We start from the raw sequence: 72,089 nt of genomic DNA, 5'->3' as shown, positions 1-72,089 counted from the left end.
GTAGCAAAGTCTTTTCAGTAAGTCTCTTCCTCTCCTTTCTCAGCAAGGCAAGCAGCAGGCCAGCTCCTCCAGCGTCTTCTTCTCCTTCTAGTCGGGCAGAGGTTCTTTGTGGTAAACAGGATTCTGATTTCTTAGGAGCCAGGCTCCTACTTTTATACCATGATTCTTTTGTTCTTTAGCGCCAGGGGGCCTAGGCCTGGCTCAGTCCAGTTCTGGAGCACTTTGTTATGGTGACTCTGCTCTTTCCTTTCAGCAGCAGGGCAGAGACATCAGCCGCTCCACAGGGGGCGGCGCCGGCTTTGTGGTGGCAGAGCACAGGTCTATTCAAGAGTCAAGGTGTACTCCTCCCACCCATCCTGGTGTCACCTCTCTACCCACCACCTGGCAGCCAACCTGTCTCTGGGGATTCCCCAACCCTGCTCCTTACTGTTACTAGGCAAAACACACACACACAGCAGAGGCGGACTGAAATGGCCAGGTCAGTAAATACTAACTTTCTAAAAGTAGTATTTACAAACCCAGGATATTAAAATAAACTTGACTACAAGAAGTATTTTATTATTCTGAGTTCAGGCATACTAAACTTGACATTCTACCATGCTCTCTGAGTCCACTGGGGTCACAGCGTGTAGTGACTCCAGCAGCCCATTCTGGCCTATGGAGAGCAGGTAGCCTTCAATAGTGAAAAACGAAAATGGCTGTAATTCACTACTAAGACATGCCACACACATCAGGGCATGTCCTACCTTATGCCTACAATGCACCCTGCCCTTGGGCCTACCAGAGGGGTGGCTAATATGTAGGTAAGGGAAGGTTTAGGGACTGGCAAGTGGGGGCACTTGCGCAGTCAGCGCGACAGTACCAGACTGCACGCAGGGTCTGCGGTGGCAGACCCTAGACACATTTTACAAGGCCGCTTCTGTGGGTGGCGCAACCAGTGCTGCAAGCCCACCAGCAGCATTGGCATTCACAAGCCCTGGCACCCCTGGTGCACTCTACTGGGGACTGACAGTGAATCCATTAAACCAATCATGGACATCAATTACAGGTACACTTTACCTAGGGAGCACTTGCACTGCGGCATGGATTAGCCGTGGCGCAGTGCCCTGAGCGGACAACACCAGCAAAACAATCGAGGCACACCATCAAAAAGTGGAAGGGAAACTCACGCCAAGGTGCCAGGTCTAACACGTGTCCCCTCCAGCTGAAATGTGGGGAGAACTACCCTTGCCCAGGGGGTTCCTCGTCACTAAGGCGGAAATACCTGGACAGACCGTCAGCGTTGGCGTGATCTGTACCAGGACGGTGTTCCACCGTAAAGTCCATACCCTGTAGGGAGATGGACCACCTCAACAGCTTCGGGTTCTCACCCCTCATTTGCATCAACCATCTGAGGGGCCTGTGGTCCGTCTGAACCCGGAAGTGAGACCCAAACAAGTAGGGTCTTAGCTTCTTCAGCGCCCAGACCACAGCAAATGCTTCTCGCTCAATTGCACTCCACCTACTTTCCCGTGGAAGTAACCTCCTACTGATGAAGGCTACGGGTTGGTCCCAGCCCTCCTCAGTCATCTGTGAGAGAACAGCCCCTACACCATGCTCTGAAGCGTCTGTCTGCACTAGGAATTCCTTGGAGAAGTCAGGGGCCAAGAGCACGGGCGCCGTGCACATGGCAGTCTTCAGGGTGTCGAAAGCTTTCTGACAGGTGTCAGTCCAAATCACGTTCCTGGGCTGCTTCTTGGAAGTCAGCTCTGTCAAGGGGGCAACAATCGTTCCATAGCCCTTGACAAACCTCCTGTAGTACCCAGTGAGCCCCAGGAAGGCCCTCACTGCGGTCTGCGTCTTGGGGGGTTCCCAGGCCAGGATGGTCTCAATTTTGGGTTGCAAGGGTGCCACCTTGCCACTCCCCACTTGGTGTCCCAAGTACACCACGGAACCCTGCCCGATCTGGCACTTGCTTGCCTTGATCGTGAGGCCTGCTCGGCGCAGAGCCATCAACACTTCCCAGAGGCGGCGCAGGTGTTCGGGCCAGGTGGCACTGAACACTGCGATGTCATCCGGGTAGGCGGCACTGAACGCATCCAGCCCAACCAGTACCTGGTTGACCAACCTCTGAAAGGTGGCAGGGGCATTCTTCATTCCAAATGGCATGACTCGGAACTGGAAGTGCCCATCTGGAGTAGAGAATGCTGACCTCTCTTTGGCCCCATCGGTCAAGGCGATCTGCCAGTACCCAGACGTTAAATCAAACGTGCTGAGGAACCGGGCAGCCCCCAGCCGATCAATGAGCTCATCAGCTCTGGGGATGGGGTGCGCGTCAGTCTTCGTTACTGAATTGAGTCCTCTGTAGTCCACACAGAACCGGAGTTCAGGTGTGGCTCCCGGCGCAGCAGCTTTGGGGACCAAGACCACGGGGCTGGACCAAGGACTGCTGGAGGACTCAACCACCCCTAGCGCAAGCATCTTGGAGACCTCCTCCTTGATGCAAGCTCTGACCCTGTCAGTTACCCTGTAAGCCTTGTGCTTCACAGGAAAGCTGTCTCCTGTGTCCACATCATGGACGCACCAATCTGTGACACCAGGAACCAGGGAGAATCTATCTGGAAACTGCCCCAGCAAGTGGCGGCAATCTTCCTGTTGTTTGGGCGTCAGGGTGGGTGAGAGGTTAACTCCATCCACTGACCCATCTTTCTCAGAGGCCACTAAGAGGTCAGGAAGAGGCTCGGTCTCCTCTTCCATTCCATCATCAGTGGCCAGCAGCATGCCCACTTCGGTCCTCTCTAAGTGGGGCTTAAGGCGGTTAACATGTAGGACCCTCAAAGGGTCCCTGGGAGACCGCATGTCCACCAAGTAGGTGATAGGACTTTTGCGCTCCACAACCTCAAATGGACCTGTCCACTTATCCTGAAGTGCACAAGACTCCACTGGGGCCAAGACCCACACCTTTTGTCCAGGTTGAAGCTCTACCAGAGTGGCATTCCGGTCGTACCACCGCTTCATCTCCTCCTGGCTGGCTTCCAGATTTGCCTCAGCAAGTTGCCTGAAACGCCGAGTCTGGTTTCGGAAGGCCAGCATGTAACTGTATACATTCTGGGGAGGTTTCCTGGGAGATTGCTCCCAGCCTTCCTTTACCAAACTCAGAGGTCCTCTTACCGGGTGACCATACAGAAGCTCAAAGGGGCTGAATCCTAGAGACTTCTGTGGCACCTCTCGGTAAGCGAAGAGCAGGCATGGCAAGAGGACGTCCCACTTACGCCTCATTGGACCGTCCAGGCCCATGATCATGCCTTTGAGGGTTCGGTTGAATCTCTCAACCAACCCATTTCCTTGGGGGTGGTAAGGAGTGGTGAACTTGTAAGTTACCCCACACTCCTTCCACAGGGATTTCATATATGTGGATATGAAATTGGTCCCCCTGTCGCTCACCACCTCTAGAGGGAATCCCACTCGGGAGAAAATTCCCATCAGTGCCCGTCCCACCACGGGGGCCGTCACTGTCCTCAGAGGGATGGCTTCAGGGTACCGGGTGGCATGGTCCACCAAGACCAGGATGAACCTGTTGCCCAGGGCTGTCTTGGGGTCCAGAGGCCCCACAATATCAATACCCACTCGTTGGAATGGCGTACCGACCACAGGGAAAGGTTGCAGAGGAGCCTTGTGCTTCCCTCCGCTCTTACCACTTGCCTGGCAAGTCTGACAGGTTCGGCAGTAGGAATCTGAATTCTTGTGCATTTGGGGCCAGTAAAAGTGGGTGACAAGCCTGTCATAGGTCTTGTCCATCCCCAAATGTCCTGCTAACGGCACATCGTGAGCCAGCCCCAGTAGGAAGGTTCTGAACTTCTGGGGTACCACCAGCACACGGGCTGACCCAGGTTCAGCAGCCTTAGGCTCGGAATACAGGAGGTCACTCTCCCAGTACACGTAGTGTGTTTTGGCCTGAACACCATCGGCCTGGTCTGCAGCCTGCTGCCGCATACCCACGAGAGAAGGGCATTCTTTCTGCTCCCTGCAGAATTCCTCCCTGGAGGGACCTCCTTCTTGCTGCCAATGGGTCAGCTCAGGCAGGTCTCCCAGTTCGGCAATCTGTTCCCCGGTAGGCTCCAGAGCATCCCCCTCAGGGTCTACTTCCTCCTGGGCCGTGGGAACTTCGGGGGCCGGTTTCCCGCGCCTCCTGCGCCTTCTCCCTAAGGCCGGTTCCTGGACCTCTCCCTCAGGCTCCAGGACCCTCTCAACACCCCTACTGGCTGCCATGGACCGGGTGGTCACGCACGCCCAGTCGGGTAGACCCACCATCCTCAGATGCGTGGTCTTCTCCACCTTTTCCCAAGGGGAGCTCTCCAGGTCGTTCCCTAGCAGACAGTCTACAGGCATGTCAGTTCTCACAGCGACTTGTAGAGTACCAGAGACCTCCCCCCACTCAAAGGGAACTTGAGCCATTGGACAACGACTCTCTATGTTGTCAGCATTGACAACCCTACAGTAGGCATTGGGTACAATCTGCTCTTGAGACACCAGGTGTTGCCTCACCGAGGTCACGCTGGCTCCTGTATCTCTAAGAGCCTCAACCTTCTTTCCATTGATGGTCACTACTTGCCCATATTTCTTAGTGTTAGAGGGCAAGTAAGTTTCGGGGACCATCTCACTGTCTCCTAGCAAGACTAGGGTCATCTGCCCGGGACCCCCACCCTCCTGGACTGCTACCTCCTCCCCAAAGTTAACACTAGCTACTTGCCGGGGTGGAGCACCAGTGGGTGCGGTCTTACCAAACAGGCGACACTTAGGATCAGAGGCAATGTGACCCGGGTCACCACACCTATAACAATTGAAGGGCCCCTTTGGAACAGGTCTACCTGTCGGGGCCCCGTTCTGCTGCAGGGGTGGGGGAGGCTGAGAACCCTTCTGCTGGTTCCCTTGGGGATTACTTTGGGGGCCTTTTTGGAACCCTTTCTGTTTACCCCTGTCCCCCCCCACTCTTCTGCTGGGGACCCTGCCCAACTTTGGCGGAGTCTTCCACTTGACCCTTGTGGACCCTGGTGCTGAGCCAGCGGTCCGCCTCCTCAGCAAGCTTCCTCGGGTTGGACAGCTTGCTATCAATCAGGTGCTGGCGTAGCTCAGGAAAACATTGACTGGACAAGTGCTCCCATGCAATTAAATCAAGCAGCCCTTGATAATCATTCACTTTGCTACCCTTCACCCAACCATCCAGTGCTCTGCAGAAAAAGGTTACATACTCCACATACGTACTCTCAGGGATCTTCTTAGTCTCCCTGAACCGCTGTCTATATAGCTCCGGAGTTAACCCATACCTGTTCATTAAAGCTTCCTTCATATGGGGGTATGAGGCTTGGAGATCTAAGGGTAAATCTAACAGCGTGTCACGCCCTTCAGCAAGGAACCTTCCCCACAACCCCGCTCCCCAGTCTTTCTCAGGGACCCGGTGTGAAGACATGGCCACCTCGTAGGCTCTAAACCACTGCCCTATGTCATCCTTTCTAAAATACTCCTTTACTACATCTTTGGGGATGTACACCTTGGACTCTACCTGCACTGGTGGAGTGCTGCCACCAGAAGGAGCGGTGTCCAAACTTTTCGCCTTCAGCTCCAACTCCTTCAATCTTATATCATGATCCATTTGGCGTTGTTGTGCCTCCAGGGCCAACTTCTGCTTTTCCATTTCCATTTGTCCTGCCAACTTTGCCATCTCCATTGCATGCGCCCTGTCTGCTGCCCTGTCTGCCAGCTCCTCTGGCGACCGGACTCTGCTGGGCTCCTCAAGGTTGTCGGGTGGAACGATGTCCCCCGCATTCCGTGGGTCTCTTGACTCCTTCCAGGCTCTCAACGCCTTGGTGTACTGGGTCTTCCTCTTGAATCCAGCATGGGGGACTCTGAATTTTACACTGTAGCCTTTCAATTGCTCCATCGTGTAGCCTTCCAGTCTCTCCCAATCCACCTCATCTATTCCAGAAATCACAGAGAGTGCTCTTCCAGCGGAGAGTGAGCTAGGCATGGTTGCAGTAATGGCAGATGTCTCAACAAAGTTCCAAAAATGAAAACCTGTGGCTGCGTTATTTGGTCTGCTCTCACTATCTGGTGATTAATAATTCACTGTATGCAAATTACAATTGCAAATCCGAAATCCCAGCCGCTGCCAACAATGTTAGAGTCGGGGATCTCTGGTTGGCGCAAGGTTGCCCTTGTGTCAAGCAGGAACCCTCTCCTCCACGTCAGGGCGCAGGATAACCCCTCGCGAATGACCCTTGCTCACCCTCTAGGTGCGTGGCGTGAGCAGCCAAGGCGATTCCTCAGGCGTTGTTGGTTAAGCACTTACAATCATACACACAGTAAATACATCAATCCCCCCAGAAACGGACACCAGACTTGGATATACATAAAAATACGCTTCTTTATGTAAAAATAGGTATATATATCTCAGCAGACTTATCACAAGACCAATAACGTTTTCGCTATGCCACCAGGTTGTAAAGCAGGCAAATGTTCTTTGTTCGTAGTTTCAAATGGAGACCTTGTAGTCTCTTCGCAAATGTTACTTGTGGTTCCAGTACTCAGAGAGATCGGCTCCTGCGAACGGGGAAATAAGGCGTTGCGGGCCCCGAGCCCGATACTGGAACTTCTTTCGTGATGTGGAGAGTCGGCACAGGTCGGTGCGACTCTCAGCTTGGGAAGTGTTCTTGGGTCCTCAATCAGCAGGTGTGGGCAAGTAGGCAGGCGCGGCCAGCGACCCTTTAGCACGGCGGTGCAGGAGGGTCTCCACAGCGGGGGCGGCGCGGCCTGAGATGTCCGGGGATAGCGAAGCGGGGTCGCAGGGCACGATCAGTGCAGCTGGATGACCGGCGTAGATCACAGTCGTCGGACGGCTTCCGGCGGGAGGGGTGATAGCGCGGTCAGCGCGCTCCAGTAGCAGGCGGTGACAGGGATGCAGGCGGCCTGGCCCGGGGACAGAGAGCGGCTCTGGACGGAGCGGGGCTCTCACGGGTTTGAGGCAGGCAAGCTTCTGAGTGTCACGGCCCTAGGAGGGGCGATGAGGGGCGCAGTCTCTTTCCAGCGGGATGCACACACGGCTCGAATTGGAGGACGAGCAAAAGCACAGAGAACCCACTGGTCCTGGGGTTCAGTTCAGGGGGCAAGCTCAGATCAAGCCCTTGGAGAATGTTCAAGCACAAAGTAGCAAAGTCTTTTCAGTAAGTCTCTTCCTCTCCTTTCTCAGCAAGGCAAGCAGCAGGCCAGCTCCTCCAGCGTCTTCTTCTCCTTCTAGTCGGGCAGAGGTTCTTTGTGGTAAACAGGATTCTGATTTCTTAGGAGCCAGGCTCCTACTTTTATACCATGATTCTTTTGTTCTTTAGCGCCAGGGGGCCTAGGCCTGGCTCAGTCCAGTTCTGGAGCACTTTGTTATGGTGACTCTGCTCTTTCCTTTCAGCAGCAGGGCAGAGACATCAGCCGCTCCACAGGGGGTGGCGCCGGCTTTGTGGTGGCAGAGCACAGGTCTATTCAAGAGTCAAGGTGTACTCCTCCCACCCATCCTGGTGTCACCTCTCTACCCACCACCTGGCAGCCAACCTGTCTCTGGGGATTCCCCAACCCTGCTCCTTACTGTTACTAGGCAAAACACACACACACAGCAGAGGCGGACTGAAATGGCCAGGTCAGTAAATACTAACTTTCTAAAAGTAGTATTTACAAACCCAGGATATTAAAATAAACTTGACTACAAGAAGTATTTTATTATTCTGAGTTCAGGCATACTAAACTTGACATTCTACCATGCTCTCTGAGTCCACTGGGGTCACAGCGTGTAGTGACTCCAGCAGCCCATTCTGGCCTATGGAGAGCAGGTAGCCTTCAATAGTGAAAAACGAAAATGGCTGTAATTCACTACTAAGACATGCCACACACATCAGGGCATGTCCTACCTTATGCCTACAATGCACCCTGCCCTTGGGCCTACCAGAGGGGTGGCTAATATGTAGGTAAGGGAAGGTTTAGGGACTGGCAAGTGGGGGCACTTGCGCAGTCAGCGCGACAGTACCAGACTGCACGCAGGGTCTGCGGTGGCAGACCCTAGACACATTTTACAAGGCCGCTTCTGTGGGTGGCGCAACCAGCGCTGCAAGCCCACCAGCAGCATTGGCATTCACAAGCCCTGGCACCCCTGGTGCACTCTACTGGGGACTGACAGTGAATCCAATAAACCAATCATGGACATCAATTACAGGTACACTTTACCTAGGGAGCACTTGCACTGCGGCACGGATTAGCCATGGCGCAGTGCCCTGAGCGGACAACACCAGCAAAACAATCGAGGCACACCATCAAAAAGTGGAAGGGAAACTCACGCCAAGGTGCCAGGTCTAACATATGTCATCAGTGGAGCGGGACGTCTCTTCTCTTCAGGATTCTGCAGCCAAGGTCACTCATATGCATGCACAGCTCTCCTCCCTTCAGAAGCAAGTGGAGGACTTGGAAAACCGAAATAGGCGCAATAATCTTCGCCTTTAAGGCCTTGTGGAAGGCTGCGAGGGGAGTGATCCCATCACCTTCTTCAAATCCTTTCTTCCCAAGCTTCTGCATTTGCCGGAGGACATCCCACTCAATATCCAGCGTGCCCACAGGCTTGCTCGAGCACCCACCTCTCTCTCCACACCAGTGAAGCCTAGAGGTGTAATAATGTACTTCTTGGAATATACGGATTTACTGAAAGTCCTCGCTGCAGCTAGAGCTTCCCCACGCATTACCTGGTCTGGTTCTACTTTGTTCTTCGCACAGGACTATGCCAAAGCGACTGCAAGCCACCGTAAAGCCTTCCTAGATATGAGACCTGATCTCCGTTCAATTGGTGAAAGATATGGCCTTTTTCATCCCTGCCTATTTAGAGTCACCTATAATAATAAGACCACGACCTATGAGGAGCCTACGCGACTTCGGAGTTTCCTGAACTCATGCGGCCATGCTGTTATGGAGCTCTCTGGTCCTTCCTCTTCTTCTCCAACATGACTTATTCCTGAAGTCGTATATTGATGTCCCAGTCTCTTATATACGTTGTTTCTATTTGTTAACCAAATTGTTCTTGAGCATATTTGTTCTCTTGATAAATGCTAGTTTTCCATTGTAGTAGTTTTCATTGACGATATAATTCCCTATTCTGCTACACTCTTGGTATGTTTTATGCCCTTGTCATTTACTGATCTCTAATCTTGTTGTCTCCCTCTTTCCACAGATTATTGTTGTTGGAAGGCGGACCCCGAGGAGTCGGTGCGACCACCAAGGGGGGGCCCTCCCACTGCACGAAGTAGCCGAGTGCTGCCGAGAAGTCTCCTGAGAGATCCTTCTCCTATCACGTACTAGCACAGTAACACCACCACACAGGACTCAAGGAGGTTGTCTTGTGACAAGCAATTCTTTATCAGCAATAAAAGGGTTACGAGGGCAATATTTACACGAAGGGATCGAGGGATCCACCAAAAGTCTCAGTGTCTCTTTGGAAGGGTCGGGGTAGTGGGACAGTCTTTGGCAGGAATGCGGTACGAGGGTACCTGGGGCCCAGTTCTTATCCTCAAGCTGGAGGACCTCCGGATCTCGGAGGGGTCGAGCCGCGACGGCGTCAGCAGGGCTCTTGCGTATAGTTCGTGGAGAGCCGCGATCCAATCAGCAGGGCTCTCAAGATGGTTTCTGCTCAGCTCGAGCCGCGACGTCGTCAGCAGGGCTCCGAGGGAGGCTTCAGCGAGGTTGGGCCGCGACAGCGTCAGCAGGGCTCCGATGTTTCAGGTGGTTCAGAAAGGGTTCACAGGAAGGAGCCGCGACGCAGTCAGCAGGGCTCGTGATGGTTCCGACAAGAGTTCTTCTCCGTAGGGTCAGCCGCGATTCAATCAGCAGGGCTCTCGACTCCGGGATACAACTGCCGAGCTGTGGTGGGGTCGCCCCAGATATAGGTCTGGAGCCCTTTGATGTCCGGACCTATGCGCCCGAGGGGGCGGAGTGGCCGGGTGGAGGTGGCCAGACGCCCAGCAGGAGAGGCGCCAGGCCCATGGGAGTTGCAGGGCGATCACACCTCGAGAGGGGAGGACAGTTGGGGGTCCCATCGATACTGTCCTCCGCCGGGGGCGATGAATGGTTCCTGCGGCACCCCCTGGCTAGTTCGTGGTGCCTCGATGTCGGGGCTTCGCTGGGGTCGAGGCCGGGTTGAGCGGGGGTGCACGGTGTGACGTGGATGCCAACAAGATGGCGGAGCCACGAGGAGTATGCGACCACGTGCAGCTCCGGGTGAAGGGCCTTGGTGCAGTTCAGACGGGTGGCCCGTGAAGGCCGGGGCGGGGAACGGGCACAATCCAGGGGGTTAAGGACCACGCCACGCGGCCGGGTCCAACAGGCGTCCCCCCCAGCCGAAGGCATGGAGAGTCACCCATCTCCTTGGGGATTCTCCTCGTCAAGGCGGAAGAAGCGGGACAGGCCGTCGGCGTTGGCGTGGTCATTGCCGGGCCGGTGTTCGACGTCAAAGTCCATTCCTTGTAGCGAGATGGACCACCGCAGCAGCTTGGGGTTCTCGCCCCGCATTTGCATTAGCCATTGCAAGGGCCGGTGGTCGGTCTGGACCCGGAAGTGGGTGCCAAAGAGGTAGGGCCGGAGCTTCTTGAGGGCCCACACCACAGCGAAGGCCTCACGCTCAATAGTGCTCCAGCGTTGCTCTCGGGGCAGTAGTCGTCGGCTGAGGAAGGCCACTGGTCGGTCGAGCCCCTTTTTGTCGGCTTGGGATAGGACGGCCCCGATCCCATACTCGGAGGCGTCCGTCTGTACCACGAACTCCTTCTGGTAGTCCGGGGCCTGCAGCACCGGAGCCGTACACATGGCTGTTTTTAGGGTGTCGAAGGCTGTTTGGCAGCGGGGTGTCCAGTGTACCTTCTTGGGCTGCTTTTTGGACGTTAACTCTGTGAGGGGGCCAACAATGCTCCCATAGTCCTTGATAAACCGCCGGTAGTATCCGGTGAGGCCCAGGAAGGCCCGGACAGCGGTCTGGGTAGTGGGGGGTTCCCAGGTCTGGATGGCATCTATCTTTGCTTGGAGGGGGGCCACCTGCCCGCTCCCCACTTGATGGCCCAGGTAGGTCACGGATCCGTGGCCGATTTGGCATTTGCTGGCCTTGATTGTGAGCCCGGCCCGCTGAAGGGCGGCCAGGACGGCCTTCAGGTGGAGGAGGTGCTCGGCCCAGTGGTTGCTGTACACGGCAATGTCATCTAAGTAGGCCGCGCTGAAGGCCTCAAGCCCGGCCAAAACCTTGTTTACTAGTCTTTGGAAGGTGGCCGGGGCGTTCTTCATTCCGAAGGGCATCACCCGAAAGTGGTAATGCCCATCCGGGGTCGAAAAGGCGGATCTTTCTTGGGCGCCGGGGGTGAGCTGGATCTGCCAGTACCCGGCGGTGAGGTCCAGCGTGCTCAAGTAGCGAGCGGCCCCTAGGCGGTCGATGAGTTCGTCGGCCCGGGGTATCGGGTGTGCGTCTGTCTTGGTTACTGCATTCAGGGCTCGGTAGTCCACGCAGAATCGCAACTCCGGGGGGTGACCGGGAGCTGCGGCCTTGGGCACCAGGACGACAGGGCTGGCCCACGGGCTGTCGGAAGGCTCGATGACCCCCAGGGCCAGCATCTTTGCTACTTCAGCCTGGATGCAGGCCCGCACTCGGTCAGGCACCCGGTAGGCTCGGTGCCGTAAGGGGGGGCTCTCCCCGGTGTCGACATCGTGGACGCACCAGTGGGTCACCCCCGGGGTGAGAGAGAAGAGGGCTGCGTAGTCCCGCAGTAATTGCTGGCAGTCGTTGCGCTGTTCCGGGGTCAGGGACGAGGCGAGTTGGACCCCTTCGATCGATCCATCGTGAATGTTGGATTGCAAGAGGTCGGGTAAGGGCTCGGAGTCGACCTCGCCCCCTTCGTCAGTCGCCAGCAGCAGGCTCAGTTCGGTCCGGGCGAAGTGGGGTTTTAGCCGGTTAGCATGTAGGACCCGGAGGGGGTTCCGGGGGGACTCCAGATCGACCAGGTAGGTGACGGGACTTTTCTTCTCCACCACCTTGAAGGGCCCGGTCCACTTGTCCTGGAGGGCACCGGGTTCGACCGGGGCCATGACCCATACTTTCTGTCCTGGCTTGAATTCTATAGTAGAGGTGTTGCGATCGTACCACCGCTTCATGTCCTCCTGGCTGGCCTCGAGGTTGGCTTCGGCCATGGCTCGGAACTTGCGGGTCTGGTTTCGGAGGGTCAGGAGGTATCGGTAGACGTCAGGAGGGGCGCCTCGGGGTTTCATCTCCCAGCCCTCCTTGACCAGGCTGAGCGGTCCGCGGACCGGGTGCCCATACAATAGTTCAAACGGGCTGAACCCCAGGGACTTCTGCGGGACCTCCCGATAGGCAAACAGGAGGCAGGGCAGCAGGACATCCCATTTCCGCCTGAGGGGTTCTTCCAGTCCCTGGATCATCCCTTTTAATGTTCGGTTGAACCGCTCAACCAGGCCGTTCCCCTGAGGGTGATAGGGGGTCGTGAACTTGTATGTGACCCCGCACTGTTGCCACAGAGACCGCATGTACCTGGAGATAAAGTTCGTTCCGCGGTCGCTCACCACTTCGCTGGGGAATCCCACTCGGGAGAAGATCCCCATCAAGGCCCGGCCTACCACAGGGGCCGTTATAGTTCTTAGCGGGACCGCCTCCGGGTACCTGGTGGCGTGGTCCACGAGGACCAGGATGAAGCGGTGGCCCAGGGCGGTTTGGGGGTCCAGGGGTCCCACGATATCGATTCCGACCCGTTCGAACGGGGTGCTGACGGCGGGAAAGGGCTGGAGGGGGGCCTTGACCCGACCCCCCGTCTTTCCGCTGGCTTGGCAGGTCTGGCAGGACCGGCAGTGGTTGTCCACATCTCTCCGCATCCGGGGCCAGTAGAAGTGGGTCACCAGACGACTGTACGTTTTGTCTTGCCCCAAGTGTCCGGCGAGGGGCACATCATGGGCCAGGTGGAGAAGGAACTCCCGGAAGCGGAGGGGGACCACCAACACGCGGCTGGCCCCGAGTTCTGCTACTTTCTGTTCACTGTACAACAGGCCCTCGGTCCAGTAGATCCAGTGGGTGCCGGTCTGGTCACCGTTGGCTTGCGCGGTCGCCTGTTGTCGGACCCCTTCGAGAGAGGGACAGGACTGTTGTTCTTGCTGGAACTGCTCCCGGGTGGGGCCCCCTTCGTGTCGCCATTGTGTCAGCCCTGGGAGGGCACTCGGAGAAGCCATCTCTTCGGGGGAGGATTCGCTGGGTCCAGGGTCGGTGTCCGCATCCTCCTCGCTGCTGGCGGGAGGGGGTGTGAGCCCCTCGGGCTGGGCGGTCCCGGAGGTCGAGGAGGAGCGGGGGGCCTGGGCGGTCATGGACCGGGTGATGGCGCAGGCCCAATCAGCCAGTCCCAACATTCGGAGGTGTTCTCGTCGCTCTACTTGAGCCCAGGGGGAACTTTCCAAGTCGTTCCCCAGGAGGCAGTCGACCGGGGCGTCGTCGCGCACTGTCACCTTCAGCAGGCCCGTCACCCCTCCCCACTCGAAGGGGACCAGGGCCATCTGGCATAGGCTTTCACTGTTGTCGGCTGTCCGTACGGGGCACAGCACATTCGGTAGAATCTGCCCAGGGGTCACCAGGTGGCAGCGGACAGCGGTGATACTGGCGCCTGTGTCACGAAGGGCTTCGGCCCGTTGTCCATTGACCGTGACCTGCTGCCGGTACTTCTGGGTGTTGGTTGGGATGGGGGTGCAGGGTACCATCTCTCGGCTACCCAGGCAGACCAGGGACATGGCTGCCGGCTCCCACTCAGTGTTCTCTCGGTCGAGGGCCTCCTCTTCCTCTTCTTCTCCCCCCAAGGCGGCGGCTGTCAGCTGCCGGGGCGGGTGCCCGCCGGCCCCGTTTCTTCGGTTCAGAGGGCAGGCCGGATCGCTGGCAAAGTGTCCTGTTTGTTGGCAGCCGTAGCAGGTCACTGGCGGCCGTGGTCCGGGTCGCGCCGGGCCCACCTTTCGGGCTAGGCTCGGGGAGAGATGTGGCTGCGGTGGCCCTCGAGGGGGGCTCCTGGGGGCCCCGGCGGGAGGGTCTCGGTTCCGGTTCGGCCCTCCCCCCCCACCGCGCTGGCGGGGGGGCCCGTTGGGGTTCCTCTGGTACTCCCCCATTGAGTTCCGGGGGACCCGGGAGTTGACCCATCGATCGGCTTCGACGGCAAGTTTTCGCGGGTCGGTCATTTTGCTGTCGAGGAGGTGCTGCCTCAGTTCCACGAAGCAATTGTTGGAAAGGTGTTCCCATACGATGAGGTCGACCAGCTGCCCGTAGGTGGTTGCTTTGCTCCCTTTGATCCACCCTTCTAGGGCCCGACTGAAAAAGTCCACATATTCCACCCATGTGGTACCCGGGATTTTCTTGCAGTCTCTGAACCGCTGGCGGTACATTTCCGCTGTTAGCCCGTAGCGGGTGAGCAGGGCCTCCTTCATGTGATCGTAGGAGGTCATCACCTCCTCCGGTAGCTGGAGCAGCGTGTCCCGCCCCTCACTCAGGAACCGCCCCCACAGGCCCGCGCCCCAGTCCTTTCGGGGCACCCGATGAGAGGTCATGGCCACCTCGTAGGCCTTGAACCATTGTTGGATGTCGTCATTTTTGTAATACTCCTTGACGACTTCTTTCGGGATATGCACCTTGGCCTCGGAAGGCGGTAGAGTGTCTCTGGGGGTGTCAGTCCCTCCGTTCTTGGCCTTGATCTCGAGCTCCTTGAGACTGCGCTCGTGCTCAAGAGTTAGTTTCTTTTCCTCCAACTCCCGGTGTCGTCTCTTCTCCTCTATCTCTTCTTGAAGGCGCAGCTGCTCTAGGGCCAGTTTCTTTTCTGCCAGCTGGAGTTCCCCGTCCAGCCGCAGTCGGGCGAGCTCTAGCTCGTGGCTCCGGACCTTTTCCCGCTCTCGTATCTCTTCTTCGGAGAGGCCGGTTTCTAGGCTCTTTCTTCCTCCGGTTGCCGGAGTCCGTGCGGTTGCTGCGGTCTCAGTCAGGGGCAAGGGCCCTTCCTCCTGGGAGGGGCCTGCCCCGGCCTCCAACCATGCTTTCTGCATCTCCTCTTTGGTACCCAGGCTGGTGGTTGCAATGCCTTTGTCTTTGCAGAACTGTTTCAATTCTTTGTGCGTATATTCTTCCAGCCGTTCGGGCTGGAACTCCATTGTCGCGTTGTTTTCCTGGCTGCTCATGATGCTGTTCGTTTGGATGGGTAGCTAGTGGGTACTGGCTGGTACGTACTGCGTTCGGCTCGGATCCCGTCGCTGGCCACCAAATGTTGGAAGGCGGACCCCGAGGAGTCGGTGCGACCACCAAGGGGGGGCCCTCCCACTGCACGAAGTAGCCGAGTGCTGCCGAGAAGTCTCCTGAGAGATCCTTCTCCTATCACGTACTAGCACAGTAACACCACCACACAGGACTCAAGGAGGTTGTCTTGTGACAAGCAATTCTTTATCAGCAATAAAAGGGTTACGAGGGCAATATTTACACGAAGGGATCGAGGGATCCACCAAAAGTCTCAGTGTCTCTTTGGAAGGGTCGGGGTAGCGGGACAGTCTTTGGCAGGAATGCGGTACGAGGGTACCTGGGGCCCAGTTCTTATCCTCAAGCTGGAGGACCTCCGGATCTCGGAGGGGTCGAGCCGCGACGGCGTCAGCAGGGCTCTGGCGTATAGTTCGTGGAGAGCCGCGATCCAATCAGCAGGGCTCTCAAGATGGTTTCTGCTCAGCTCGAGCCGCGACGTCGTCAGCAGGGCTCCGAGGGAGGCTTCAGCGAGGTTGGGCCGCGACAGCGTCAGCAGGGCTCCGATGTTTCAGGTGGTTCAGAAAGGGTTCACAGGAAGGAGCCGCGACGCAGTCAGCAGGGCTCGTGATGGTTCCGACAAGAGTTCTTCTCCGTAGGGTCAGCCGCGATTCAATCAGCAGGGCTCTCGACTCCGGGATACAACTGCCGAGCTGTGGTGGGGTCGCCCCAGATATAGGTCTGGAGCCCTTTGATGTCCGGACCTATGCGCCCGAGGGGGCGGAGTGGCCGGGTGGAGGTGGCCAGACGCCCAGCAGGAGAGGCGCCAGGCCCATGGGAGTTGCAGGGCGATCACACCTCGAGAGGGGAGGACAGTTGGGGGTCCCATCGATACTGTCCTCCGCCGGGGGCGATGAATGGTTCCTGCGCCACCCCCTGGCTAGTTCGTGGTGCCTCGATGTCGGGGCTTCGCTGGGGTCGAGGCCGGGTTGAGCGGGGGTGCACGGTGTGACGTGGATGCCAACAAGATGGCGGAGCCACGAGGAGTATGCGACCACGTGCAGCTCCGGGTGAAGGGCCTTGGTGCAGTTCAGACGGGTGGCCCGTGAAGGCCGGGGCGGGGAACGGGCACAATCCAGGGGGTTAAGGACCACGCCACGCGGCCGGGTCCAACAATTGTTATGCGTTCCGTCTCGTCTCTCTGGTTGGACGTTTCCCTGACCCCGAGTGTCCTGCCTTCTCCAGTTGGCCCTACCCTCCTCTCTCCACATCCTTGTATACCCTCGTTGTTCCTGTTCCTTGACTGTCTTTCCTGTTTTACCCCTTGTGAGTATTCCTCGTTCTTTTTTGATATGTCTGTTCTTGTTTTTCTCTTTCTTATATTATTTCTTTTCTTTACCTTAACAGGTTTGTTGGTGCCAGTATCCTTTATTCGCCCGCTTTCTTCCTTCCTATTTCTCCTTTTCCATATCTTTATTTTTCTTTGGTTCTATGTTGACTTTATCATTCTTTCTTTTATCAACTTGTTGTCCTTCTTGCACTTTCTATTTTGTTTTTATCGCTTGTTCTTTCTCACCGAATTTTCTGGGTCTTTTCCAATTCCTGCATGGCACTTCACTTCACCTTCGCAGTTTTATATTTTCATGATATCTTCTAAGATCCTTTTCTTCTCTCTCTTCTTATATGCTTCATCCCTCCTCTGTTCCTGTTTCTTCTCTCCTTTTTCCCTCTTTCCTTTTTCCTTGTTCTTATCTTTGCACACATGTTTATATCTTATTCTCTTACCTCTGATTGACACCTTTTGCATTTGTAAGAGTTGCATTCCTCGTTCTTCTAGGCACGCTTTTCTCTCAACTTCTTCCTCATTCCTGGCTTTTTGGGTCAATTTTGATACTGTTGCCTTTTATTCTTCCTTTCTTGCTATTGTTCACACTGTTGATTACCTGTCTCTTTTCCCCTATTTCAGCATGTCTCTACTGGTTTTTCTTCTTTCTTTTTGTCTTCTCTCCTTTTCATGGGTTTTCCTTTCATTAGTTCTGTTTTCCATCTTTTTTGTAAATAAGCTACTGCTATGTCACTGAATATATTGTCATGGAATGTGAAGGGTATCAATTCTCCGATTAAGCGTCAACGGTTTTATCACACCTAGCCAAATTGAATGTTGATATTGCATTCCTCCAAGAAACGCATTTAACTGATGTAGAGTCTGTTAAGCTTAAATGTGGATGGGTGGGTGAACTATTTTACTCACAGGGTGATGGCAAGCGAAAAGGTGTGGCAATCCTGTGTCGCAAGTCTCTCCCCTTTCAGGTCCTTACCCACGAATCGGATGCTTCTGGTCGATGGGTTTATGCCAAGCTATTACTTAGAGGTGTTCCACTCTCTCTCCTCAATGTTTATGGCCCAACCACGGGTGAACCTTCTTTTTGGGCTGATTTCTCTCCACTCTTAACCAAATTTATAGACCACAATTTTATTCTGGCGGGGATTGTAATCAACCTCTTGATCCCTTTATCGACAGGGCGTCCATGGCTCCCCACATTCCCAACAGACCTCACAAGTTATTTAGCCATGCTATTTCGCAGCATAAGTTAGTAGACTCCTGGAGCCTTTGCAATCCAAAGCTACGGGAGTATACCTTTTATTCTCCCTGTCACCATTCCCAGTCACGACTTGACTACATCTTTGTCTCACACAACCTCGCTCAATCACTCTTACACTCTGAGATAGGCCCAATACTGCTTTCTGATCATGCCCCTGTTCTTACAAGTGTTGATATATTCCCTAAAATTGCTGTCCCTAGAAGATGGCGATTTAACAACTCCCTCCTTGCTGATCCCAAGTTTACAACCACTTTTACCTCTTTTTTTGATGAATTTTTTCTGATTAATGCAGACGATGCCCTCCCTGACCATATTATCTGGGATGCTTTTAAAGCAGCTGCACGTGACTTTATTATTCGTTACGTTGCAGATAAACGCAAGACTGCACGTAGGTTCACCAAACAGCTCCTTTCTGACATTAAGAAATTGGAACATGCCTATTTTACCTCTCACTCTGTTGACAGCTTGAATGCCCTTGTTGCTGCAAAAATGAAATTTAATGAGAAGTCTACGGAGGACGCCTCCCTGTACTTGTTGAAGTCTACTGCTAAATTCTATGGGGGAAGGAACAAAGCAGGAAAGCTCCTAGCTAATTATTTGAAGATCAAACATAATAAGTTAAATATTGAATCTGTATATGACTCTGATGATACCTTGAAACATACGGATGTTGATATTCTTGCTGAATTCTCACGTTTTTATGAGACTTTGTATACATCCGAAACTCAATCCTCTCCCAGCTCCCTTGCTCGTTTTTTCTCCACCATTCACATACCATCCAATTTCCCCCCTGATCTTTCCTCTTTAGAATCTGACGTCACACAAAAGGAATTATTCACTGCATTGCAACATCTCAAACCCAATAAGGCTCCTGGCCCTGACGGTTTTACCGTCGAATTTTACCTCCACTTCTCTAAGTTATTGATTCCACGACTCCACTCCCTTCTTCATACTTTTATTGCCCACGGTGCCTCCTCGGGAACGTTTTCGGATGCCCATATTTGCCTAATACCTAAGCCTGGGAAAGACGTAAAATATTGCAAAAACTACAGGCCCATATCCTTAGTCAATATTGACTACAAACTCTTCGCTAAAGCGCTGGCGATCCGATTGGATCACCTTCTCCCCGATCTTCTAGGCGAAGAACAATCCGGGTTTATCAAGGGTCGACATATTACGGACAACACTAGACTTTTATTTAACATCCTGTCAAAGTCCTCCCGTTGTCAGCACTCCCTTGCAGCGATTGCCCTTGACGCCGAAAAGGCGTTTGATCGGATTGAATGGCGCTATCTCTTTCACACCCTTACTTGGTTTGGTTTTGGCCCTAGATTTATCTCCTTAGTTTCCCTGTTATACTCCCATCCCAGAGCTGCTGTTTTTGCGAATGGTCAGATCTCCTCTTATTTTGATCTAGGTCGAGGCGTTCGCCAGGGTTGCCCTTTGTCCCCCTTTCTCTTTAACCTTGCTTTAGAGCCGTTTCTGTCCAGATTGCGTCAGAATCCTGCCATTCATGGTTTCCAGATTGCAGATTCTCACATTAAACTTGCTGCTTATGCAGATGATATTTTACTCTTTCTTTCCAACCCTGCAGAATCTATCCCTGCTTTTCTGAATGAAGTCCGAAATTATTCTTCTATCTCTGGGTATAAACTTAACCATGACAAATGTGAGATCCTTCCCCTGACCAAATTTACTTTCAAACAAGAATTCAGTGACTCTCAGTTTACTTGTTGTCCTTCCCATATCAAGTATCTGGGTTTATATATCACTTCCTCTGTTTCGGACACTGTCTCTTTATGCATGTCCAAATGCGCACAAAAGATCGCTGATCTCACTGCAAGATGGCATCCCTTGTACCTGTCCTGGTGGGGTCGTCTCGACACTATTAAAATGATGATCTCCCCTATTATTCTTTATACGCTTTCTAATATTCCTGTACCCATTCCAATGAAATTCTTTAAAAAGCTTAACTTAACGTTATCTTCATTTTTGTGGAACTCTAAAAAACCCAGAATGTCTCTTGCCAGACTTATCCATCCTGCCTCTGAGGGTGGTGTCAACTTTCTTGACTTCCCTACATATCAGAAGGCCTTTTTATTACGTCAAGCTTCCCTCTGGCTACAAGACCCCAATTCCCCTTGCCCTCTATGGATTAAGGTTGAGCGTGCTCTCCTTTCTCCGTTTTCTTTTGCAGAATATCTTGCTTTTTCCCGTAAACCCTCATTGCTTCCTACTTCTATTCACAAATATACCCTTAAGCTTTTATTGTCTGCTGCCCCGGCCCCCCTAAGACTGTCGCTGATTTCCTTTCTTCTACCATCTGGCATAATAAATATCTCTTAATTGGTCGTAAGCCCTTTTATTGGAAATCTTGGAGAAGCCGAGGATTGATTTGGATCTCGCAGCTCTTCTCTGGCTCCACTTTCTTCTCTTTTCCTGATCTCCGTTCCTCCTTTGACTTACCCCTATCCTTTTTCTCCAAGTATCTTTTACTCAGGGCTGCGGTTCTAGAGGTTTATGAGCGACTCTTGGTTTCTCCTCCTTCCCCTGCTCCGTACATCCCTATTTCTCAACTTCATTCTCTATTACGTACTACTCCCAAAGTGTCCCTTATTTATAACTACCTTCATGCGCATGAGCTACTCAGACCTAAGTCCAAGGTTGAATCTCAGTGGGAAATCGATCTCGAAATAGATTGGCCGGTATCTCTATGGGACAAAATTTGGACAAAACTACGTAAAACTTCTAGAGCAGCTTCCTTGACACAATCCTTATTTTTTATTTATAACAGACTACTTCACACTCCCTCTACACTAAACAAGCGATTTCCCAATACCTCAGACAAATGCTGGTCATGTGGCTCTCCCAATGCTACATTACTTCACATGCTATTTCTTTGTAAGCATGTGCATGATTTTTGGTTACAGGTGTGGGCTCAAGTCAATGTTATTTTTCATACTTGTATTCCTTTTTCTCTCACTCACCTTTTCTTGGGCAGTTTATCCCCTAGTTGGGACAATGTAGATATGTATGTTCGTATTGTTGATTTGCTATTTGCCATTGCCTTTCAGCAGATTACTGTTAATTGGAAAAATACGTCCAATATTTCTTTCAAAGCGTGGTGGTACAATGTCTGTCACAATCATAGACTTGATAATGCTTTTGTTTTTCCTGTTCAATTAGCAACTAAACGTGCAGACCTATGGCACCCCATTACGTTATATTTAGATAATTGTGTTGCTCGTTCCTCTCGTCCATCGCCCGCTCAACAAGAAGTTCCTAAACCCCCATGATACCCTTCCAGCGTCCATAATTTTCCAATATACTATTTTGTTTTTACTCTTTTTGTACTTAGTTGTTTAGATATGATTGATGCAATTTCTTTGCTTCTTTTAAAATGCCCATGATTGTTATTTTGCTGTAGACTCTCTCTTACATATTTTATTTTGTTGTAGACTCTCTCTTACATATTGTATTTTGCAATCCCCTTCCTTCCTTTTCCACCCCTCTTCCCTCTTCTCTCCCCTCCCTACCTGATATTCTGTATTACATTCTCATTTTCTATTGCCTAATAAAATTCTTTTAAACTTAAAAAAAGGAGTAGTAAAGTTAGGAGTCCTAACTTTACTACTACTAAACTGAGAAAAACCCTAACTTTAAGACTTTTGGTATTCACAGAAGGCATTTAGGTTTACTAAAGTTAGGACTCCTAACTTCTATGAATACCGGAATGAGTAAGTGCCTTCTGTGAATACCAAAATGGTAGTAAGTTTAGGATTTTGTCTTAAGTTAGTTCTGTGAATCGGGCCCTAAGTATTTTGGTGACACCCCTGGACCCTGAATTTTATATTTGACAGATTCAAAGAAGACATGGACAAAGAAGAGCTGCTGACCCTAGAACGGAGTACCTGCTGCAGAATTCTGGCGCAAAACTCTGCCTGCGGCTTTGAAGACTTGACAGTTGTGGCGTGCTGTCTCATGCAGCTGTGCAGGGGAAAGTTTATGGCACCCTCACCTCGGAGTGCCACAAAAGAACTCAACAATACTGTGCTGTGCATCTTGTCAGCAGTGCCTTCAGTTTCATGGAGTCCTTCAAGCACCAGGAGTGTTATAATTAGCAATGCTGTGGGTCCAACTGTGTATGTGAAAGAGCTTATTGTTGGGTGTGCTAGGTGGTTGACTGGGGAGGTGTTCAGAATTCCATACAGATTGCCCTTTGCCCCTACCTAGCAAAGGCACGGTCCTTACCCTATTGAACATGTTGAATGGGCGCTGTACTTCAATTAATCTGGATTTGTAGAGCGCGGCTGCTTCACACGTGAGGATAACTGCGGGATGGTGACATGGCAGGTGGTGCAGGTTTCTAGCTATGCCCCTCTGTAGTATGGACACAGTGCTTTAGATGAACAGCTACATGAAGTGGACCTGCAGGAAGGGCAGGGTGGAAGTGGCACAGCCATGGGGCTATGGTGGTGAACTCTGAGATCCCCAGCTGGGTAAGGACCAGGCCCTTAAGAAAAGACCAAGGGGTAAGGGTACATCCGCCAGTATCTATGGAAACATGGCTGCTGCAGATCTGCCACATACTATCAAGGTACTTATAGGATAGAAGATACATGTCTGGCGGCCCTTGTGGGACAAGACCCGCAGCATTGTACCTGTTCAAGGGAGAGAACCTCACAATAGGGCTGCCAGAGAGCCGCTTAAATCACTTCAAGAAGCGGAATCTGAGCTTGGAAACAGGACCAGCACTTTGCGTTTTTTTATCTTGTCTCTTATGTTTAGCTATTGCTGCCACGATTTAACCTCCTGAGCAGTGAGGGTTACAGGTAGTGCCATGTCCAGTGCCTAGACTCCCTGGAGGCATTCGTGCATGTCTTTTACCATGCCCTTTGTTTTATAGGAGTGCTCATATTTTCTCATTAACAGTAGCATTCTCTCATCTGCACCTGAAAAGCTGTCTCCATCCTTTCCCTAACTAAACTTTTATTAACAACTTTATTTAGCATTTTGGTTTAAAGAAATATGACACACATTGCATAGTCATCATAAGTATCGGAGAAGACAAATATCTGGAGGAATTTGGCGCAAAATCATACCCCTGACTTGTACAATAGGGTTGAACAAGCAAAATCCAACATTATTCTCCAGCTCACGGTAGGTTTTATGTCCCCAACCCCTCTGAAAAGTAACCCTTGATGGTCTCTTAGAAAAAAAAGGCAATCACAACTGTCTTTTATTTTTCTGTCTTGAAGACTGCCATGAGGCTGTGTGGCACATCACCAACCGGGCCGGAATTTTCAGCCAACAACAAGTTGCTTTCTGGGGCTTGTAGTTTGCTTTTAACACTGTTATAGTTATAAGATCTCACCATGCAAAGTGGTATAGGCTGGAAAGCCAGAACTGATTGAAGATGTCACAGATGACATAGAGCCAGTTGATAGCTATGTTTTAAAACTTCACAAAATGTATTAAATCAAGCAAAGACACTGCTAATCCTTTTGGCTTGTGTACATTGAAAATGTTTATGCTAAGGGTCACTACCACCCAGCCAGGGTCGAAGTGGGACAAAAAATAGGTCCATGCACCTAAAGGAAAGTGGTCCCCATCAGTGAGCCAGATAGCTCAAAAAGTGGATCGTATCTGCAAATCAGGCCAGTTTTGAACTTGCAAACAAATCTGTCTGGGTACATAGAAGATATAGGAGACTGCATGCATTTGTATTTGCTGCAGGCAGTGTTTGTGTAAATATATTAGGGAAATCATCAGCGAAAATGGGCCCTGCAGGCCATAAAACAGTCCTGCAAACAGCTAAAAAGCTGCACACATTGTGATTTGTGAGACCAGTCCCTCAAGCACTGCCTGATTCCTCTATAGATTGGTCCGCAGCACAGGTACAGCATGGGCAGCAGCTGTGCAACCTTCTCTTACACAATACTAATTAGGGTCAGGTGGCATCAGCAGGAGGAGTGGGTTCGGGATCTGTAACTGGCACAAAAGAGTTGTGTGACAGGTAGAATAGTGAAAGATTTCCCTCACCATCGCATCGGTAAAACTTTAGCATTAAAGGTGCAAGCTTCTCTCTCACAAAGCAGGACAGGTGCAGCAAAAGCGTGGAAATGCTGTTTCTTTATAGAACAGGTACAGCAGAAACTCTGCTATGGAGGTGTCCCTTGGCAGCAGCGGTACAAGCTTCCCTCTCACAGGATAGGTACAGGTGCAGCAAAAGCAGTGGAAACAACCCTTCTTCATAGAACAGGTACGTCAGAGCAGCAGCAGTGGAAGCTTCCCTCTCTCACAGGATGGATATTGCTTGGCAGCAGCACGTTTGCCTCTCACAGGATGTGTATAGGTGCAGCAAAAACTGTGGAAACACCAATTCTTCATGGAACAGGTGCAGCAGAGCAGCAGCAGTGGAAGCGTCCCTGTCTCACAGGATGGATACTGCTTGGCAGCAGCACGTTTGCCTCTCACAGGATGTGTATAGGTGCAGCAAAAGCTGTGGAAACACCAATTCTTCATGGAACAGGTGCAGCAGAGCAGCAGCAGTGGAAGCGTCCCTCTCACACAGGATGGATACTGCTTGGCAGCTGCAGTACAGGCTTCCCTCTCACAGGATAGGTACAGGTGCAGCAACAGCAGTGGAAACGCCACTTCATAGAACAGGTACAGCAGAGCACCATCAGTGGATGCTTCCCTCTCTCACAGGATGGACACTGCTTAGCAGCAGCACGTTTCCTCTCACAGGATAGGTAAAGGTGTGGTAACAGCAGTGTTAACACTCTTTTTCATAGAACAGGTACATCAGAGCAGCAGCAGTGGCAGCGTCCCTCTCTCACAGGATGGATACAGCTTGGCAGCAGCACATTTGCCTATCACAGGATAGGAACAGGTGCGGCAATAGCAGAGTTAACACTCCTTCATAGAACAGGTACAGCAGAGCAGAAGCAGTGGAAGCCTACCTCTCTCACAGGATGGATACGGCTTGGCAGCAGCACCTTTGCCTCTCACAGGATAGGTACAGGTGCGGCAACAGCAGTGTTAACACTCCTTCTTCATAGAACAGGTGCAGCAGAGCAGCAGCAGTGGAAGCGTCCCTCTCTCACAGGATGGATACTGCTTGGCAGCTGCATTACAGGCTTCCCTCTCACAGGATAAGTACAGGTGCAGCAACAGCAGTGGAAACACCACTTCATAGAACAGGTACAGCAGAGCAGCATCAGTGGATGCTTCCCTCTCTCACAGGATGGACACTGCTTAGCAGCAGCACGTTTCCTCTCACAGGATAGGTACAGGTGCGGTAATAGCAGTAACACTACTTCTTCATGGAACAGGTACAGAGGAGCAGCAGCAGCAGTGGAAGCGTCCCTCTCTCACAGGATGGATACTGCTTGGCAGCAGCATGTTTGCCTCTCACAGGATAGGTACAGGTGCGGCAATAGCAGTAACACTCCTCCTTCATAGAACAGGTACAGCAGAGCAGCAGCAGTGGGTGCTTCCCTCTCTCAAAGGATGGATATTGCTTGGCAGCAGCACATTTCCTCTCACAGGATAGGTAAAGGTGTGGTAACAGCAGTGTTAACACTCTTTTTCATAGAACAGGTACATCAGAGCAGCAGCAGTGGGAGCGTCCCTCTCTCACAGGATGGATACAGCTTGGCAGCAGCATGTTTGCCTATCACAGGATAGGAACAGGTGCGGCAATAGCAGAGTTAACACTCCTTCATATAACCGGTACAGCAGAGCAGCAGCAGTGGAAGCCTACCTCTCTCACAGGATTGATATGGCTTGGCAGCAGCACCTTTGCCTCTCACAGGATAGGTACAGGTACGGTAACAGGAGTATTAACACTCATTCTTCATAGAACAGGTACAGCAGAGCAGCAGCAGTGGAAGCTTCCCTCTCTCACAGGATGGACACTGCTTGGCAGCAGCACGTTTGCCTCTCGTAGGATAGGTACAGGTGCAGCAACAGCAGTGGAAACACCACTTCATAGAACAGGTACAACAGAGCAGCAGCAGTGGACGCTTCCCTCTCTCACAGGATGGACACTGCTTAGCAGCAGCACGTTTCCTCTCACAGGATAGGTACAGGTGCGGTAACAGCAGTAACACTCCTTCCTCATGGAACAGGTACAGAGGAGCAGCAGTGGAGCGTCCCTCTCTCACAGGATGGATACTGCTTGGCAGCAGCATGTTTGCCTCTCACAGGATAGGTACAGATGCGGCAATAGCAGTAACACTCCTCCTTCATAGAACAGGTACAGCAGAGCAGCAGCAGTACAAGCTGCCCTCTAACAGGATAGGTACAGGTGCAGCAACAGCAGTGGAAACATCACTTCATAGAACAGGTACAACAGAGTTAACACTCCTTCTTCACGGATCAGGTACAGCAGAGCAGCAGCAGTGGAAGTTTCCCACTCTCACAGGATGGACACTGCTTGGCAGCAGCACGTTTTCTCTCACAGGATAGGTACAGGTGCGGTAACAGGAGTATTAACACTCCTTCTTCATAGAACAGGTACAGCAGGCAGCAGCAGTGGAAGTGTCTCTCTCACAGGATGGATACGGCTTGGCAGCAGTGCTGGAGCAGAGTTTTCTGTTGAAAATCTATTGGGTTTTTTAAGCTCTGGTTTGTCTATTGTCGAAAGAAATTAAAATTATTAATTTATAACTACTAATTATTTGTTTTGTGTAAATGTTCTGATTAATCAATACGTACTAATAAGAGAAAACTATACGTGGGGTTGCATTACTGTTGCTAAAAAATAATGTGCATGTTTAATTAAATAAATGTTGCTGAGTGCTGTTTATTTTAAAGCACAAAAACGCTTTTAAAATGTCGTGTACTAATGCTTTTCTTGTGTTGCAAAGGCTAGATAATTACATACACATAAGGGTATTGGTGGGGTTAACACTGTTTAATCACTATGCTGTGGTAACGTTGTTTTTGTCTCTTTTAATTAAGATGGTACGTTTTGGCCTATTTAAAAATGGCTACCGTTTAAAGCCTACATTCGAGTGCTGAGATTTTGATGAGAAGGCCTTGCTGAACATGGTCGAGAGTCATCTGACCACAGTCTTCGCTTGGTTAAAAGTTTTCCGTGAGGACAGCAGCTTTGGGCGGACATCCAAGTGTCCTTGGAAGACAAAGGAGCCACAATGAACTTTGTGATCACCATGCTGGTTCCGAGGAAATATGAACATGAAAAAGAAACATTTTCAAGTTTTAGTTCCGTCTTCCGTCTTTTTATTTTTGTGATTTTTTCTGAGCGGAGATTTTTCCAAATGTAGCGATGCTACATCCTTTCCTGCTCGCTCTGCTCAGCGGTTCAGCGGATATCTAAAATATTTTATGTTGCCTTCTTTTGTTAAATTTATTATAAATATACTAGACTAGAGAGGGTCTGTGGTCATTGCATTTTGGATTCTGAGGCCACTTCTTTCCGAACTTGCGTTGGTGAGGATCGATGCTGTGAGGACGGTGACTTGGGAGACTTCTATCGAGAGACCTGTCCTGACTCGTTTATGACATTTAGCTAGAATAGGTAATTATGAGAATAATGATTTTGCTTTTGAATTGATTTTCTTTGAACTCATTTTAGATAAATTACCATTATTTGAAATACTGTGTTGGTGGTTATTTCTTGTCAATTATTGAGTACTCTATTTTGATTATTGTTGATTATTATTGGTTTAATCATGACTCAAGACAGTGTCAATTAGGTCTTATCGACCGTAGTGTAGATGCAGGGTGTTTAGAAGGTTTTCTTTCCACAGGTTCAGTGCTGATAGAGTAATCTGAGTGTATGTTAGTGAAATGGGCCCAAGCGTATGATGAGTGTATGTGCGTGTATCTGTGAATTTACTCTATCCGTGGAAGTAGGGAGAATTTGTACACAACAATCTGCACCAATTTCCTGGTAGCAGAATTTGATGGTTTTGATGATTGTCTTGATCTGATTAGATTGCTTGTACATTGGCTTTTGATTTATTGATTATTGATTGATGATGGTATATGTACTAATACTATATGTTGGAGTCGTCGTGTTCAGTTTTATGTAGTGCTTCTGGAATTTGGGAGCTGGTAGCAGTTCCGTAGTAGGGCAGAGGGAAGTATATGCTGCTCTCGGGAAAGACGGGATTGTTGGTCCTGTACGTATGCAGGAAAAACGTGTGACAATTGAAGTTGCGCGTCACATTGTCTGTGTTCAGAATCAGTGACATCGTTGTATGTTACTATTAGAAATATTTCTGGTATAAAAAGGAGTGTGTATGGTAGCGAAGGTTATCTGTGAAACTCTGGTCTTAAGTCCCAGGGATCCGTGAGGTTCACCGTTAAAGCTTATCGCGGGAGGAGTAATAGGTATTCTCTGAGCTTGTTTGAAGGACTGGGCAGAGGTAAACACTGCTTGGTTAACGTATGTTATAATTCTGTAGTGGGGCAGATTGTTCGCTGTTCTCGGGAAAAGCAGGATTCTGTGTGTATGTACTACATTTTCTTGTATGAATGTGCGTGAATGCTCATACATTTAGTTGATTGTAAGACTCCTTGGAGCAGTCCTAGAGGAAACAGTTAATGAATGCATGTTAGAAGGGCAGAGTAGAGGGATGTGCTACTGTGTCAACGGGATTCTTGTGAAATAGATTTTCTTTACTATTCTTTGGTTAGCGAAGCAGACAATGGATATGTTTATATGTTGTAACTAATAGATTTTGTAGAATCTGACACGAAGTCTACTGAGAAGTTTTGTAAAGGAGGGGTAGACGACTGACAGGAGACAGGAGCAGGAGAGACTGCAGCGACTGCTGACGTCAAACAGACCGCGCTCTGATTGGATATTAGATCAGAACAGTGCTCGCGCTGAGATTGGTGCGTTGGTGTGAGCCGCGCAAGGATTGGAAAGAGTCACCTTATACTCTTGTGACGTAGACGCTCCAGGATTGGTGCGTTAGTGTGAGTTGCGCTGTTATTGGATAAAACATCGTACTATTCAGTTGTATTACGGAAGGGATTAGAAAGTTTGGTAAAAGCTAAAATGTATTACCAAGAAGAGAAAAAGAAAAAATCTTTGTTCAGAAAGATTAAAAATTGGTTCGACAAGGATAAAGATGTTAAAACGAGAGAAGGTGAATTGTTACCTCCATCGAACACGCCTGCATCCTTTATGGCTGCGAGATATGGGTATCATACCTGTATATGGTTGGAGAATTGGGTTAGGTATACTAAAGAAGATGGTGTTCTAGCATTTCCAGAACATGGTTCATTTAATCTGGCCGTGTTGAAAAATTTGCGGGAAATGTTGTGTCTTGACCCAAGACCAAGGCCGACACAGTTTGAGGCTTTAGTGGAATGGGAAGAGGAAGTAGATGAGCGAGAAAAGCAGAGGTCTGGAGGAAACTATAGATATATGTTTGGGAGGAGACATGATCGTGAAACTCATCATGATCGAATGAAAAGATGGCGAGATGCTAGTATGTCAGAGGGATTATACCCTATGAGAACAATTGATGAGAAGGGTACAGAAAGGGTTCCTGAGGCAGAAGTGAGAAGATATGGAGTTAATGAGTATGAGGATGAAGTCTTGAATGACATGATTTACAAAAGACCACCTCCATATAGACCAGAACCAGAAGAGAGCACACCAGTGGTTTCTCCGATAAGAGATACATTGCGTATCATTGAGACAGAAAATGTGACACCTGAGTTAAGAAGTGGTAATCCTTTTAAGGAAAAAGAAAGAGAGAATAGAAGTGGTGACGAGAATACGAGAGAATTAGCCAGAACTACATCGGAGTTGACTGAAAAGATTAGAGAGCTGACAAAGAATCTAGAAGCTGTTACGGTGCCTGTAACCATAGGTCCGGTTATGCCTGTTTTTGATAAGCAGAGGACGGGTGAAAGTAGTTTGGTGATTCCATATGTTGGGAATAGATTGACAAGTTTGACTGGTCCCTCAGGAGATTCAGGAAAAAGGACAGAAAATGATGATTTGAGACAATCCAGACATGAGACATGTAGTGAAGGATTAGAGATACAGTCTAATTCGAGATTGGATGCTAGTGAAGCTAGTTGTTCAGGGATGCCGATTTTAGAACCACAGAAGAAAGTGGTTCCAGTGAGAAAATCTACTGAAATAACAGCTGATGATTTGAATGAATGGATGAAAGTTCTTCAAAAGAGGGATAAAGATTCACAGGCAATTGATGTGGCTAGGTTACGTGTAGAATTAGAAGAGCTTGTTGCAGGGACAGTTCCTACGGAAATTCTGAAAAATCATCATGATGGTGAACTGTTGTTTATGTGCAAAAATATCACCTGGAGAGCTAAAAATACACATGACAGATTAAGAGCAATAGCGAATGAGCACGGAGTTGACATTGATAAAGTGAAAGCTTTGCAGAAGTCTTACAGGATGGATTTCACAGACAAAGATATTGAGAATCTGAATGGTGCTGGTAGAACAGGACAGATTAAAGAGATGATCGCTTTATTGCGAAAATGGGGTGATGTTGAGAAGTGGAAGGATAGGTGGTACAAGAAAAGAGAAGAATCAGGGGATAGGACTTATTCAGCATTTCCTGTGAGAGAAAAAGAGAAAACAGTGGATGTTTATCCTATGAGAGAAATACCTGGAGGAGGATATGTACATGTTCCATGGACCAGACAGGATATTTTATCATTTACGAATGATTTCCCTCGACTGAGAGAAAAGCCCGTCGAGTGGTATAGGCAGGTAGACAGGTTTGTGAAATTGTCAAAAGTGCTGTGGATTGACCTGAATAGTCTGTTTGATATAATTGTTCCAGCAGACTTGTGGGCTGAGTGTAAAATAGTTGTAAGTTGGCCTACTGAGGAATATCCAAGATATCAGAGAACAGGAGCACCAGATCCAGAGGTAATGAGAAAGTATGAGCAGGTGATTGTATACCTGAAGTACCTCCAAAAGAGACAGACTGGGTTAAAATAGATCGAACACACCAGGAAGCAAAAGAATCAGTTCATGCTTTTTATGAGAGGCTGATACTGGCTTTTAAACAATTCAGTGGGGATGAACACCTGGGTGACAAGGATTTGAGTCATTTTGTATACAGATTTGTATATGGCCTGAGACCTGAGATTAGTGAGAGAATTCGTGAGCATACAGTGGATTGGCAGAGTAAGAAAATAGATGAGATTTTGAGACATGCAAAATACTTCAGTGATGAAATTGAAGCAAAACAGAGAAAGCTGAAAGAAAAAGCAATGTGGGCACAAGTGAAAGTTGCAGAAAGACAGGAAGCACAGTTGGTGGAACAGGCGAATAATGCAGGAAATAATCCAGGGAATAGGCCTAGATATGCAGGGAAAGGAAAGGGGAATCTTGAGGAAGCCAAAAAGAAGTTCCCGTGTCACAACTGTGGCCAACTGGGACATTGGAGATCTGAATGTACCAATCCACCATTAGCGAATAATGAGAATAAAACCTTAAATCAACAGGTGCAGAACGAAGGGATTAATCGACAGCAGCAACAACCTTCTGTTGTGAAACAGCAGAGTCAAGAGCCAAAACCGCCCTTGCCGCAGAATAGAGGATCACAAAAGTACAATCAGGATTCGGGATTCTACAATGATGAGCAGGTAAACAAACCAAGGCGTTCTAACCAGGTACAGCAGTACTTGTTAAAGAATGAAGGGAGGGAGTCTGAAGGTGATTATTGATGGTGCCGAAGAGAGGAGGAAGAGTGCATACTTGGTGCAACTCTAGAAATAGACCAGGCAGGACCATTTGTGGATGGGAAAATAAATGAAGAAGGTGTTACTTTTTTAGTAGACACAGGTGCGACAAGATCAACTGTCAGGTCAGCAGATATTAGAAATCTTCCTCTCTCGGATGAAGCAATCCAAGTAGTTGGTGTAGCCAATACACAAATCAAGACACGTCTTACTGAACCAGTAAGAGTACAAATAGGGAAATTTTCAGACATGCACAGATTTATTGTCTGAGATACTAGTCCAGTGAACTTGTTAGGCAGGGATCTGCTTTGTAAGATGAACTGTACAATTTTTTGTACACCGGAGGGAATAGCTTTTGAAACACCAGATGAGGATGTTTTGTACCGAATGCCTCTAGAAAATAGAGAGAGTGAGTTAATTGGTGCATATGCTGTGTTTGATCCGGAGGATTTGCCTCAAGAGCTGAGAGACACAGTGAAAAGGACAGTTTGGGATTTTACTAGAGAGGATGTGGGATTGATGAATAATGTAGGACCTGTGAAAATTGCAGTGAAAAAAGGAATTACTTATCCTAACATTCCTCAGTACAAAATAGCACCAGAAATAATTGAGGGAATAACTCCTATTATTGAGAAACTGATTCAACAAGGAGTTTTGAGAGAACTACTGAGTAGCCCGTGTAACTCACCGATAATGGGGCTAAAGAAACCTAATGGGAAGTTCAGGATTGTACAGGATTTGAGAAAAGTTAATCAAATTGTGGTGGCATGTTGTCCTATTGTGCCAAATCCGTCAGTGATTTTGTATCAGATTCCACATGATGCTGAGTGGTACACAGTGATTGCTTTGTGTCATGCTTTCTTTTCAATTCCATTGCATCATGACAGCCAGCCGATTTTTGCATTTAGGTTTGGCCAGCGTATTTTAGCATGGTGTCGTATCCCACAGGGGTATACGGAGAGTCCTTCGATATTCAATCAGTTATTGAAAAAATCATTGGAGAGCTTGATTATGCCTGAAAATTCAGTACTAGTGCAGTATATTGATGATTTGCTTGTGGCATCAAAGACACGTGACGCTTGTGAAGTAGATACCATAGCTTTACTGAATCATCTGGCAGATGGAGGGTTAAAGGTATCTCCAGCTAAATTGCAATTTTGCAAGAAAGAGGTGCATTATCTTGGACACAATATTGAAAAAGGTCTAAAAAAAGTGACTGATGACAGGATCAGAATTATCAGAGAAATGAAAGTCCCAAAGACCCAGAGGGAAGTGAGAATGTTCCTGGGGATGGTGGGTTATTGTCGTCAGTGGATAATTAATTTCTCCCTGATAGCAAAGCCACTGATTAAGCTGACAAAAAGTGAGATGACAGATCCATTGGAACTAGATGGAGAACAAATGGCAGCATTTGAGGAGCTGAAGCGCAGAATGTGTGAAGCCCCTGCTTTGGGTATGCCAGACTATGAGAAAGAGTTTGAATTGTACTGTAGTGAGAGAAATGGATGTGCACTTTCAGTGTTAATCCAGAAGCATGGATTACTGAGAAGGCCTATTGCGTACTTCTCATCGACACTTGACCCTGTAGCTGTGGGTTTACCAGGTTGTCTGAAATCTGTGGCTGCAACATGCAGAAGTCTGGAACAGAGTGAGGGAATTATAATGGGATATCCTGTAAGGGTATTCGTACCTCATAATGTGGCAATTCTTTTGACAAGAAGCAGAACTCAGTACATGTCACATAGTCGGCTGACTAAATATGAGAAAGTCATTCTGGGAGCATCAAATGTGACTCTGGAGAGATGTGTGAATGTGAATCCAGCGACATTATTGCCGGATATTGAAAATGTGGGTGTGAAGACAGAAGATGATCACAATTGTTTGGATGTGCTGGATTACTGTACAAAACCGAGACCAGACATAAGGGATCTTCCCTTACTTGAGTGTGATCATGTGCTGTTTGTAGATGGATCATGTCTGAGGAATGATGAGGGTGTGGTGAGTGCAGCATATGCAGTGTGCAAGGTTTCAGAAGTGATGGAAGCATCACCATTGAAAGGAGTGAAATCTGCACAAGTTGCAGAATTGGTGGCATTGACGAAAGCTTGTGAGATTGGGAAAGATCTGAGATCTGAGAGTGACTGTGATGACTGATAGTCAGTATGGATTTGGAGTTGTGCATGATTTTGGCCAACTTTGGCTACAGAGAGGTTTCTTGACGTCGAGTGGGACTCCAATAAAGAATGCTGAAGTGATTGGGAAATTGCTTGAGGCGATACAGCTGCCTAAAGAATTAGCAGTTGTGAAATGTGCTGCTCATGGACAAGAAGATGATTTTGTGACAGTTGGAAACAGATTTGCCAACGACATTTCACAATATTGCGCGAAAAACAATCACTCAATTAACAGGGAACGAGAAGGAGAAATGTCTTTTTGTTCTGTGATGTTTACTAATGTCCTAGAAACGTGGGATGAGGTGAAACAGTTGCAGGATGAGGCAGGAAAGGAAGAAAAGAAAGACTGGATCAAGGCAGGTTGTGCCCCAAGAGAAACAGACCATGTTTGGGTCTATAGAGATGGCAGACCAGTCATGCCTAACTCTATGCTGTCGACAATGGCAAGGATGTATCATGGCCAGGGACATTTGGGAAGGGATGTGATGATCAGGTCTTTTAAACAGACTTGGTACAATGCAAAGTTTAGGACAATTGCAGAGAGCATCTGTCAAAGATGTTTGATTTGCCAGCAATTTTACACTGGCAAAAAGACAGTGGTGAGTCTGGGAACGATAGGCAGAGAAGGTGGTCCTTTCACGAGAATGCAGGTAGATTTCATTGAAATGCCCCAAGTGAACAGACTGAGGTATGTTCTAGTGGTAGTCTGTTTGTTCTCAAGATGGGTGGAGGCCTATCCGACTAGGAGAAATGATGGAATAACAGTGGCAAAGTTACTGTTAAGAGAGTTGATTCCTAGGTACGGGTTTCCAGTAACGATTGAGTCTGATAGAGGTGGACACTTCTATAATGAGCTCATGAGTTTGATTTGTGAAGCATTGAGCATACAGCAGAAGCTACATTGTGCATACAGGCCAGAGGCTTCTGGTGTTGTTGAACAGATAAATGGCACAATCAAGAACAGGATTGGTAAGATGTGTTTAGCCACTGGAATGAAATGGCCTGATGTCTTGCCTCTAGTGCTAATGACTATTAGATCTACTCCAGATAGAACTACTGGGTTGAGTCCGCACGAGATTTTGATGGGACGTGCAATGCATCATGCATTTGTACCTGTCAATAAGTTGATGACAATAACTGATGACATGATTTTGGATTACTGTAAAGGCCTGGCTGACGCAGTTCATTCTGTGTTTCACCAGGTTGGAGAAGAAGCTACCACACTTGAGAAGAAGCAAGCTCATGATCTGAGTCCAGGGGACTGGGTGAGGATTAAAGTACACAGAAGAAGAAATTGCTTGGTTCCAAGGTGGGGAAGGCCAAGACAAGTTATTTTGACTACGACAACTGCAGTGAAATGTGCTGGTGTGAAAAACTGGGTACATGCGAGTCATACTCTGAGAGTTCCAAACCCAAAGGATGGGACTGGCAAGGAGTATTTTGAAAAGTCAGATTCCAGTGATGATGAAGACCCAGAACCAGTGAGAAAAAATCAAAGTTCAGGAAAAGAAGCAGAAAAGACTTCAAGAGAACCATTGGGAGTCTCAGAAGGGAGATCAGATTCTGTAAGAGAGCCTGAAGTTCCAAAAAGCAGTGGAGGAAAAAGAAGAGAAAAGAGCAGTTCCACAAAACTACTCCTGAATCAGAAGAGGAGATTGAAGAACCATTTGAGATTATACCTGAAGAAGTAGGGTCAGAAGAAGATAGAGAGGGACAGATTGCGGAAGACCCCCGAGGAGGTGTAGGGAACATTCCTGATAAGCTAGGTGAAGGGACAAGTAGACAGCAAGAAGATTGCGTGTCGGAGACTCGAGGAGGGAAAGAAGTAGGGAAGTCTCAAACAGTGGTGAAAAAGACTGTGGAGCGAAAGAAAACTGCTGAAGAACAAGAGGCATTTGAAACAGAATCGGATGAAAGTGAGAATGAGAAATCAGAAGGTCGAGTTCTGAGAAAGAGAACTTGGATTGGAGAAAGAAATAATACCGAAACAAGACCGAAAAAGGTTGTAAGAGGAGATTTTTGGCCTAACAACAGAGTGAAGAGGCTGAGATACAGACTGATAAGAGCAAATACATCGAAAGCTGAACAAGTGAATGAGGTGTCGAGTCAAAACGAAGTAAAAAGGAAGGAGCAAAAGGAGTCAAGAGAACCCGAGGAGATAAAGAGAATTAGAAGACCCAACCAAAAGTACAGATCACCGGAATGGTCTTATGTGGCACTGTCTGAAGGAGGAGAAGAAGAAGAAACAGTGAATCGAGACAATCCAGAGGGGATCTTGAGAAAAGTGGTTGAGGAAAAGGAAAAATCTGTTGGAATCTTAAAAGTTATCCTGACTGACATTGGAGAAGAGTCGGATGCACAGGATGTTGTTGATGATCTGATACAATTTGATGTTGCTGAAGAAGAAGAAGTGAAAAGTGATGAATATCCAAATTGAGTGAACTGAAGAAATCACTTGGAGAAAAGTGAAAAGGAGAATGTCTGAAATTCAGTTGTCTGAAGTGATAAAAAATAAAGAATAGCAGTAGTGGAGTAGTGGAGGCTAAGTCAAAAGACACGGTCAAAGTAGTAAAATGGCTAACATAGAGAATAATCAAAGTAAATGTGCCTTCTTGAAAAGATGGTGTAGAATGTGCTGTTGCTGTACTGGATTATTGATGCTACTATGGGGTGTTTTAGCTTTATTAGTTACATTTAGAGTTACAATAGGTACATTTGAAATACATACTGAGAATGAGACTAATGTAGAGAAAAGTTCACAAAAAGTAGTTCCAACTAGAATTAGTAATACTTACATGCATAAAGATAGGTCAATTAATGATTTTTGTAGCAATGTTTTTTCGAAATTGTTGTACGAATATGTGAAGACAATGGAATTTAGGGATTGCTACGTTTGTATGCAATTACCTGCATCCGTTTCAGAGGGTGTTACTTATCACCATTTACCAGCTACGTATGGAATTTCTTGTAGTGTGTTAAGTAGTGTTTTTTATTTGCTAGGGAAAATAGATTATGAGATGTCTAACAAAGATAGTATTTTTGGGCAATTGCCTATGAATGAAAAGCTGAATCCAGCTAAAGAAGCTAACATTTTTGGTGAGATTTTCATTGAAAAAGAAGAATTAACATTAGATTACATTTTTAAGAATAATTTAACTTGCAGTTTGAAAGAAGAGGAGAAAGCTTTCCTAAACATGGTGGAGCAAAGGAGATTGAGCATGCATGAAAAGGCAGGGAAATACAAAGTGAGTGAGACAATTTGGGACATTGAGATGGGAAAAGAATTGAGAAATGGAGCTAGTCCAACTTTAGCTTTAGATGCACCACAGAAGGGTAAGCTGTGCATTACAAGAAGGAAATCCCAATATGATACATACTTTGTTGGGACTAGTGAGTGTCATGATACATACTTCATTGCAACAGGATGGGGTTTTAGAGGAGGAGAGGATCCAGTTTTCCCAGGAGTGTATTTTGTTTGTGGGAACAAGGCTTATTACAAGTTGCCTGACCATTGGTATGGCACGTGTTATGTGGGCCTGGTCTTTCCAAAGATTTTTCATAGAGATAGAATAGAAGATGTAGAACATATTAATTTACTAACACGTTTTAAGAGAGAAACTTGGTCAGAAATAGTGGGTGACATTTTTGGAGCTTTAATTCCAGCAGTGGGAATTTCTTTGAATGCATATGGAATTCGGAAACTGTCAACAGTGGTGGATCGCTTATCGACAAATACCGCTGGAGGGTTTGTTTTGGTGAATACGGAATTGATTGCCGTACGTGCCATGTCTATGCAAAATCGACTTGCCCTTGATATTCTATTAGCCAAGGAGGGTGGGGTCTGTGGAATGCTGAAAGTTCAACATTGTTGCACTTACATTCCAGACGAAAGCAAAGACCTGAAGGTCTATATCAAAAATATTACTGAATCGCTTCAGTGGTCTGGAAATGGTCGATTGACTAATGACTAAATCCTTGGAGTCTTCACAAATAACCTCGGCTCCATCTATCCCTATTATAGCGGCTGTACAAACAGAAGCTATCGTTCCAGATTGTACCTCTTCACAGCTTTCTGTGATCTTTTGGAATGTGGCGGGTCTCCGAAACAAAATAGAGGACGGTTCTGTAGCAGATTTTTTGAAGGAGACACAAATCATCTGCTTACAGGAAACCTGGTCAACTACACCTATACATTTCGAGGGGTACAAAACATTTACATCTCCTGCCCTCCCTAGTACTTCAGGTAGACCTAAAGGGGGATTGGCCATTTATCTAGCAAACACAATCTCTGACCTGAAGATCTCCAAGATAGACCTTCTCTCAAACTTTCAGCTCCTTACGCTCAAAATAGGGAAAAAGCTCTCCGTAACACTAATTAACATCTATAATAATCTAACGGATGACAACTTTTTGATTGTTCTTTCCCAAATACAAGGAAAAATAAATGAACATAGGCATCCCAACCAAATCAATGAATATGCTAACATAATTTGGGGTGGTGATTTTAACCTACATCCCTGCATTAAAAACGATATTTGTGGAATAGTGGACGAATTCGAGAACCCTTTACCCCACTTTATTCACTCAAGCGTGGGATCAGCCATGAATAAATTATTTTCCGATCTGGATTTGCAAATTGTAAATCCCATGCATCAATCAAATAACAAACTGGAACCTACCTACAGAGGAAGGGGTTATAAGACCACTGTTGACTATATAATAGCAACTGAATGCCTCAAAGAACAAATTAACAACTTTAAAATCCTGGAAAACACCTTGAGCGATCATTCCGCTTTAAAAATAAATTTTCAAACAAACCACCTAAGAACACATATGGTAAATATTGCAAAATCCCTAACACAGAACAGGATTGAATTGGGGAAAAAAAACGGATTTACCATAAAATGGGAAAAACTGGACCCCAATATCATTACAAAACAGTTAGTAGAATCCACTTACAATAACATCTTGATCTGCCTCGATCCACATGCAGGGATGCATGAAGTTGTCGAAAACTACAAGATAATAATAGAGCAAGTGAGAAAGCTACTAACTAAAACACCTAAACGAAACACCATAAGCTCTACAGGCTGGTTTAACCAAGATTGTACCAAGGCACATACCAAGCTGAAAAAAGCTCTCGGAAACCCAATCAGAGATATTACCAATATCCAATCTCTTCGACGGGAGTATAACACCGCCAGAAAAATCAGGAAAAAAGAACTAAAACAATCTCTGTGGAACGCTTTGCACAAAAGTGCATTCCAGAAAAACAGCCAGGCATTCTGGAAAATAGTCAAATCCCCTTTGTTAATGGAAAACAATGGCCCAAAAATAGACGTGGCCATTGATGAGGATGTGTGGGTAAATCATTTTTCAAAAATCTTTAAATTGACATCTACGAGCAAAGAACATCATTCCATTATCAACCCAGTTGTATATCCAATCTTAATGGAGGTAGAGCTCCAGGACATTGATACGGCCCTATCATTAAGTAAGAGTGGGAAAGCTCCAGGTCCTGATGGGGTCCCAGTAGATCTATTTAAATATCTTCCAGATCTCTGGGTACCAATTCTCACTAGAGTTTGCCTTGCAACAATGAAACTTGGGCTGTTAGAGTCATGGTCATCCTCTATCATGGTCCCAATTTTTAAGAAGGGGGACCGACAAGACCCCAAGTGTTACAGACCAATCTCGCTCCTTGACTCTGTGGGCAAACTGGTTGGCAGAGTCCTTCTCGAAAAGTTACAGCAATGGGTAGAAGACAAAAACATACTATCAGACTTACAGTTCGGGTTCAGGGAGGGCTTTGGAACCGTCGAACAAGCCTTAAATCTAAGCCTGTTAATTTCAAAATATAACCATGCAAAACCTGGCTCCATCTATATGGTTTATGTGGACCTGTCCTCCGCATTCGACTGCGTCTCGCACGCAAGGCTCTGGTCACTGTTGAGAGAAATGGGGGTAGATCCCCCGCTTTTGGACTTTCTGAGAGAGCTATACAGTGAAGCCACGGCGAGAGTGAGGTATGGGACACAAGGAGAACTGACATCGCCATTTAGGGTAGAGCGGGGTGTGAGGCAAGGTTGCGTCCTTGCCCCCTTCCTCTTCTCTCTGTACACCAATGGCCTAGAAAAATCTATGCTGAGAGGAGGGAGAGACCTTCCAAGAGCAAAAGGTCGCCCGATCCCCGCTCTGCTCTACGCGGACGATGCAGTTATCCTAGCACGTACCCCCATTGAACTGCAGAAATCTCTATCAAAATATGCAGACTTTATGGGTGCCCTGGACCTCCATATAAATGTTAAAAAAACTTTTGTTATGGTAGTTGGCGGGTCAAGAAAAACAACAAAGTCCATCTTCTTAAAGGAACAAAGAATCGACAAGACCTCACAGTACCCTTACCTAGGCATTATGATCGATGACGCCCTGAATTGGAAAGCGGCAGTAGAGGCCAGGAGACATCTTTTTAAACGAGCAATTATGGCATTGATGAAATTCTCCAACAAACTGGGCAAAAGACCATCGGTAGAATTGTTACAGATCTATGTTGCAAAATGCCAAGCCACTGCTCTATATGGCGCAGGGCTCTGGGGACATATACCCACCGACCCCGTCCAAAAAGAGGAGAATATCTTCATGAGGTTCCTTTTATCAACTCCAAGAGGCACCTCCATCTATGCCTCACACTTAGAACTTGGAATCCCATATATTGAAGACTTAATAAAAATCCAACCTATTTTGCTTTGGAGGCGAGTATGGGTATCAGAAAAAAATAGTCTGACTAAAACCATCTTACGCGACACTATGGATCTGGACCATGCTCACAAAATAGCCTGGCTCTCCTACGTAAGAGACTTTTTCTGCGATCTGGGCCTAGAAAAATATTATTACATGTCGGAAAAAGTGAAGGAAATATCCAAAAAGGAATTGAAACTAGCTGCTTTGAGTCACCTGGAATCCCTTAGACTGACAACAGTGATTGCGAAAAAATCAGCTACTCATGCAATAATGACACAGCAGTCTCTGAAGATCCAGCCATATCTGACCATGGAGCTTACAACTTATGAAAAGATGCTCCTAACAAGGTTCAGAATGAATCTTTTTTTCAGACTAGTTACATTCCCGGAGAAAAACAACTGGAAAACTCAGATGGAACCATGCCCATGTGACGATCTTTCACAACAGTCTAACCTGCATACACTACTGTTCTGCAAATTCTTTCATCCCCATCGAAAAGTTTGGTTATTTCCCTTATTAAAGAAATGGGGCTATAGACAATGTCGTCCAGCTATGCTGGCTCTTCAAACTTTGGACTCTGAATGTACAGTGTATCATGTATTGAATTTTTTAAAGTGTATTATGAGGCACAGAAAAAACTTGTAAAATAGTGAAATCATTTTTTTAACTTCTTACATGTTCTTTTTTAACTGTTTTTCTAACCATATTTTTCTTAACAAATCTTAGTATGAACACTTGTTTGTCATGATATCTTTTATGGTTTTATAATGTCAAAAACCGAATAAAGATTATTATTATTATTATTACTGATTTGCATGAAGAATTAGTACCACTGGAAGCTGAGAGTATTTGGACTAAAATAGCTAATAAGATAATTGCTGTTAAGAGTTTTATTGCAAAAATAGGTAGTACTATTATAGGTAAGATATTGTTTCCTTTGACTTGTATAATTGTTGCTTTATTGATACTAAGATTGGTGTGTTTGTGTTATAAAAACAGGGGAGGGAAAAAGAAATTAATTAAAAGAAATATTGAAAGGAGAAATAAAAGAAAAAGAGATCCACAAGAAAAAGAATTAGAAGAATTGAGGGAGAGTGTTTATTTGGAGACAAAGAGGGATGATGAAAGGGAGTCTGGTGTCTAGTGTTGTGAAAAAGAAAAAGACATTTCCAGTTTCTCCTAAAAAATGGGATTACATTTTACTAGTTTTTTTTTGGGTTGTTTATTTGGTGATAATATCACCAAAGGGGGGATTGCTGGAGCAGAGTTTTCTGTTGAAAATCTATTGGGTTTTTTAAGCTCTGGTTTGTCTATTGTCGAAAGAAATTAAAATTATTAATTTATAACTACTAATTATTTGTTTTGTGTAAATGTTCTGATTAATCAATACGTACTAATAAGAGAAAACTATACGTGGGGTTGCATTACTGGTGCTAAAAAATAATGTGCATGTTTAATTAAATAAATGTTGCTGAGTGCTGTTTATTTTAAAGCACAAAAACGCTTTTAAAATGTCGTGTACTAATGCTTTTCTTGTGTTGCAAAGGCTAGATAATTACATACACATAAGGGTATTAGTGGGGTTAACACTGTTTAATCACTATGCTGTGGTAACGTTGTTTTTGTCTCTTTTAATTAAGATGGTACGTTTTGGCCTATTTAAAAATGGCTACCGTTTAAAGCCTACATTCGAGTGCTGAGATTTTGATGAGAAGGCCTTGCTGAACATGGTCAAGAGTCATCTGACCACAGTCTTCGCTTGGTTAAAAGTTTTCCGTGAGGACAGCAGCTTTGGTCAGACATCCAAGTGTCCTTGGAAGACAAAGGAGCCACAATGAACTTTGTGATCACCATGCTGGTTCCGAGGAAATATGAACATGAAAAAGAAACATTTTCAAGTTTTAGTTCCGTCTTCCGTCTTTTTATTTTTGTGATTTTTTCTGAGCGGAGATTTTTCCAAATGTAGCGATGCTACATCCTTTCCTGCTCGCTCTGCTCAGCGGTTCAGCGGATATCTAAAATATTTTATGTTGCCTTCTTTTTTTAAATTTATTATAAATATACTAGACTAGAGAGGGTCTGTGGTCATTGCATTTTGGATTCTGAGGCCACTTATTTCCGAACTTGCGTTGGTGAGGATCGATGCTGTGAGGACGGTGACTTGGGAGACTTCTATCGAGAGACCTGTCCTGACTCGTTTATGACATTTAGCTAGAATAGGTAATTATGAGAATAATGATTTTGCTTTTGAATTGATTTTCTTTGAACTAATTTTAGATAAATTACCATTATTTGAAATACTGTGTTGGTGGTTATTTCTTGTCAATTATTGAGTACTCTATTTTGATTATTGTTGATTATTATTGGTTAAATCATGACTCAAGACAGTGTCAATTAGGTCTTATCGACCGTAGTGTAGATGCAGGGTGTTTAGAAGGTTTTCTTTCCACAGGTTCAGTGCTGATAGAGTAATCTGAGTGTATGTTAGTGAAATGGGCCCAAGCGTATGATGAGTGTATGTGCGTGTATCTGTGAATTTACTCTATCTGTGGAAGTAGGGAGAATTTGTACACCCCAATCTGCACCAGCAGCACGTTTGCCTCTCACAGAATAGGTACAGGTGCAGCAACAGCAGTGTTAACACTCCTTTTTCATAGAACAGGTACAGCAGAGCAGCATCAGTGGGTGCTTCACTTTCTCACAGGATGGACACTGCTTGACAGCAGCACGTTTCCTTTCACAGGATAGGTAGAGGTGTGGTAACAGCAGTGTTAACACTCCTTTTCATAGAACAGGTACATCAGAGCAGCAGCAGTGGGAGCGTCCGTCTCTCACAGGATGGATACAGCTTGGCAGCAGCATGTTTGGCTCTCACAGGATAGGTAGAGGTGCGGCAATAGCAGTGTTAACACTCCTTCTTCATAGAACAGGTACAGCAGAGCAGCAGCAGTGGAAGCGTCCCTCTCTCACAGGATGGACCCTGCCTGGCAGCAGCACGTTTGCCTCTCACAGGATAGATGCAGCAACATCAGTGGAAATGCTGCTTCTTCACGGAACAGGTACAGCAGAGCAGCAGCAGTGGCAGCTTCTTTCTCTCAAAGAAAGTTGCAGCTTGGGTGCCATAAGTGAAGGTTCAAATCCTCAGATAACAGGTACCGCTTGGCCAGTAGTGTAAGCCACCTTCCCACACATTAACGGAAACAAATTGAGCAGCTGCAGTGCAAGCTTCCCTCTATCACAGACGTAGGCCACAGTGCAAGTTGTCCTTCCATGCAGATTCAGGGTTGCAGTAGTAATGAAGCTTCCATCTCCCTCATAATTATCTATGTTAAGGCATGTAGGATACACGCAGATCTCTGCAGCAGGTGAGTGTACAGGTGGTTTAGTGAGTGAATATATGTTCTGCCAGCACTCACACTCAGGTGAGAGTCCAAGTCAGCACACTTGCTGTCACCCTTTCAGGGCTCCTACACTCACTCACAACACTGGCATTGGTGTTCATGTTATGCTGCAAGTACTGCTGTGACGACATTGCGTCCTGCCATCAAAGCTGCTACTCCTACTGTTGTCATATCCCGCAGTGTTGCTGATGTCACTTCCTGCAGATCCTAAGGCTGCTGCTCACATGTGTCAATGTACCTAAGATCTCATAGTCTGAGGCATGGCTGCACCTACGCAGAAACCTTCTCTACTTGTGGTGTGAAAGGGTCAGAAGAGACAGGTAGGTGCCTCGAAGGGACATTTAAATACAATGTGGAAAAATCAATAAATGCTAATCTAGAGCATCTTTTCCTTGAGTTTAGGGAAACTAACATTTACATAATCTCAGGTAAACTGCCCTTTAGTAACCAGGCACACCGTGACTAGAGGAGCTTAACCAGAGGCACGCAATACACATAGAGGACATTCCAGAGATGTTTCCACAGGCTGCACTGAACTGGTGCTCACTGGGGTGGACGACTGCTTCCCTGCGAGGAAAAACAGAAAATGCACATTTATATTCATATGTTCCCCCTTCATTGCCCCTTCAGATCTCTATATTCTGTGTCTATTAGATAGTCTTTATATTTTGTGCTCACTAACTCTAGCCATTTCTTATCTGTGTCTATTCTCTCTCTTTCTCTTCTTCTCTTTTCTGTGTCACTGTATTTCCCTGTGTTACTTACCTTCACCTATTCGGCTTTCTTTTCTTGATATTTTCCCACCCTCCTATTGCATGATTTTCATTTATTCATTTCTTTTATCTTTTCTTACCCCACCTCTCTCTCCTTATTCAGACACACCTACCTCGTTTTCCTGTCTTTGTTCCCACCTTACGGGCTGTCCTTCTCATCTAACATGGGCTTCAATTGGAATTCCATAGAGCATATTATCAAGCCCATTATCTCCGTTTTAGTGGCAGTTTTCTGCCGCTAAAGCGGCGATAATTTTAAAGCTGTCCTTGATAATGCCCCTTAGTCTCTTACACATACCCTCTGCCTCACTCTTTTTAATTTTCCACTCTCACCCCCTTCCCCTCTTAATTCTTCCTATCGCCTACTACTCGATCCATTTGCACCACCTGGGGCCAGAGCATAGATGTTTTGCCAGGTTAGATGGATGCAGGTTCTTTATATCACTCTCTAGCAATGGAGCCACAGTTGTTGTTTGTATTGGTGCTATAACTTTCTGTGATGTGGGCATCCTAGGCATTGAAGCAAAGAGCCCCACACTCTCCCATGTCACGTTGTCCTCTTATTCACAAGCTTCCTCCCCAGTGCTTAATTGGAGCCAGTGGTTTCCGGAGCTCGGCAACTGCACTTAATTGTCAACACCAGCGCTTGTGACAGTCTGCCACAAGGTGGCACTGCCTAGCTAATTTAGAGGTGACCACAACAACAGTTAATTATTAATTTAATATACACTAAAAATGTTCCTGCCATCCAACTCATTTCTATAGCTTTGGGGGACTGGAATAGTCAGAATTGTCACACTGATAGTAGTCTGGTATCTAGTAGTTGTTTTGTTGTTATCACTGGCAACAGTGTGTGATGCAAGCTGCAGTGGCCTCCCGCCGAGAGCCCTGGCACTTATTTGTTTACAAATTAAACACGATTCCTCTCTTTGTTCCTTTTCAAACCTCCCTCCGCATCCTAGAAGAATGCTCCTTACACCCTCTGCTTTTTGGCACTTCCACTCATCCTTTCATCGCGAACTCCTCTCTGCCCTCCTCTCTTCTTACCATACCAATCCCACTTACCTCCTGATTCTCTCATTCTTTCACTTTTTCGCTCTCTCTCTAATAGAGATGCACACACTCTCAACGGTGGTTGTATTTTTTGACTTCGAGGTCCTGCTGATGATGACTTAAGACAATGGGGCATATTAGAAGACCGGCGATAAAATTATCGCCGTTTTAGCAGCAGGAAACTGCCGCTAAAACGGAGATAATGGGCTTGCTAATATGCGTTATAGAATTCCAATAGAAGCCCAGGTTAAATGTGCAGGACATCTAACCAGGGCTTCTATTGGAATTCTATAACGCATATTAGCAAGCCCATTATCGCTAAAATAATTTTATCGCCGGTCTTGCTAATATGCCCCTACGTTGTGAAAAATGACAGAATTAAAGGTTTAGGGGGCATATTTACAAGGGCTTATCTCTGCTTTTTTGGCTTACAAAGCCAAAAGAGCGGAGATAAAACCAGCGCCCTATTTACAAGAGGGTGCTAACATGCATAATCGCATAATCGCACCCTTTTTCCCAATGCCTTACTTTGCATCTCCAATGAGATGCAAAGTGGGCGTTATTGGGCGTACCCGAGATGGTCTGCCTTGCAAATATTGCTGATGGGTCGTATCAGCAAGGTTATCGCCCTTTTGCAGGGAACATCGCTGGAAAACCAGCGATGTTCCCTGCAAAAGGGCGATAACCTTGCTATCTCTAGAATTTTTATCGCCCTGGAATAACGTGTTGTTAATAAAGCGCTACCAGGGCGATAAATACCAGAGATAGCCTGCGATAATATAATTATCGCTAAGCACGGCCAGCAATAATTATCGCTGGCCGTTGTTAATATGCCCCTGAGTTCTCAAATGCTGAACTTACTGTTTATTATTTGATTTTCCAGTATTGATGAATACATCTTTAGCATAAATGGTTGGTGTTGTTAGGAACAGCCCAGCCATATCCTGAATAAGTACACTCAATTGAGGCAGACACGTTTCACCCTCTTCCAAAAGGTTTTGAATGTGCATGCACCAGACACCTTGCAATTCCAGCCTCATTGTTGCAGGCCTGTAAAATGATGACAGCAGCCACTGTGTCCTTTACATTGTTAAAATGTTAGTAACTTTTACTTCAACATTCTCACTAAGGCAGTTCTCAGTTGTATGTAACAATTGCTGTCATTTCTTTGAGATGTGGCATGATGAATTTCACAGCCCTGGAAGTGGTAATTTTCATAACTGTTGTAAGACGGAGACGTGGAAAGATAGCTGGATACCACTGCTTGAAATTTGCGTCTGGATTTCCGCTTACTATGCAAATCATAAATTATCCCAATATTATTACTGAATCCAAAATGAAGGTTCTTCAGGTGGTTTCTCACTGAGCATGGCAGCACTGTGGCTACTTAGTAGACCTGTGAACAGCAGAGGAGTGTGCCCAATGTATATTTAGTATGGTAAATTCGGATCATTGAGGGTTGGTCTGGTAGCAGTTTTTGCTGGAGAGTTTCCTGTGAATAATAAACTTTTTATAAGGTCTGTCCTACAGACATCTTTTGGTGTTTCACCAACCTCATGTTTCCTATAAACATTAAAATATATATATGTGTGTGTGTGTATATATATGTTCACTGAAAAAACCATAGGTTTCAGGGGCGTTATAGTTAGCTGGACTTTTTACTCGTACAAAACCATTGAAATTCCCCCGTTATAGTTAGTTCAGCTAACTATAACTCGCGCGCCCGCAATGCACTGCTGATGACGTCAAATATTACATCACTCATGACATGGTCAGTGACATCACTCATGACATCACTGATGACATCTCAAATGACATTACTGATGACATCATCTTTGTGATAGAGTGGCAGACCTCCTCTCCCCCTAATATAACATTTGATACACACATTCAAAAATAGAAACTTAAATTTTCAAAACAATGGACATACCAATATCAGTTACAACAAACTATTCAGTAATTCTAAGATCCACATACACATCCACTCATTCACCAACAGTCCTATACAGTCACTCATACATGTACTCACTCATCATATGTACTCATACACCTATACATCCTGTTACACAACACCACTCATCCATAGAGTTACTCACACACATAGTCATTCATGCTAATAAAGAATCAAACATCCATTTACTTGCATATACAGTTATACACACACCACCACACTTACTTCTACAGAAACTTACACATACTTAGTCTTTTAAACAATCACTTATAGAAACACATACTTATTCATACAGGAACTCTTTCAATCTCTCACTCTCACATATACTCACTTATATACACCAATAGTCACATATACTAGTTTAAAACATATGTAGTTACTTATAAAGACACTATTGAGACAGTCATTCAGTCACTAACACACCCATGCACACACTCATCCACCCATACAGTCCTGCACACATGCTGTCTTCAACACATACAAACAGTGAGAGGCTGATACAGATATTTACATATTTAAACATTACTCACTAAGGGCCTTACGTAGGTAAATTACATTTACCGATTCTTAAATACCGAATTTTACCGATTCGGTATTTATGAATCGGTAAATGTAATGTAGGTAAAAAAATACCGATTCGGTAAGTGTCGGTATTTTAGAATCGGTATTTACCGATTCGGTAATGGTAACTGTTGTAATAAAGTTACTTCACACCAGTGGAAGTTTGTAGTCTTTATTAGTGACCATCCGCTCTCAAACTGACTGGAGCTCACCTGAACATTCTAAGGTGAGCTCCCTCGGAACATACCACTTCCTGGTTGGGGGAGGGGTGTCGGGAGATACCAACTACAATATACATATAAGATTATAACACATCTCCCCTTGCAGGGATTACAAAACCTTTGAACAAGAATTCATTCAGTGTTTACAACTCTGTCTTTGCTCCATGTTTGTCCGTTGTCCAGGCGAACTACACTCTTACTTGTGCTTACCACAGTTTGAGGTGCTCCGAATTTGCTCGTTCCCGGTTGCACCCTACCCGGTTTCCTGACCCATACTTGGGAGTTGGGTTTTATCTCTACCTCTTTAGCTCCATGTTTCCCATCGTACCAATCTTTGTACTTCTGTTGATGAGACTCTAGACGCTTCTCAACACAACCTAAGTCTGGTACAACTCTTCTTCCTCCCCCCAACCACCTTGGGTTCATCTTGGTGCTGGGTTCCCTTCCTCTGAGAAACACAAACGGGGATATTCCTGTTACCCCATTGGGCGTGGTGTGATATGCCCATAAAGCTTCTCTCAACTCTTCTTCCACATTCAACCCATTGGTGATGGCCAGTTGTATTTGCTCTTTAATCATCCGATTCACCCTCTCCACTAACCCATTGGCTTTCGGACAATAGAGAGCAGTCCTCTCATGCTTTATGTTGAGTTCTTCCAAAAACTCTCTCATGTTATCAGAGACGAACTGCACACCATTGTCCGTTACAAGGGTCGCGGGGATTCCTTCATACACGAAGATGTTTTTTAGAAACGCAATGAGATTGGAAGTTGTGGTGGACGCTGTAAATTTACAATTCACCCAATGGGAAGTGTAATCCACCAACACAAACATGAATCTTTTCTGTGTCCCCAGTATGTCCATAGGACCCACAATGTCCATAGCTAGTTTAGTCCATGGAGATATGGGTACATTTATGGGAGCCAGAGGAGCACAGTGGATGACTTTGCTTTTGTCACTTCTAGCACAACTAACACACTCCTTTACTGCTCTCTCCACCTCCGAATCCATTCTAGGAAACCAAAAGCAACTCCTCACTTTGTTCTTAGTAAGGCTCCTGCCCAGATGCCCTTCATGGGCCAGATCTATGACCCTTTTTCTCAGCCCTTCTGGAGGGACAATCTTCTCCCCCCTTTGCAGGCGGCCAGCTATGATGGACAGTTCAAATCTGACTTCCCAGAAATCTTTAACTATGTCAGGGACCTCCGATAACTTGTCAGGCCAACCCTTGACGATAAGTTCTCTCAACATACCCATGGCCTTATCTTCCTCCATGCCCTTATTCCATTCTGCATCAGTCAGCGAGGGGAGATGCACCGCGCAAATGGGGACATCTAACACTTCCTCACTGTAATTACCTTTGACGGGTAACCTAGACAAGCAATCTGCAATCACATTCTTCTGCCCCGGTAAGTACTCCATTTTGAAACTAAAGTTTTCCAGCCCCAGCACCCACTTGCTTATCCTAGGTGACATACTTTGTGCTTGTTTGGGGGAAAACATGAATGTGAGTGGTTTGTGGTCTGTGTGAATGGTAAACTTGTTACCCCACAAAAAGAATTTGAAGTGATGTACTGCCCAGAAACATGCTAATGCCTCCCTCTCGATGACCGAGTAATTGCGTTCTGCATCACACAAGGTGCGGGAGGCAAACGCTATCACTCTTTCCTCCCCATCACTTTTTTGGGATAACATGGCACCCAAACCTTTGTTGGAGGCATCAGTGGTCAAAATGGTTCTTTTGTTTGGATCAAAAGACCCCAATGCTGGAGATTCCAAAATGCACCTTTTTATCACTTCAAACATCCTACTGTGTTCTTCTTCCCACACAAAAGCCGTATTTTTCTTCAGGAGCTCGCGAAGGCCCACACACAAATCTGCAAAGTTCCTGACAAATTTGGACATGTACTCCACTAATCCCAAAAAGGATTTGAGCTCCTCCTTATTGGTTGGGTGTGGGGCCTCACTGACAGCTTGGATTAAACTATGCTTGGGCCTAAACCCCTCTTTGTTGATAGTATGCCCCAGGTAGTCTACAGATGTTACTTTTATCTTGCACTTGTCCAGTTGTACAGTTAACCCTGCCTCACTTAGTCTGTGACACACTGCATGAAGGGTGGCGTCATGAGCTTCCTCAGTGTCCCCATACATCAGAATGTCGTCTTGGAAACAAAGGGTGTTCTTTACCCCTCTCAGTACCTGCTGCATTATTTTCTGAAATACTGAGGCTGCAGAGGCAAGACCAAAAGGCATTCTCACAAACATAAACGCCCCAAACGGTGACGTGAATGCCGTCAATGGTCTTGACTTGGGATGCAGCTCTACTTGGTGATAAGCCCTGGACAGATCGATAACTGAAAAATAACATGCCTTGCCCATGGTGCTCAACATCTCATTTATGTTGGGAAGAGGGAATCTCTCCACCCAAATGTTTTCATTCAACGAGCGTAAGTCCACACATAGGCGAATACCTTTCCCATTACCCTTGGATGCTAGAACTAGGGGCGCAAGCCATTCGGTGGCCTCAACGGGTTGTATGACCCCTATTTCACAGAGTTTATCTAACTCCTCCTTAAGTGTTTCTCTCAAATGGAAAGGAACTGACCTAGTCTTGTGTACCACAGGTTTGGCTCCAAGTCTGAGTTTTATTCTATGCTGAAACTCACGTAGTTTACCCAATTTCTCGGTGAAAAGTTTGGGGAACTTCGTCTGTAGGCTCCCTTCGTTACTACCTCTGTCAACCATAATCACCTGATTCTCACCATTGGGATCTAACCTGATCCCCAATTCTCTTTGGTGCTGCCACCCCAGAAGATTAGCCCCATGCTCTACTATGTACACAGTCCCCTTCGTGGACCTCCCTTTGAAATCAATGTTGCTAAACAGCATGCCCACCAGGGGTATGGGGTCCCTCGTGTACCCTTCAGGTTTGATGTCAGGAGTCTCTAAACTCTCTCTTGACCCCCCCAATGACTCTTCAAAATCATGCACATTCACTAACGTGAAGGGGGAACAGGAATCTGCATACACTTCCAGGGGTTTGTTATTGAACATCACAATGCATTTAGGGTAATTTTGTTTTCCCCCCACTGCCATGCTCCTCACTTGGAATACATATTTTGCATGAGTTTCCTCACTACCACTAACCACATTCACCATGTTATTGAACCCTTCTCTGCACACTCTAGCTAGGTGTCCCCTCCTGTTACATTTTTTACACATGACACTTCTGGCCGTAGGCCCATAGGAATCAATGGGAAGCTAGTTACCATTACCGAATCGGTAAATACCGAATCGGTAATGGGGGGAGCTCAATCAAGGGTGGCAGGGTGTCACATTGACACCCTGTTGCACCCCTGATTCCTGCATGTGTGCACATGTGGCACACATACATGCCCTGAGGGCATGTGTGTCTGCCACATTGCACACATCTAAGGGCCAAAAAATGCATTTACTGAGTCATTCGTCATTTACCACCAACTTTCAGTTGGTGGTAAATAACGAATCCCCACACCCACCACACACTCCCCCTACATCTCATTTCTGTATTCGGTATTTACCGAATCGGTAAAATTGCCGATTCGGTAATTTTACCGATTTGCTAAATTGCCGAATACTGAAATGATCCCCCTACATATCAAAAGCCTAAATACCGGTCGGTAACGGTATAATTACCGAAAATCGGCCGTTACCGACCGGTATTGGGCTGCCTACATATGGCCCTCTGCCATGTATTCACTAAGATACACTTAATCAGTCAGTTATACAATCAATTTTTCAAAAACAAATCATCCATTTAGACACTTATATACCCATTTATTCTTCCATCGACCTTGAGGTATACATATATAAAACATATGTAATTTTCAGAAAAACACACATTCACTGGATGATGTCATCAGTGATGTCATCAGTGATGTCATTTGAGATGTCATCAGTGATGTCACTGACCATGTCATGAGTGATGTAATATGTGACGTCATCAGCAGTACATTGCGGGCGCGCGAGTTATAGTTAGCTGAACTAACTATAACGGGGGAATTTCAATGGTTTTGTACGAGTGAAAAGTCCAGCTAACTATAATGCCCCTGAAACCTATGGTTTTTTCAGTGAATTTCTAAGGTTTTTTAAATGCTAATTCCTAACTATAACGTGCCTGAAACCTATGGTTTTTTCAGTGAATTTCAAAGGTTTTTTAAATGCTAATTTCTAACTATGGCTACAGAGATAGGACATGTGAAGAAAGAAGAAAAAACGCACAGAAAGAAAAAAAAGAAATGCAGAAAGAAGCAACAGAAGTCCTCAAAGACGAAGAAAAGTGCACGAAGAAGGATAACATGCAGAAAGAACAAACAGAAGAACAGAAAGAAGCCTTGTTGCAAAATCATCCTGTACCCTCAATTTTTCAGACGGATACTGGTGTTAACTGAGTCTGACTAACCAGTCCTAAAGCCAGTGCTATGTTAAAAGACACTCAGAATACAGTGGAAACACCTACATACACTAGGGAACACTATGCGTTGGGGTCCCCCTGTGATCAGCATGACCTCCTCTGTAAGCCCCTAGTACATAATAGGGCAGGTGATTAAAACTGCCTCTTAAACGCGCCACAGGGCGTGTTTGCACACGTCACCTCAGGCCCCGTCCCCTCACTTCCCCACTGTGTAAACACGCCCTGTGGCTGTTTTAAGTTGGGAGATTAAGTCCCCTTGAATCCTGAGGGTCCCTACGGTCCAACTAGACCACTAGGTACCTCCAGTAAGCGCCACAGAGCTGCGTTGCAGAGAGATGTAAAAAGGGGCACGACCTAGACCACCTCTCTGTAACGCAGCGCAGTGGCACTTACTGGAAGCACCTGGTGGGCTAGTTGGCCCCCAGGGTCCCTCAGGATTGAAGGGGAATTATTTCCCCAACTTAAAACGTGCCACAGGGCTTGTTTGCACACGTTAACTCAGGCCCCGTCCCCTCCCTTCACGACTGTGTAAACATGCCCTGTGGCCGTTTTTAGTTGGGAGATTAAGTTCATTTGAATCCTGAGTGTCCCTAGGGTCCAACTAGCCCACTAGGTACCTCCAGTAAGCGCCACAGAGCTGCATTGCAGAGAGGTGTAAAAAGAGGCACGGCCTGGACCACCTCTCTGCAACGCAGCTCAGTGGCGCTTACTGGAAGCACCTGGTGGGCTAGTTAGCCCCCAGGGGCCCTCAGGATTGAAGGGGAATTATTTCCCCAACTTAAAATGCGCCATAGGGCGTGTTTGCACACGTCACCTCAGGCCCCGTCCCCTCCCTTCCCCACTGTGTAAACACGCCCTGTGGCCGTTTTTTAAGTTGGGAGATTAAGTCCCCTTGAATCCTGAGGATCCCTAGGGTCAAAATAGCCCACTGGGTACGTCCAGTAAGCGCCATTGCAGAGAGGTGTAAAAAGGGGCACGGCCTGCACCACCTCACTAGGTACCTCCAGTAAGCGCCACAGAGCCGCGTTGCATAGAGGTGTAAAAAGGGGCATGGCCTCAGAACACCTGTCTGCAACGCAGCTCCCTGGCGCATACTGGAGATACCTGTCGGGCTAGTTGGCCCTCAGGGACCCTCAGTATTGAAGGGGAATTAATTCCCCAACTTACAACTTGACAGGGGGTGCGTTTGCAGAGTGCTGCTAGGAGGGGGCGTGGCCTCCGGCGTGATGCCGGTCTTTTATTTTTTTTATTTTTTTAAGAAGGAGGGCTGTGTGGGCCCCCTTCTTTTTCTAATTTACTGGCCCTGGGGACCCCATCCCCCAGGGCCTGCACCCTAATTTTTTTGTTTAAAAAAAAAAATTGTGGCCCTCCCAACGCCTTAATCGGCCCTGGGGACCCCAACCCCCGGGTCATGGCCTTTTTTTTTTTGTAATTCTTTAGGAGGGGGCTGCGTTGCCCCCATCCTCAGGCCACTTATGGCCCCGGGGACCCCATCCCCCAGGGTAGGGAGTTCTTGACCCCCTAGCCATTGTAAGGGGGTCACAGTAGGACCACAAAGGGCAAAAAAAATAGATTTTTTTTTTTTTTTAAAACATCGCGAGGTGCGCGCACCCAGCGCGCACCCGAAAAAAAAACATTAAAAAAAATAGAATTAAAAATCACGTTTAAGTGTTTAGATATTAGGTGGCTCTAAAAAGAGCCCTTGTGTTTATTGAGTGTTTTTCGGTACCTACAAGTAAGTACCGATGTAGAGTCTAAAGTTCAAGAGGAAGACTCTGTTCCCTTCATCATTGAAATGTACACCGTCTCCTCTATAAATGTCTTGCATGTTGTAACGCAAGTTGTTGTGGTATATAGAACCCATACCATAGTCTCTGAGGAAAGCAGAAACAGACTTATTGACGTGCTTTCTTGCTTTGTCAATCTGCGGACAAAATTGGTTGGACCAGTTCCACTTTTGCCTTTGACATATATTAGAATATACAAAGGCAGTTTGTGGAAAAAGTGACATCATTTGCAGAAAGGTGTCCTTAATAAGCATTTCCAGACCTACCCCAGTTAAAGTGCCTAGGTAATTTCCACCACAGTGCACAATAATAAGGTTAGGCTGTGGGAGATGTAGAAAGGTTTTCACCAAAGGCATTAATTGGTGCCACTTTAACCCTCTCTGACCAATCCATTTAATGTCTACATTTGGCAAAGCAAGGTCTTTGAAAATACCTCTTTTTTCTGCATACTTTTCACTCCAGAAGACATAGCTATGACCTACAATCCACACTGTAAACATCTTCCAAGGAGAACAGGATGCACTCAGGAGGTGTCTTACAGTAGAATGGCAATATGAAAAGAAAGACAGTTGAAAAATGGAGGCATACATACTTTTTTTTAATAAAAAGAACTCATTGGCTGATTCAAACCATTTTACAGTTAAACCTAGGCTGTATGTTTAAATTTTTAAAAGCATGTTTTGGATTGGTACAGAAAAATGTGTTCTCACTGAATATTACTTTGGATTTGCTGTTAGGTTTGAAAAGTCAAGCACTCTTGCTCTTTGGATTTGAAACATTGTGTGCTGAACTTCTGACCTCTCTGCTCACACCTGTGTTCCATGAGCTGTTGCTATGGTAGCAGGCAGAAGTCATGTTGGGGGAAGGGATGATTTGGAAAGGGGTTGAAAGTTGCAACCAATAGAAATGTGTGATTCCATTTGAAAAAATATGGGAAGGACTGTGATTTTACATTAACATGTATATGTGGGAAAAAAGAGAGGGAAAAATTGCCATTTACTGGTTGTGGAGAGAGGAGAGAGGTGTACAGCTCTGAGATTCTGGCTCTGATAATCTGCTGTTTGAGTGCCACATTTCTTTCTCAACTAATTAATTTTAATGGTGAGTTATGAGTTTGAGAGGGGAAGTATGTGGTGTATTTTGATATAAATAATAGAATTGTCATTCTTGTTTTAAAGTTGTGTTTTACATTTTGTGATTTAGGAGAAATTTAACTGTCTTGAACTAGTAAGATATTATGGAGTATGTTTTCACTGTAAGTTAAGGTGTAGTGGTATCACTGAGGAATACTGTTTTGTGCCTAGAATCACATCATGAGTGTGTCTGCACACAGGATTTGTTGTCAGAGATTTAATTTGCGTTGCTGTTGTTCTGTTAGCCTTGCACTCGCAGAAAAACCGCAGTTTGTTTGCTTAAAGTGTGATGGTTAGCATTCAGCAGAAATTAGTTACTCACAAAAAAGAAGCAAATGGAAACACATTTGAAAATTGCATGGTACATTTTCCTACCACTTTAAAAGTGGTGTTTTACATTTTATGTTAAGGAAGATATTTAAGTGCCTTGAACATGTTAGATATTATGGAGTATGTCTTCACTATAAGTTAAGGTGTACTGCTATCACCCAGAAATACTGTTTTCTGCCTAGAATCACACCATGACACAGTGTGCACACAGGAATTGTTATCAGAGATTTAATTTGTGTTGGTCTTGCTCTATTACCCTTGCACTTGTAGGAAAGGGGCAGCTTGTTTTGTTCAAATGTGTTGGTTAGTACTCAGCTATCGTTTTCTGCCTAGAATCACAGCATGAGTCTGTGTGGACAGAGGAATTGTTGTCAGAGATTTTATTTGTGTTGCTGTTGTTCTGTAAAACTTGTACTTTCAGGAAAGGGCCAGCTTCTTTTGCTCAAATGTGATGGTTAGCACTCAGCAGAAATCACTATCTCACAAATGAGAGGCAAATGTTAACACATTAGAAATCAACAGGGTAGATTTTCATTTCAATCTTGCAATCTGTGAGGTAGTTCCTACATGTAAAAAACTCTAATTGACCTTTACCAAAGACGTACTCTTACACACATATCTGCAGTCTTCATGCATTTGTAAAAGTCTCCATGCAGATTTCTCTTGCAACTGGCAATACACAGTCTCCAGAAACACACTGTTTGCACACATGCAGCAGCTTCTCCTATACTCCCATGCATAATACTCAGCTCTGTGTTGTATTTCAGATAGCAGTGTGTAACGCAAACACATTCAACGTCATCAAGGCTCATTTCCTTTGCTCTACTCTAATCACTCACCCTGTAACACATGCTGATGGTCTCAAGTAGGTATTAGGACATGTGCTCTTTTTTGCCTCTCTAAAATATAAGGGAAATGTGTCAGGCTGTCTCAGTAATTATCACTTGCTCCATCCACAGTACTAAATGTGCTTTCAAATTGCCAAATGAAATATCGTTTTCTGCCTAGAATCACAGCATGAGTCTGTGTGGACAGAGGAATTGTTGTCAGAGATTTTATTTGTGTTGCTGTTGTTCTGTGAAACATGCACTTTCAGGAAAGTGCCAGCTTGTTTTGTTCAAATGTGATGGTTAGCACTCAGCAGAAATCACTATCTTACAAATGAGAGGCAAATGTTAACACATTAGAAATCAACAGGGTAGATTTTCCTTTCAATCTTGTAATCTGTGAGGTAGTTCCTACATGTAAAAAACTCTAATTGACCTTTACCAAAGATGTACTCTTACACACATATCTGCAGTCTTCATGCACTTGTAAAAGTCTCCATGCAGATTTCTCTTGCAACTGACAATACACAGTCACCAGAAACACACTGTTTGCACACATGCAGCAGCTTCTCCTATACTCCCATGCATAATACTCAGCTCTGTGTTGTACTTCAGATAGCAGTGTGTAACGCAAACACATTCAACGTCATCAAGGCTCATTTCCTTTGCTCTACTCTAATCACTCACCCTGTAACACATGCTGATGGTCTCAAGTAGCTGTTAGGACATGTGCTCTTTTTTGCCTCTCTAAAATATAAGGGAAATGTGTCAGGCTGTCTCAGTAACTATCACTTGCTCCATCCACAGTACTAAATGTGCTTTCAAATTGCCAAAGGAAATATCGTTTTCTGCCTAGAATCACAGCATGAGTCTGTGTGGACACAGGAATTGTTGTCAGAGATTTTATTTGTGTTGCTGTTGTTCTGTAAAACTTGCACTTTCAGGAAAGGGCCAGCTTGTTTTGTTCAAATGTGATGGTTAGCACTCAGCTATCGTTTTCTGCCTAGAATCACAGCATGAGTCTGTGTGGACAGAGGAATTGTTGTCAGAGATTTTATTTGTGTTGCTGTGGTTCTGTAAAACTTGTACTTTCAGGAAAGGGCCAGCTTCTTTTGTTAAAATGTGATGGTTAGCACTCAGCAGAAATCACTATCAGAAAAATGAGAGGCAAATGGTAACACATTTCAAATCAACAGGGTAGATTGTCCATCCACTCCTGCAATGGGTGAGGTAGTTCCTACGTGTAAAAAACTCTAATTGATCTTCACCAAAGATGTACTCTTACACACATATCTGCAGTCTTCATGCACTTGTAAAAGTCTCCATGCAGATTTCTCTTGCAACTGACAATACACAGTCACCAGAAACACACTGTTTGCACACATGCAGCAGCTTCTCCTATACTCCCATGCATAATACTCAGCTCTGTGTTGTATTTCAGATAGCAGTGTGTAACACAAACACATTCAACGTCATCAAGGCTCATTTCCTTTGCTCTACTCTAATCATTCACCCTGTAACACATGCTGATGGTCTCAAGTAGCTATTAGGACATGTGCTCTTTTTTGCCTCTCTAAAATATAAGGGAAATGTGTCAGGCTGTCACAGTAATTATCATTTGCTCCTCAACAGAAGTAAATGTGCTTTCAAATTGCCAAGCAAATATCGATTTCTGCCTAGAATCACACCATGAGTCTGTGTGCACACAGGAATTGTTGTCAGAGATTTAATTCATGTTTCTGTTGTTTTGTAAGACTTGGACTCGTAGGAAAGGATCAGCTCATGTGATAGGATTTTAAAAGTTGAAAAAAAAATTTGTAAAGAATTAAAATTACATAAAGGTATTTTTTTTTTAGTTTTTTCCAGGTATTGCTGAGCAACACTGAAAAAATTTAAAGATGCCTATAAAGTCAAGAAAGAAAAAAGAAAACAAACAACAATTATATTTGAAGACGACTGGTACAAAAAAAATAGGAGGCGAAGCGTGTGTTGGAAAACAGAAAAAGTCTTCTGGTAAGCAAACTAAAGAATTTTTAAAAAATATCTTCAAAAAAAAAAAAATGATCCAAACATAAATTTAAACAGTGTTTCAAGTACAAAACAACAACAGAGTCGACAGCAAAAAGAAAATGCTAATGTAGACTCAGAAGTAAGAAAGAGTAACTTAACACGGAAAATAGATTTTAAAAACATTCGTCGAAAAATGTTTCAGAGAATAGTGATGTTAAACTTGCTAAAGGATGTGAAAAAGTATAAGAAAAAAACAAAATGTTATAAGAAAAAGAAATTAATAGAAAATATTGTTACCAAGGCATTAGAAATAAAAAAAAACTATTCATTTTAATTTTGAACCGGATGCGTAGATTAGATAAATTAGTCAATGCAATGAAGTCACAAAGAAAAAGGAAAAGAGAAGTAAAAAAAATAACTTTTGTAAAGTGTTCTTAGGAGAATGGAAGCATAGTTCAAGTACTGAACCATTTTTTAATGAAGAGAGTTATCTTCAAAGTAATAGTTTGTTGCATGCAGTTGACACCAATGGAAGAGCATATGAAGTTAAGGATGGTTGTGTAATGGAAAAGGAGAAAATGGTTCCAAGAAATGAGGAAGAAGTGATGGCTGATGAGGTTATGGGGAGACGTCCTAAAGCCCCAGTGTACACTTGGAATTGTAGTAGTATTTGTACTGTGCGTCAGGAATCTATTGATAAATTACGTGACTTTCTAAGAGAATATAGTAAAAAGAGTGTTAAACAGAAAATTAAGGTGCTTCAAAGACTAGATCCATGCAGAGTGAGAGAGAATACTGGTTTGCAAGGACATTCTCTGGCTTGTCTATCTAGGAAAGTGTGCCAAAGTGTTTTTCACCATTTTATGATGCTCGCTGTTCATCATACTGAAATGAGAAAGTTTGTGAGAACATTGTATTTTGCTAAAAGTCCAGCACTAAAGTTGAATGAGTTGAATAATGCTCTGTTCCGTGGATCTGTATCAGATGTAGTGAAGGTTACTGATGAGATTCAGTTTTGTTACTTTGGTCCAGAACAAGAAAGTGCAGAAAATTACACAGTTATTGATGAAAATGTAGAAGAGAATGTAGAACTTACTGTTAGTAAAAATTTTGATGATGAAATGACAAAATTTGCTATCATCTCTAATGAAAGACCAAATATTACTTGTATATGTTGCTGGAGAAGCCATTACAAAATTCAAACAAGGAATGTTGATCTGTATAAAAAAAGTGAAAATGAAGATAATTATAAGTGGAAAGATTTTGCAACATATATATTTCTGGAAAATTGTTTTGAATTGGGTGAAGATCAGCGTATTTGTAAATACTGTTATAACAAGTTAGAAGAAAATAGAATGCCAGCAAGAGCTGTACATAATAAATTAGAATTGGTTGAAATTCCTCCAGAGCTTTTGGATTTAAATACGTATGAGTCTATACTTATTCAATGTGTCCATCCGTTTCAGACCATAGTGCGTATGAAGCCAAAAACTGGTAAAATACCACCTTCGGATTTACAAAGAGGTTTAAAAGGAAGAGTTGTGTATTTGCCATTGGATTTGAAAAAAAATATGGAAACAATTGATGCAGATACTTTGGAAAATGAACCATTAGTTATTCTGGTTAATGGTGACCTACAAAGAATAAGAAAATTTGGCAGGAGCTGGTGGATGTACGAAAAGTACAAAGAGCAAATTTGTATTTGAAAAAAAATAATAAATGGTATGAAGCCATTTATATGGATGAAGATGAAGAAGAAATACTAGAAGACACAGGAATACCAACTGGGCAAATTGAAAAAGTGGATAAGTCAAAAGAAGAAGAAATTTATGAACATTTCAGCATACATCCTCTTCATTCTAAAGAAGTTATGGGAAACGCTATTGATCTGTTTCAGATGAAGAAAGCAAAAGGAACTCCTGTGAGTGTATGGGAGGAGAGCTTGGAAGCTCGTTGTTTTCCCCAACTGTTTCCTACAGGAGAAGGTGGACGATATGATGAACGCCCAGTACAGATTCCTGCTTCGGAGTATCGGACTACAAGATTATATGTAGAAGATCCAAGATTTCGTCAAAGTATTCCTTATTTGTTCCATCTTTTATTTGAAAGTTACTTGTCTGCACTATCTTATGCAGTAAATCACATTTTAAAAACTGGAGTACATCTACATAATGTGTCTGCAAAGGATTTTATGAACAAAGTGCAACAGCGAGATGTGGAGAGGTGTGGCTCACTGGTTAGAGGCGGCAGACCCGTAAGCAGAGAATTGGCCAGGGACCAGGGTTCAATTCCCGACGCGGCAGGGTCATGGACCAGGGTCAAAACGGACTCGATAATTCTCGCCTCGGTACCTACTCTAACCAGGAACACACTCGGCAACTCTGGGCATTAAGCTTGCCTCATCTCTACAACGGCCCCCCACAGACGCTGGGGATGCTTGGTTTCACCTTGGAGATACCCAGAAAGGGACCATCTCACAGGGATAGCCAGGACGGGTTCCCCAGCGGTCTATAGCGCCGGGACACCTCCTTGTGAGGTAGCTGTTCGCGCTCTACAAATATCAGTATTATTATTATTATTATTATGATCATTTGGAATCTCAATTGATCAATCTGATGGCTTGTCAGCGTGGAACTAATGAATATTGGTACCGACGCCATGGAGAATTGAAGTGTATGTTACGGAATTTAGGAACTCCTACATGGTTCCTTACCCTAAGCTTTGCTGAGTACGCTTGGAATGATTTACTGGATTTTCTGCGAGAGGCAAATTCAAACATTGAAAACATCCAATACAAGACAGCAGGAGAATTGTGCTCATTAGATCCGGTTAATGTTTGCAGATATTTCAATCACAAATTTGAGGCTATGATGTCCTTCATCTGCAATAAAAAAAATCCACCTCTTGGGGAAGTTGTGGATTTCTTTTGGAGAAAAGAGTACCAAGCAAGAGGTGCTCCACATAGTCATATGCTGTTGTGGATCAAGGATGCCCCAAAATTTGGAACAGATGCTGATGAAGCAGTTTTATCTTTCATTGAAGGATATGCAACATGTGCTATACCTAAAAGCACAGAAGTGAAAAACTTAAAAGAGAAAGTTTTACGTTTCCAAAGTCATCGGTGTGGAAAATACTGTCGACGAAAGTACATGAGTAAAGATAAATTCTACACAAAATGTCGATTTGGATTTCCACGACCTGTTCTTTCAAAAGGAAGAGTAAACAGTTTTATGTCAGCTGTGCGACATACTATTACAAGAAAATCGCCTAAGAATACCTACAACCTAAGAAGAAAAGAAGAGTCAAAATATATAAATGACTACAACCCAGTCATTTTATCCATGTGGAATGCTAACATGGATATACAGTATGTGGCTGACAATTCTATTGCTGTTGCTCGGTGTGTCACGTCTTACATCACTAAATCTGAGAAAACGGAATTGAAAGAAATGTGGGAAGAGATTTCTCACGAGAAGACTGTCAGTAAGAAGCTATACAGTTTCAGTTTAAAGATATTATCGCATCGAGAAATTGGATCCTACGAATGCTCAGATAGGTTATCATCTGCAAGCCTGTACTCGAAATCCAGAAGAATAATTTGGGTAAGTTTAGGCCTTGCAGGAATGCGAAATCGGGTACTGAAATCTATTCGAGAAATTGAGTATTTAGCAGAGTTCGAACCAGAAAGTACAGACATTTTAAGAACAAACATGTTGGACACATATTACCCACAAAGAAGTCATCACCTTGAGAACATGTGTCTTTATGAAGTGCTGCAGAACTTCATTTTTAAACGGAATGCCACAAAAGATATCAACAATGGAAAATATAAAGTCCGTGGTGAGGAGGAATGTTTGGTGAAGCAAACAAAAGGAAGTTTGATAAATCACCGGAAGCTGAGTTGTGACACTCCTGACAAAAAGGAATTTTACCACTTGGCACTTTTGCAGCTGTTTAAACCATGGCGTTCAGAGGACGAACTACTTGGAGAATTCCAGAGTTATGAAGATTCCTTCAGTGCTAGCAAAGACAGCATAGAATGCAGTACTTTCACAACTTATGTTCAAATGTTAAATGAAGAAATTGAACAAGAAGCAACAATTGCAGCTGAAGTAGCTAGAGACAGTTCTCAAGACAGTCAAAGTTCTGGGACATTCAGTCAAGATCCTCTAGGACAACCAATCGTAGAAAATGAAGCAGCAATAGCCATGAATGAAGTGGAAACAGCTATGCATCAAGCTCAGGAAGAATTAGTAGACTTAGCATATTTGGAGCAGCAACTGAATGAAGAACAAAAACAAATTTATGAAGAAGTCAGGAAAAAAATTGATCACGGATTACTACATGAAAAGAAAGAGTGCTCATGCACATCATTTGAACCAATCAGGATGTATGTGAGTGGACAAGCTGGAACTGGAAAAAGTTTCTTAATTAATGTAATTAGAAGCTACCTACAGAAGAAAATGGATTCCATTTTGTCTTGTGTTGTTACTGCTCCAACTGGGTTAGCAGCATATAACATAAAAGGAGTTACCTTACATCGTTTGCTAATGTTACCAGTAGAGCATGAGAACAAAATACAGTACCACAAACTAGCAGGAGAAGCATGCTTGGAAGTTTCAAGAGTATTGAAGAAATTGAAAGTACTCATTATTGATGAGGTAAGCATGGTATCAAACTTAATGCTTGCCTTTGTGCATTTAAGAATGCAGCAAATTCTGAAGACAGAGTATGACGTGTTATTTGGAAGAAAACACGTCATAGTTTTTGGGGATCTTTTGCAACTTACTCCAGTTAAAGGACAACCGGTATTCCATACTCTTACACATGAAGACACGAAAAAGTCGTTAGGAAGTATAGGCAATGTAAATATTTGGACATATTTTGAGTATAAGGAACTCATTACCAATATGAGGCAAGCCAATGATGAGGACTATGCATGTATTCTGAAAGATATAAGAATTGGACTACTCACAGAACATGGCAGAAAAGCATTACAGAGTCGATTGCTGAGTAATTTGTTTACAACAGAAGAAATAGTTCCTGAGAAAATATACAAGAAAATTGCTGAAAAAAATACTGTAATCTGCTTAATGCCAACACTACATGAATGCTCTGTATTCAATCAAGAACTTTTGAAATTGGAAAATGAAGAGATCATAAAACTGGAAGCTGTGGATAAAATTCAACATGAACGAATAACTATTATATTGACAGGCAAATTGGCTACTAAATTGGATTCTCTGGAGAAAAACATTTCAAAAACAGCTGGTTTGGAAAAGAATCTTTATGTGTGTATGAACTGTAGAGTAATTTTACGACGCAATTTGGATGTAGAAAAAGGTTTAGTGAATGGAGCTATGGGTAACGTTGTGGGTTTTGTAAAGTACCAAAAAAAAGATGGAATTGAATTCTTAAAAATAAAATTTGATCAGATTGAAGAGGTTAAAGTGATTAGTCGTTGTTCAGTTCGTTTTTTGCTAGTGAAAGACTTATATGTACGTAGGAAGCAGTTTCCAATTTCTCTAGCATATGCTGTAACTATTCACAAGTCTCAAGGATTAACTGTTGATAGTGCTTTTGCAAACATTGGGTCTACTGTGTTCAAAGAAGGTATGGCATATGTTGCTTTGTCACGCGTGAAAAAATTATCTGGTTTATTCATGATAGACTTTGATGACTCAAAAGTAAGTGCTGATGCAAACTGTGTAAAGGAGTATAATAGATTAAGAAAAAGCTATGCTCCTCATTTAGGTCAGTATCCTGTGTTTGAAAAACGTTTTGTTTGTCGGAAAAGGAGATTTGAGAATATCTGTAATGAGGATGTACAGAAGAGAAAACAAAAAGACAGTGATGGGACTGCAAGCAAAAAGAAAAAGGACAGTGTGGAAGAGGTTGTTGGTTGTCATTTTGAAAATAGCTCTGGTGTCAACTGCTACGCAAATGTAGTGCTGAATGTTGTATTTTATCTTGAAACTTTGCAAGAGCAGATAATACTAAATCATGAAAAAAGATTCTGTTCTTTGCTGAGTCTCCTTTATGAGAAGCTGAGTAATGATAAAAATAAAATAGAAAGTGCTTCTGATGTTAGAAATCTTTTAGATGTATGTTCTGGATGTACACAGTTTACACAAAATGTCCAGCAAGATGCACAGGAATTCTTGATGTATATCCTGATGGTACTGGAAGATGAAGGAGTAGAAGTAGAAAATTTGTTTGGTGTCTCTTATACATGGGAACATTGTTGTGATAACTGTATGAACACAAGCAGTACTAATGTAGATTCTGAAAGGTTCATATATTTACCATTACCAGAAAGTAAAACAGTGACTTTTAGTAAATTAGTTAAAGATGCTAATCACAACATGGAATGTTCTAAATGTAAATCTGAAATGTTGTCAACGTTATTTTTAAAGAAATATGGACAGTATGTAATTTTAATGGTACAACGTTGTAGAGCTGATGGAACAAAATTGGAAACTTTACTAAAGAAGTTTGTTGGCAACCAATTATCCATATCTGGGAAAACTTTTGTTACAGTTGGAATAATTTTTCATGATGGTCCTTCTATAACTTCTGGTCATTACACAGTTTATCTTAAATGTGAAAAAGGATGGACACTGTGTAATGATTCTCAATTGATTTTCAAGCAACGTTTGCCTTATGATTTACCCAATTCTTACTTAATTTTTCTGAAACCCAAATTTTAAATACTAACATCATCATCGGAAGAAAGCATTATTAAAATTTAAAAGGATTAAAATTGGATATTTCACTCAAAAGGGATTTTAAACTTACCATTTGGCCTTAAGGAAAGGTAAAACAAACAACTATGGACTTCTTTGACAGATATTATTTTGGAAAATGTTCTTTTGCAACAAGGTTTACAGACGTTATTTTTTGAAAATTGTTATTGTTCTTAAAAGGTATTTTTAACATTTCTATTAAGGTATGTTTTAGTGAGGATACATTTGGGGCTTTTTTAAACAATCTTTCAGATAGTTTTTTTTTTTTGCCCGCTGTTAAATGATGAATACAATTGATATCACTATTTTCAGTGAAAATCAAAACATTCTGAAAACAGCAAAAAAAAAGGGCAATACATTGCTTTGCTAAATATGAAAAAACATGTACTGTTTAATAAAGTGTATTTAGAAGATGTTATTCCGTTTTCTTTGCAATTAAATAAAAACATTTATTTCTAAATAATTTACTTTGATGGTCAGGTAAGTTTAACATATCTGTATGTGTCACTCTTTTCGTTTCATGCTTCCTTTTCTTCACCTCTCCTCACTCTGCTTTTCTCATTTCTATTCCCTCTCACTCTTCCTGCTTTACTACTCTTTTGTAACTCCCTCACTCCTTCTCTACTAGTCCCCTACCTTTACAACCTCCATCACTAAATTTTCATCCATGTTTCTTTCTCTGTATCCATATGTCTTAGTCTTTTTAACTGCCTTACTCCTTCTCAGTTGTTTGCTTTCTGTCTCTGTATCTGTCACTCTCTGTTTGTCTGTTTTACCCTTAAATTCCTTAACATCTCTGGGACAGATTTACAAGCCACCTACACCACCACTACGTCACTTTTCTTGACATACTAGTGGCGCAGGGTGCTCTTCCATATTTACAAGGAGAGGATAAGCCACTCTGTGTGTCTTTTCCTCTCCTTGTAAATACAGCCAATTCAAATGCAGCACTAAAATGAGCTATTATCTTTTTTGATAGGTTTAGGGTACCTATAGGTAAGTACTGATGCAGAGTTTAAAGTTTAAAAGGAAGACTCTCTTGCCTTCATGTGTGAAATGTACACCATCTCTTTTTTAATTACTTTGCCACTCCCCTCTCTTTGTCAGGGAGTCCCTGAAGGTTTACTAAAGATGAAAAAAAAGATTATTTTTTAAAAAAAAACCCCATTGGGTGCACGCAGGGTGTGTGCACCCCAAAAAAAACAACAGAAAAATAGATTAAAAAAACAAGTTTTTGTGTTTTGATTTTAGGTGGCTCTAAAAAGAGCCCTTGAGTTAATGTAGGGACAGAGGAAGTGAAAAACGAAAAAAAAAAAAAAAATTATGGCCTTTCGCAAAGATGCTCTTCAAATTTTCTTTGAATGAGATCAATACTGCTCTCACCCAAAGAAATAAGAATACCACAATCCATGCAGTGTGTACTCATCCTCCCAAAACAAGGACGAATATCCAGAGGTGTGGAAGAAGGTGAAGGTACCATGCAGAAGAAGTGCTCGCCTGAGCTGCCGAAGATGTGCTCGGCTGAGCTGCTGCAGATGTCGTCGGCTGAGCAGGTGGAGGGTTTGCTCCAGAAGCTTGATGAAAAGTCACAGGATGCATTGCCTCAACGTGCCTCATCATAGTGTGAATACTAAAAGAGTACTTCTTATTAGCATTCCCACGTGACAAAGTGCGCTGACACAGTGTGCAGGTGACCTTTGGTGCATTCACCTTCTTTTGTCCCTCAGGAAAAGTGAAAAACTGCCATATAAAGGAGTCTTTCTGCTTCCTCTGCCTCTGTCTCTCAAGAGTGTCCTGCTCACTCTCAGAAGGTGGCTGGTGCTCTGCCATTGTCTCACAAAAACAGAGTAGCTCCTTCTCCAAGGGAATCAGAACTAACAATGAGGGGGGTGGGTGTGATTTTGGAAGAATCTGGAACTGAAAGTACTTTGAACCAATGAAAAGTGATGTTTGTTGATCACATGAGTTGCCATGAGGGGATTGGGTGTGGAGTTGAAACAATCTGAAACTAAAAGTAATGAAAACCAATTAAAAGTGTTGTTTTATTTAATCACATAACCCGAGGTGCGCGCACTGAGCAAGCTCCGAGCGCGCACGGTGCAATTACGCATGCGCGAACGCGTACGTGCGCATGCGCATACGTACTATGTGCGTACGTAACACGCATACGCAGCACGCGCGCATGCACGAACGTCAGCGCACGTACTCTACGCATATACGGAATTGTACCGCGTGGAGCATGTACGATGCACGCATGCGTACGTATGTACGCATGCGTACTGGGTGCGCGCTGCGAGCGCGCACTAAAACGTATATATGCATACGTAGATAACGTACGCCTGCATACATGAAAAACGTACGCAAACGTACTAGGTGCGCGCTCTGAGCGCGCACCCTAAGAATTAAAAAAAAAAAAAAGTGGACATAACTTAATAGAAGATATTAACTATGCTGTTCAACTTTATCCAAATTCAAAGTAAAAAAAAATGAGCCTCACCAAATTAAAGGATACAGATAATTTATAAATGTATATATAGGGACATTTTTGAAAAAGAAATACATAAAAAATATAATAAAAAAATAAAAAATTAGCATTTAAAAAACCTTTGAAATTCAATGAAAAAACCATAGGTTTCACACACGTTATAGTTAGGAATTAGCATTTAAAAAACCTTGCAAATTCACTGAAAAAACCATAGGTTTCACACACGTTATAGTTAGGAATTAGCATTTAAAAAAACCTTGCAAATTCACTAAAAAAAAACATAGGTTTCACACATGTTATAGTTAGCTGGTCATTTTACTCGTAAAAAAACAATGAAATTCCCCCGTTATAGTTAGTTCAGCTAACTATAACTCGCGCGCCCGCAATCCACTGCTGATGATGTCACATATTACATCACTCATGACATGGTCAGTGACATCACTCATGACATCACTGATGACATCTCAAATGACATCAGTGATGACATCACTGATGACGTCATCTAGTGAGTATGTGTTTCTCAAGAATTTCAATATGTTTTATATATATAGGGAAAGTCCTGTTGAAGAATGAGTGGGTGTACAAGTGTGTAAATGGATGTTTTTCTGTGGTGCATAACATTATTCTTTAAGTAAGTCATTAAATGTATCTTACTGCAGACTAGTGACTAAACTGTGTAAATGTGTGTATGTGTCTGTATGTTGGTGTATAAGTGGTTTTGAGAACAGCTATATGAGTCTCTATATGGGTAATTGATTGGTTGTCTGAGTATCAGTATGGGTTCGTGAGTGTTTGTGTGGGTAGGGTGTGTGTCACTCTATGCATAGATGTGTGAGTTGGTGATTCTATGGGTGAATGGTTTTAGGAGTGCATCTGTGATGGACTGTATGGTTGAGCGAGTGTATGTATGGGTGTGTTAGGGTTTGAATATATATTTCAGTAGTACATTTGTGACTAACTACATATGTGAAAGGCAGTATATGTGCGTGTAAGAGTATATAAGTGAGTAGATATGAGAGTGTATGATTGTGAAAGTGACTGTATGGATGAGTGTGTGCTTGTATCAATGATTCTATAAGAGTGTAAGAATGTGATACTATTTTTATGAGTAAGTGAACTTGAGTGTGTTTTACTGCATAGGTGAGAAAATGGGAGTGTGATTATTTGCATGACTGAGTTGGTGTAACAGTAGCTCTATGGATTCTTGTTAGTGTGTGAGTGTCTATATAAGTGTTTAAATGAATATTATAGTTTTGTATGGAGTGACTGTAAGTATGAGTGACTTTACAGGTGAGCAAGTGGAGGTATATGAAGACCAAAGAGTTAATAAGTGGGTATGTAATGATTGGTATTGCAGTATATATGGTTTTGAGAATGGAACTCTTAAATTTTTACTCAGTGTATCAAAGGTTATATTATGGTGTAAGAAGATGTGGTAATTTTTCTCATGGATGACGTCATCAGTGATGTCATCAGTGATGTAATTTGAGATGTCATCAGTGATGTCATGAGTGATGTCACTGACCATGTCATGAGTGATGTAATATGTGACGTCATCAGCAGTGGATTGCGGGCGCGCGAGTTATAGTTAGCTGAACTAACTATAACGGGGGAATTTCATTGGTTTTTTACGAGTTAAATGACCAGCTAACTATAACATGTGTGAAACCTATGGTTTTTTTAGTGAATATATATATATATATATATATTCACTGAAAAAAACATAGGTTTCAGGGGTGTTATAGTTAGCTGGACTTTTCACTTGTACAAAACCATTGAAATTCCCCCGTTATAGTTAGTTCAGCTAACTATAACTCGCGCGCCCGCAATGCACTGCTGATGACGTCACATATTACATCACTCATGACATGGTCAGTGACATCACTCATGACATCACTGATGACATCTCAAATGACATCACTGATGACATCACTGATGACATCATCCAGTGAATGTGTGTTTTTCTGAAAATTAAATATGTTTTATATATGTATATCTCAAGGTCGATGGAAGAATAAATGGGTATATAAGTGTCTGAATGGATGATTTGTTTTTGAAAAATTGATTGTGTAACTGACTGATTAAGTGTATCATAGTGAATACATGGCTTAGTGAGTAATGTTTAAATATGTAAATATCTGTATCAGTCTCTCACTTTGTGTATAAGTGGCTGCATGGGTTGGTGAGTAGCTACATGGGTGTCTATATAGGTTATTAGTTGGTTTTTTGAGTATCAGTCTGAGTGTCTGCATGGTTCGGTGGGGGGTATTACGTAGTGCATAGGTGCATGAATGAGTGACTCACTGTTTGTATGTGTTGAAGACAGCATGTGTGCAGGACTGTATGGGTGGATGAGTGTGTGTATGGGTGTGTTAGTGAGTGAATGACTGTCTCAATAGTGTCTTTATGAGTAACTACATATGTTTTAAACTAGTATATGTGACTATTGGTGTATATAAGTGAGTGTATGTGAGAGTGAGAGATTGAAAGAGTTCCTGTATGAATAAGTATGTGTTTCTATAAGTGATTGTTTAAAAGACTAAGTATGTGTAAGTTTCCGTAGAAGTAACTGTGGTGGTGTGTGTATAACTGTATATGCAAGTAAATGTATGTTTGATTCTTTATTAGCATGAGTGACTATGTGTGTGAGTAACTCTATGGATGAGTGGCATTGTGTAACAGGATGTATAGGTGTATGAGTACATATGATGAGTGAGTACATGTATGAGTGACTGTATAGGACTGTTGGTGAATGAGTGGATGTGTTGGTATTGGTATGTCCATTGTTTTGAAAATTGTAGTCTCTATTTTTGAATGTGTGTATCAAAGGTTATATTAGGGTGAGAGGAGGTCTGCCACTCTATCACAAGCATGATGTCATCAGTGATGTCATCAGTGATGTCATTTGAGATGTCATCAGTGATGTCATGAGTGATGTCACTGACCATGTCATGAGTGATGTAATATGTGACGTCATCAGCAGTGCATTGCGGGCGCGCGAGTTATAGTTAGCTGAACTAACTATAACGGGGGAATTTCAATGGTTTTGTACAAGTGAAAAGTCCAGCTAACTATAACACCCCTGAAACCTATGGTTTTGTCAGTGAATTTCTGAGGTTTTTTAAATGCTAATTCCTAACTATAACGTGCCTGAAACCTATGGATTTTTCTGTCAATTTCAAAGGTTTTTTAAATGCTAATTTCTAACTATGCCTACAGAGATAGGACATGTGAAGAAAGAAGAAAAAATGCACAGAAAGAAAAAAAAGAAGTGCAGAAAGAAGCAACAGAAGTCCTCAAAGACGAAGAAAAGTGAAGGAAGAAGGATAACGTGCAGAAAGAACAAAAAGAAGAGCAGAAAGAATCCTTGTTGCAAAATCATCCTGTACCCTCAACTTTTTCAGACGGATACTGGTGGTAACTGAGTCTGACTAACCAGTCCTAGAGCCAGTGCTATGTTAAAAGACACTTAGAATACAGTGAAAACACCTCCATACACTAGGGAACATTATGCGTTGGAGTCCCCCTGTGATTAGCATGACCTCCTCTGTAAGCCCCTAGTATATAATAGGGCAGGGGGATTAAAACTACCTCTTAAAACAGGCCACAGGGCGTTTTTGCACACGTTAACTCAGGCCCCGTCCCCTCCCTTCACCACTGTGTAAACACGCCCTGTGTCCGTTTTTAGTTGGGAGATTAAGTTAATTTGAATCCTGAGGGTCCCTAGGGTCCAACTAGCCCACTAGGTACCTCCAGTAAGTGCCACAGAGCTGCGTTGCAGAGAGGTGTAAAAAGTGGCACAGCCTGGACCACCTCTCTGCAATGCAGCTCAGTGGCG

This window comes from Triturus cristatus, chromosome 7 (genome assembly GCF_964204655.1).
Source record: "Triturus cristatus chromosome 7, aTriCri1.1, whole genome shotgun sequence".
Classification (NCBI taxonomy): Eukaryota; Metazoa; Chordata; class Amphibia; order Caudata; family Salamandridae; genus Triturus; species Triturus cristatus.
Note: the sequence above shows the minus strand (reverse complement) of the source record.